The sequence below is a fragment of the Pseudorasbora parva genome, chromosome 16 (assembly GCF_024679245.1).
Source record: "Pseudorasbora parva isolate DD20220531a chromosome 16, ASM2467924v1, whole genome shotgun sequence".
NCBI classification, from domain to species: Eukaryota; Metazoa; Chordata; class Actinopteri; order Cypriniformes; family Gobionidae; genus Pseudorasbora; species Pseudorasbora parva.
Window position 1 is genome coordinate 17,883,488 of NC_090187.1, and position 72,089 is coordinate 17,955,576.

At 41.6% G+C, this 72,089-nt stretch overlaps 2 protein-coding genes and 2 long non-coding RNA genes across 4 annotated transcripts; 2 read left to right on the forward strand and 2 right to left on the reverse strand.

Annotated features, from left to right (window-relative positions):
* Window positions 1–10,263: 10,263 nt before the first annotated feature.
* On the reverse strand, window positions 10,264–11,502 carry LOC137043611 (uncharacterized). Its single transcript, XR_010898538.1, has 3 exons — window positions 11,303–11,502; window positions 10,499–10,820; window positions 10,264–10,343 (listed from the first exon to the last, which is right to left on the reverse strand). It is a non-coding gene; the product is annotated as an uncharacterized lncRNA (long non-coding RNA).
* Window positions 11,503–13,615: 2,113 nt separating this feature from the next.
* olfcw1 (olfactory receptor C family, w1) lies at window positions 13,616–17,285 on the forward strand. Its single transcript, XM_067419621.1, has 6 exons — window positions 13,616–13,937; window positions 14,148–14,436; window positions 14,566–15,402; window positions 15,615–15,845; window positions 16,140–16,263; window positions 16,393–17,285. Exons 1-6 carry the CDS (start codon window positions 13,717–13,719, stop codon window positions 17,283–17,285), a joined length of 2,595 nt encoding a protein of 864 aa, XP_067275722.1. The 5' UTR covers window positions 13,616–13,716.
* A 15,530-nt stretch (window positions 17,286–32,815) lies between these two features.
* On the forward strand, window positions 32,816–34,820 carry LOC137043714 (uncharacterized). Its single transcript, XR_010898561.1, has 3 exons — window positions 32,816–32,939; window positions 34,112–34,263; window positions 34,472–34,820. It is a non-coding gene; the product is annotated as an uncharacterized lncRNA (long non-coding RNA).
* A 21,015-nt stretch (window positions 34,821–55,835) lies between these two features.
* Window positions 55,836–60,555, reverse strand: LOC137043209 (extracellular calcium-sensing receptor-like). Its single transcript, XM_067419394.1, has 6 exons — window positions 60,362–60,555; window positions 59,745–60,036; window positions 57,935–58,753; window positions 57,615–57,845; window positions 56,915–57,038; window positions 55,836–56,731 (listed from the first exon to the last, which is right to left on the reverse strand). The coding sequence occupies exons 1-6, from the start codon at window positions 60,532–60,534 to the stop codon at window positions 55,836–55,838; spliced, it is 2,535 nt and encodes an 844-aa protein (XP_067275495.1). The 5' UTR covers window positions 60,535–60,555.
* Window positions 60,556–72,089: the final 11,534 nt, after the last annotated feature.

Here is a 72,089-nt window from a genome sequence, read left to right on the forward strand (position 1 = left end):
GATTGGGAGGCAGGGCGGTGCTCGCAGACGAGGCCTTCGAGGGGTAGGGCTGATCGGAGGACAGTCCTTATCGCCAAGAAGGCCTCGTCAAAGCGATCCTGATGCCAGATGCGTCAGGACGCTAAGGGTGATCCCCTCCGCAGGAAGACGGTGCTTCCCTCAGCACACGGTACCCGACTGCGCCCCTGCATTGCGGTGGGGTTGGCAGTGCGGCCCCCTGAGGGCACCGCAGGAAGACGGGTACCGTGTGCTGAGGTAAGCACCGTCTTCCTGCGGTGCCCTCAGGGGGCCGCACTGCCAACCCCACCGCAATGCAGGGGCGCAGTCGGTCCCCGCTGGCCACCCAAGGGTGGTCCGCTCCCTCTTCGGGGGGCTTCGGAGCAGTCGAGTCAGGTGTTCCCTGTCGGTTCGCCACTTCAGGGCACTGCACTTGCTGCTCAAAGCACGCCAGAGGCCAGCCTCAAGAGGCTGGTTCCCTTAGTAGATTTTCTAGACGAGTGGAAACGTCTATCGAATATATCTTGTTCGGTCCTGCAGATAGTAGAAAGGGGGTATGCGATTCAGTTCAGAAGGCGGCCACCTCCTTTCAGCGGTGTCTTACCCACAGAGGTGGGCCTGGAGCAGGCTGTGGTTAAGACACAAGAAGTAGAGACTCTTCTGCAAAAGGGGGCTATAGAAAGGGTTCCTCCTCCCAGCAGGGAGTCGGGGTTTTACAGCCGCTACTTCATTGTACCAAAGAAGGATGGAGGGTTGCGACCGATACTAGATCTGCGTCTCTTAAATCGCTCTGTAGCAAAGCTCAAGTTCAAGATGCTTACACTCAGACAGATTGTGTCACAGATCAGATCCGAGGATTGGTTTGTGTCCATAGATCTCAAAGATGGGTATTTCCATGTCTCCATCCTTCCACATCACAGGAAGTTTCTGAGGTTTCCCTTCGGGGGAGAAACATACCAATATCGAGTACTTCCCTTCGGTCTAGCACTATCACCCTGCACCTTCACGAAGTGTGTGGATGCAGCTCTGGCGCCGTTGCGTCTGCAGGGCATCCGCATACTCAATTACATCGACGATTGATCTTGGCTTAGTTAGAGCAGATGGCGGTTCAGCATCAAGATGCTGTTCTCGCGCACATGTCGAGGTTGGGGTTGAGATTAAACGCAAAGAAAAGTAATAATAATAATAATAATAATATATTTTATTTGTAAAGCCCTTTTCATAGTTAAAAACAATCCCAAAGTGCTACACATAAAACAAATAAAACAAAATTTCTGTAAAAAAAAAAAGATAAAAAAGAAATGAATTAGCAAAAAGTAAAAAATGCTTGTTTAAAAAGAAAGGTTTTTAGTTCTTTCTTAAAAGAGTCTATGGCTTGAGGAGCCCTTAGGTTTTCTGGAAGGGAATTCCAAAGACGCGGTGCGGCTGAGCAGAAGGCTCGATCCCCCATAGTGCGGAGCTTAGTTGTGGATGGTTGAAGAAGGGCTTTATTTCCAGAACGGAGGTTGCGTGAAGAGTTTTGTGTTGCGACGAGTAGTTCCTTTAAGTAGGGGGAGCGTTTCCGTGGATGCATTGATGGGTAAGTAAGATGATTTTATAATTAATCCTGTATGAAACAGGGAGCCAGTGGAGCGAGTGAAGGATGGGTGTGATATGGTCATATTTTCTTATCCTCATTAGGATCCTGGCAGCACTGTTCTGAATGTATTGTAATTTTTGTAGACTTTTGCCAGGAATCCCAAAAAAGAGAGCGTTGCTGTAGTCCAGCCTGGATGATATAAAAGCATGGAGTTGAAGTTTTTCAGCATCTGACAGACCAAGTGTGGGACGGAGTTTAGCAATGTTCCTGAGATGATAGAAGGAGATCTTACACAGATGTTGTATGTGGGCTTCAAATGTGAGTTGAGCATCAAATCTTACTCCCAGGTTAGTGACTGTCGATGAAATTGAAATGTTTTGACAGAGAAGGTGATGTGCGTTATAGGTGATGACTGGACCTGGTGTGGTGTACCCACTAAAATAGCTTCTGTTTTGGAGCTATTTAGCTTTAGGAAGTTTGCCTTCATCCATGCCTCAATATCCTCAAGACAGGAGCTCAGAGATGACAGAGTGGCTGTAGATGAAGTGAGGTTGTTTTTTATATATATCTGAGTGTCATCGGCATAGCAATGAAATTATATTCCATGCCTGTTGATTATGTGGCCAAGGGGAAGAGTATAAATGGTGAACAAAATCGGGCCGAGGACCGACCCTTGCGGGACACCACAAGTGACTGCATGCGTCTGAGACTTTACACCTCCCAAGGAAACATACTCTGTTCTTCCAGACAGGTATGACTGGAACCAGCTCAAAGCAGTGTCAGAGAGTCCGATAGAATGATGGAGACGCTGAAGGAGGATATTGTGATCAACTGTGTCAAAAGCAGCAGATAAATCCAGTAAAATGAGCAGCGATGGTGTGCCGGTATCAGCTGCCATCAACAGGTCATTTGTGACCCTAATCAGGGCTGTTTCAGAACTATGAGCGGAATGGAAACCGGACTGAAATTTTTCAAAAAGGGAGTTTAAATTTAGATGATCCTGAAGATGGGCAGCAACAACTTTTTCTAGAACTTTGGACAAGAATGGAAGGTTGGAAATAGGCCTGTAGTTTGCAAGAACTTCGGGGTCTGAAGTGGGGTTTTTCAGAAGGGGTTTGATGACAGCAGTTTTAAGAGCAGATAGAACATGACCAGTATGTAGAGAATGGTTGATGATTTTAGTTATTAAGGGACTAAGAGAGCTGATGTGTGTTTTCACCAAAGCTGTGGGTAAAGGGTCCAGCATACAGGTGGAAGCTTTCATCCTGCTGATGATGTCCTCAACTTGTTGCTTAGAGATTTCAGGAAAACAACAGAGAGGCTGGAAGGTCCCAGGCTGTGGGTCGGCAGTAGGGACAGATAGAGCAGCAGTGCTGGAAAGGAGAGAGCGAATGGTCTCAACTTTTTTTCCTAAAGAAGGTGATGAAGCTGTTGCATTTCTCTTCTGATGTGTCATTGTGTGAAGTAGTTTGTGGCTTGATGAGATGATTTATTGTAAAAGTGTGCTTTCTCCGGCTCAGAGGACCACTTTTCTAGGCGTGAGATGGGATTCGGTAATTATGCGGGCGCAATTTCACATACACATAGCATCGATCCTAGTAGCAGTGAAAGAACTGAAGCTAGACCGGCCTGTCACTGTAAAGCAGTCCCAGAAACTGTTAGGCCTCATGGCAGCTGCGTCCAACGTGATACCTTTTGGCCTATTGAATATGAGGCCGTTGCAGTAGTGGCTCAGAAACAAGGGGTTCTCCCCAAGGGGGAATCCACTCCGCACGATCAAAGCTTCACGCTAATGACAGATGCTTCTCTCACAGGATGGGGGGCGACCATGAGTGGTCGCTCGTCCCAAGGTCTGTGGCAGGATCATCAGCGGCTATGGCACATAAATCGGCTAGAGATGCTGGCTGTGTTTCTTGCTTTGAAACATTTTCTGCCCGACCTCAGGGGCCACCATGTGTTGGTCAGATCAGACAACACATTGGTGGTCGCCTATATAAACCATCAGGGGGTCTGAGGTCTTGCCCCTTGTACAAGCTGGCACGTCAGATCCTCCTGTGGGCCCAAGGGAAACTGCGCTCAATCAGGGCAGTTTATATCCCAGGGGTTTTAAATCAGGAAGCAGACATCCTGTCGAGGCAGGGGCCAAGGCCCGGGGAATGGAGACTCCACCCGAGGTGGTGGAGCTCCTGTGGTTGAGATACGGGAAAGCAGAAGTAGATCTGTTTGCTTCGGCAGAGAATTCCCACTGTCCTCAGTGGTTTTCTCTGTCACATCAACGTCGTGAGGGGCTGGACGCCATGGTACAGGAGTGGCCGAGGCTACCTCTGTACAAGTTCCCCCCGATTGCTCTGCTTCCGGGAGTTCTGGAGAGGGTGCGCCGGGACGGAGTCCGTGTGCTATTAGTGGCTCTGTGCTGGCTGACCAGAGTTTGGTTTTCGGACCTGATATCTCTCCTGGAAGGCTCTCCCATGGAGATTCCGACCAGGAGGGATGTTATAGAAACTGTGGGCCTGGCCTCTGAGGGGGCTAGGCTCTTAGATGAGGGTCTCTCGACTGAGGTCGTGGAGACCATCCTTTACTCCAGAGCTCCATCCACGAGGAAGTTGTATGCACTAAAATGGAGATTGTTCTCAGTATGGTGCAGAGAACGCCAGTTGGACCCAGTTAACTGCCTGGTTAGTACAGTGGTGGAGTTCCTGCAGGCAAGGTTCTCAGCAGGGTTGACCCCCTCCACAATAAAGGTTTACGTGGCGGCCTTAGCTGCTTTCCACACTCCTTTGGGCGGAGTTTGAGGTTGAGGCCAGTGGTACACTCGAGGGTCCTGACCTGGGATTTGGCCATTGTTCTCCAGGGCCTATCTGTTGCCCCCTTTGAACCCATTGAAGAAGTGTCAGACAAGTTCCTGACACTCAAGACTCTCTTTTTGCTGGCTATTTAATCCCTAAAAAGATTTGGGACATTCAGTCCCTGTCGGTAGGTCCCTCATGTCTAGAGTTTGCACCTGGCATGGTGAAGGCTTTTCTTCACCCCAGACCAGGTTATATCCCTAAGGTTCCTACGAGCCCTAGGGGTCCTATCACTATGCAAGCCTTCTGTCCTCCTCCTTTCGTGACGTCTGACCATGAAAGATTAAATCTGCTCTGCACGGTTAGGGCACTTGATACTTATGTCCACAGAGCTGCGCTGTGGAGAAACACTGATCAGTTGTTTGTCTGTTTCGGAGCCCCAAAAAGGGGGGCTCCAGTATCTAAGCAGAGAATGAGCAAGTGGCTGGTCGAGGCCATCTCGCTTGCTTATGAGGCGGCCGGACAGCCGTCTCCCTTGGCGGTCCGGGCGCACTCTACTAGGGGTATGGCTGCTTCTAAAGCACTTTTGTCGGGGTCTTCCCTCCAAGACATATGTAATGCGGCAGGGTGGTCCTCGCCGCTGACCTTTGTGAGATTCTACGAACTGGACATAGCATTTACAGTTGGGGCACAGGTGTTGTCGTAGTCGTGTGCGCTACGGTTTCACACATATGAGCACTTGGTCCTATGGCGATGTGGGTATAAGCGTTCTCACAGCGTTTCGTCGCAGCTTGAGTTCCCAGATAGGGAATGTCTCGGTTACGTATGTAACCCTAGTTCCCTGAGGGGAAGGAGAAGCTGCGTCGCCCGGCCATACTCCCGGCATGCCCGTGATCACTTACTTCAGGCTGTTTCAGAAGCTAGTTTCTGTTTGTGTTCGCGGATGCTTTATAGTTTCCGGTGTTAGGGGTTAACAGCTTATGACCCAGGACCAGTAGTGAAGAAATGAAGACAGAGTCAGGATTCCAATTAATTAAAAGAAAAATTTACTTAAGAATAGTTTGCAGTTTCAAAAGCAGAAGCCAGCTTCAAGTCTCACAAGGAGTTCGTAGGCCGCGCTCCCTCTCTCACCGTCTCGTTGCCTCGCCCTATCGTACATACAATTGTCCCAACAGTTATACCATTTTCAAGGTCTTATCCACGTCATTACTGCAATGTGGATGGTTCTGATTGGCTCAGAGACAATGCACAGTCATGGTAAATTTCCACTCGAGTCAGTTAATCTGATGCACGTTTCCACTGACGTGTCACTTGTTGATGCTTTCACCCCAGAATCAGGCCCGTAGTGACCTTCCAGATCTGGAGCAGGCGCCAGCTTGCCCAGAACAACAATTCCACCCATCTCTTAGGGTGCCCATTGAACACCATTCTGATCTGTAACATAGAATATTGCGCACATACACAGATACACAGTCTCTCCAAGGTTGGAGCTGTTTAAGCTCCAGTTCTAACTAGTTCTTACCAAAACATACTGATAACATGTGCTTTCTTTTAGTGAGAGGGACACACAATAGTACAGGCAATATTCATCTTGAGTCTTTAGTGTTGCAGTAAAAGGAAATATAAAAGGAATAAAACATAATAAATTAAATGAAAGAAAAATCCATATTTCATCTCTGGAAGCCGGGCTAAGTGAGTAAACGCTGTTACTGCACTCCTGACATGTTAGGGGTGTGTGATACCTCAAATCTAAACACATGACCTTGTTGCCAGTGTTTAGTGACACATCACACATCTCTAGGCCAGACCCTCAGTCACTCCTCAGAGACCAAATACACACTTTAGAAAACAAGAAACTAAAACAAAATCATAACTGGATAGAATCATTATAATAATACAGGATAAATATTGATTAAAGTTTTGATTATGAAGTTAATTAGGATATAAATATATACAGGTATATTGAAGCGGCAGTGGATTTTCACCGGTCAATGACGTCACCCGCCTATGACGTTCTATCTCCTGATTGGACTGGTTCTACACACGCTTCACGACGCAATCACGCAGTGGCGTTCTCACAGCGTTTCGACGCAGCGTCTCATTCCCCTCAGGGAACTAGGGTTACATACGTAACCGAGACGTTCTTCACGCACCTAACTCAGAAAGTCTTAAAAAAATCCTGGCTGGCTGTGTTCTGTTTTGTGTTCGACGCAGCGTCTCATTCCCCTCAGGGAACTAGGGTTACATACGTAACCGAGACGTTCTTCACGCACCTAACTCAGAAAGTCTTAAAAAAATCCTGGCTGGCTGTGTTCTGTTTTGTGAACAGATGCTGTCCAGATACTTGATGATGGCTTCCCTCCAGTCAAGTCCTGAGGTGTTTTGGAGTTGTACAGGGTTGTGGTAGATGGCCCCGATCCAGAAGATTGATTTAAGGGTCTTGTCATTGTAGGGGCAGGTGACCGCAAAATGGCAGAATTGTAAAAAATAATTAAAAATCAATGCCGTTTTAGGCAATCATAGTGATTTTTGCTAAATAATCAATTTCTTTGTTGGGTCTACAGTTAGGTTTAGTAAGGTTTCAGACAGAGAGATGAAGAACAGGATAAAGTTAAAATGCAGGGTTTAATAATAATACAACAGGCAAAATCACAGACAGTATTAGCAACCCATTTACAAACGAGACAGGACCAACACTGAGGCTGCGTCTGATGGTCAGTTTGTGTGTAAATGTCTGTTTTTTACCAATATTTTCCACTTCTGATGTCATTTCTAGTGAGAACCCTTGTGAAAAAAAAGTGCACTTTAGTGTACTTTTATAAAGTGTACTTATTACACAGATAATATACTTATACTAAATACACTTAATTGTGCAATTAAATGCAATGTTTTCGGTGTACTTAACACACATTATATGTAATTGATTTCAAATTTATCACATATTAAGTTGAAATAAAATACAATAAGCTGCAATTAAGAGTGATTTTTTGGAACAACTTAAGTGGTACTTAAATACAACTTTATATGTACTTTCATAATCACTTCTAGTGTATTAAAATTGTAATTAAAGTGCACTGCTCAATGTACTGACAAGCAATTAATGTGAACTAAAACATACTTTAATGTCAGCTAAATATACACTTAAGTGTGAATTAAATGCAATGTTTCCGGTGTACTTAACACACATTATATGTAATTGATTTCAAATTTATCACATATTAAGTTGAAATAAAATACAATAAGTTGCAATTAAGAGTGATTTTTTGGAACAACTTAAGTGGTACTTAAATACAACTTTATATGTACTTTCATAATCACTTCTAGTGCATTAAAATTGTAATTAAAGTGCACTGCTCAATGTACTGACATCCATTCTACTGTCTTAAAAACAAGCAATTAATATGAACTAAAATATACCTTAACGTAATTTACATGTACACTCTAATATAATGAAATATACATTCATAATTACATTTTTCAAATAATACAGCTGCAATTTCGTATAATAAACACATCCAAATTTAAATCCTCTACATTTATTGACAAAACGATCTGTAAAACAAATATACAAAAAAACTTTTTTTTGATGCCCAAGAAAAACCCAAAAAACTATTTACACAAACACAAATTCATTTAGAAAGAGTCTGGAGGACAATGAGGATTATATGCAATTATATGTAATTATATGCATTATTATATATCTCCCTCATTCAAAGGTACCTAAATCTACCCATCACAGAAAATTACCTCACACAACAGATGAATAAATACAAACAAATGGAAAATGTACATGTTTCATGTACAACACTAAGATTCAAAACTTTGGGTAACGTTTAATTAGTTAACTACTTAATTTAACATGAACCTAGAATGAATAATAATATAAACATTTATTTATCTTAGTTAATGTTAATTTCAACATTTACTAATTAGGGGTGTAACGGCACATGTATTCATACCGAACCGGTTCAGTAAAGGACTTCCGGTACAGTGCACGTGTGTACCGAGCGGTACGAATGCAATCTTTAACAGTTAACAGACGGCTTGTTTAATGAGTGGAACACACTTCAATACAAGTTTTCATAAGAACATATGTATTCTGTCAATTTTATCATTAAATTCAAGTGATGCCATATTGATGCTCTTTAATGTGACATGACAGATCACTGTAAAGACACATCAGTTCAAGCAGCAACGCGGCACGAGTGAATGTGATCACCTTGTCATAGTCAAATAATAAATTAACATCAGAAGGTATGTTAAGGATACATTACAACTTACTAAAATGTATCACATTGTGTAATCGTTCAGTGTTTCAACAGCAGAAAGACGTCGATAAAACACGAGAGAGATGAACTCTTTCACTAAATGTATGCATTATATTAGCCTATATATTCATCATATTCTACTTAACCTGAAAACCTGAAAAAAATCGAACCTATAATTAGATTTATAAGTTAATGCAAAAACGGTCTTATGAGAAGTTTACACGTTTGCATACAATGCGAGTGCAAGTAAGGCCTCCCTATATAGTCTACACTTTACAGCATTCTTTGTCATTTGATTAAACGGAAACAACAAGGCAATTATATATTACATTCTGAATCAAATTATAATCTTTGTGTGCCCTTTGTTAGAGTTAAGCTTGGTGAAACATCCTTCAGATATGTCGCAGCCTCAGATTGGAATTTGCTCCAGACTGAGTTGAAGCTAAAAGATCTGGTGACATTTAGTCATTTTAAAATTTTACTACATCATTTTGAGAGTAAATTAATGGTGTGTAATTGTTTTTGACTGGTTGTATGTTTTATGTTTTTTATGTGACTTTTTATGTATAACTGTACATGCAAACACAGCTGGCTATCTTGGCCAGGACAGGACATTTTAATCTCAGTGAGTTTTTCTCCTGGTTAAATAAAGGTAATAATAATAATAATAATTAGTAGAGATATTTTTTATATTATATTTTTAATTCTTTAAGAAACCTTTAGATTAGGACAATTACAATTTGTTCAGTAAACCAATAAAAAAAAGAAGCATTTTTATATTTAGTGTTCCTCCCCGAACTGTCAGCTTTGTGTACTGTTACACCTCTATTATTAATGCAATCTTAAATGTTAATTATTTAATGCATTGTTAACTTGCATGAACAATGACTATAAATTTAATTAACTAGCTTTGAACTATAATTTATTAAGCAAGGTCAACAACTATTAATAAACACTGTAAAAAATTAAATAAAAATAATAAATAAAAAGAAATCACTGTTAGATCATGTTGGTCAATACATTAAATAACGTTAACAAATTAGATCTTATTGTAAAGTGTTACTGAACTTATAAGCTCTTAAACCTTTACTAGCACCAAAATTAGGACCAAAAGGTTTATTCTAAAATCTTATTCCAGCATTAGTGAATGAAAAAAAAAAAAAAAAAAAAAACTGAAGAACTCCAAAGGCACACAAAATTGTTTGTCACCAACTATTTTCAAGTTGTTTGGAAAGTGCTGTTAATGTCAATGTCCCAGAAGCTCTCCATCAGTAGGAAACTGGCGCACCATCTCTCCACAGTAGATGTGAATGGACATGTTCCAAAGAGGCAGGAAAGAAAAAATATATACCTTGAGGAAAGAAAAAGAAAACGCAAAGAAAAAACTTGTTTATAAAAAAGATCTATCCATTATTATAATTGGCTCAATTAAATTAAAACGATAGATGTACAGTTTATATTCACACAGCAGTATCTGTATGAAAAAAAGAAGAAAAAAAAGAAATAGCCATAAGAGGGATCATAAAAATGAGCATGTTGTCTCTTTTTAATCTAGCACTGCCCTGATGAAGCAGTTTATTCTGCATGGTGTGTGTAAGCTTTTGACCACAACTGCATCCCCTATGTGATGAATTACCTCAGTCGTCAGGGTAGAATGATTGGAGAGGTTCCTTCACGTATCCCACTGAGCACATCATCTTCACTGACACTGGACTTTAAAAATAGAGAACATTTTAATAATGGTTTTTATTCCTACTTTACAGGGAATTAAACATAACTTAAATATAGATAAATAACCCAAGACCAATGTAAATTGAGAAAAGTATTCTTGCATTTTTCCTCATCTTGCCTTGCAAGTTTCAGCTTACCTCGCCCATCTCCATGAAGGATGTTCCTGTATTTACCACGCCTGGCACAGCAATGCTGCGGCTCCTTTCCTTTGGGTGTGTGGCCTGTAAAATATATAATGATTAGGGGATCTGTAAATGCACAAGTGGGAATGTATTACTTACAAATGGACAAGATGCAAAGCATTTAAAAGCTAAAGACTTGATAGTTATGTTTTAGCTTGTGTGATCAGTGTCATGGCTGGGCATAAATTCATAATTAACATTAACTTGACCTCATCAAGATGGCTCCGTGATTCCACACAGCTTGCACTGGATCTCCAATAACAAATCTGTATTGATCCTACAAAATAAAAATAAAAATAAGCACAAAATATTAAAAACACAAATAGTACTTTAACATCTTACTCTCCAAATGCAAAAAGAAAAGAACATATTAAAATCATTATTTCATTACTGGTTGTTGTTATACGTTAAGTTAATATATGGAATAAATGTATATAACGTTAAATGTCTTCTGTCCATTTAAAAAGTAGGAGATCGATTAAAATATTGTATTTACAGCAGGCAAATTCATTGAACATGCCCACACCGGCGATCACATTCCGATTTAAGAAATTATTATAATGCAATCTTAGATACATGAATATGAATAATACAATCTTAGAAACATAGGAAACATGATTAATGTTAATTCACCTCCCGAGTCCATATTGCGTCTATCCTATCTGCGATTAAACTAAATAACTACTACACTGTAATAGAGAGCTACCATGTTACGGTGAAAATGTAAAATCAAGAGAGCTTATATCAAGATATACTTACTTGACTCGTTATTTGTAGCATATAATGTCTCATCTGTAATGATCCAAACGGTTCGCTCCTCTGTTGTCTGTTCTCTTCAGCTTCATTTTCCTCACGCATCGAGATGACGCAATCATGGCGGACCGCGCATTTTTCAAAATCATGACGTAGTATTTTTGGCGCATGCGCATTGAAATATTAAGTATAAATATAAAATAAGATATTTCGTGCATTAAATGTTGATTATAAATCACTTATTAATTATCCATTTCTGTTCAGGTTGTTCTAACACACTGTATAGTTGGACTGTATTTCAGAGAACTTGACTCATTCACCTAACTAAAAGTCAATCATGTTTAGAGTCTGATTAAAATGAAATGTAGCCTATTTTAACTGAATTTTAATGCAAATTAATTTGGTTTAGATTTGTTCAACTTTTTCTTGGAATTAATGCAATTAAATGTGTGTTTAATCGCCATACAACAACATAATATTGAAAGTTATTCTACACAGATGTAAAGTAGCCTACAGTACATTAGGCAACTCCTCTCATAAAGATTGACAATGTCAAATTATGTAGAAAACTGACACTTGTAGTTGAGTTCATATGAGCTAGTTATAACATTTCAACAGTATGTTGTACTGGAGTGTAAGCGAGTGAAATTTTGAAGAAAAATACATTAACCAATGTAAATTTGGACAACTAATTTTTTTTTAAAAATCATTTATTTTCCATGTGCTTTGTCATTAGTAAAATAAGTGCACTTTATGAAACAAACTCATAATTAAAATGGTTTAAGTAAATTTAGGTGTAGACATTACAAGGTGCATTTTTAAAAAGTGCACTTAAGTGTGTTTATAAATATTGTCATACAAGTGTACTTTCTTTAAGTGAAAATTAATTATATATTATTACAAAGCGCACTTATTAAAAGTGCACTAAAGTGTGTTTATAAATATTGTCATGAAAGTGTACTTTTTTAAAGTACAAATTAATTATATATTATTACAAAGCGCACTTATTATAAGTGTACTAAAGTGTGTTTATAAATATTGTCATGAAAGTGTACTTTGTTTAAGTACAAATTAATTAGATATTATTATAAAGTGCACTAATTAAAAGTGCACTAAAGTGTGTTTATAAATATCGTCATGAAAGTGTACTTTTTTAAAGTACAAATTAATTAGATATTATTATAAAGTGCACTTATTAAAAGTGCACTAAAGTGTGTTTATAAATATCGTCATGAAAGTGTACTTTTTTAAAGTACAAATTAATTATATATTATTACAAAGTACACTTATTAAAAGTGCACTAAAGTGTGTTTATAAATATTGTCATGAAAGTGTACTTTTTAAAAATACAATTTAATTAGATATTATTACAAAGTGAATTTTAAAAAAGTGTACTTAAGTGTGTTTAGAAATATTGTCATTAAAGTGTATTCTCTTTAAGTACACTTAAGTGGCACTTAATTTTAATTATATCATATTATCTACAAGTGCAGTTTTTAAAAAATATACTTTAAATATATTAAGTGCACAAAAAATACACTTTCAATACAATTAAGCACACTTCTTTTTCACAAGGGAAATGACTAATGTAGTAATTAAATATGTGTTTAGTTCTCACCAAAGCTTTCTCTATTTTGCTGAAGATCATTAGAGTGTTACACTGCGTTAGAAGTCTGTCTGAAATTAGTTTCGTGAGGTGTCTTCATGCACAAATGCTGCCTTACAAGTCATTGTCTGACAAGGCAGCGAGGCAACGAGTCAGCTGCCTAGGTTTTCGGACATAGCCTAAGTGAAGGTGAGGAACATGGCGATGAACTAAATGACAAACAGCTGTGCTGAAGATTAATGTCCATGGAAACCAAACAAAGGAACACATGTGAATAAAGAACACAAACTAAAAGTCCATAAAAAATACTAAAAAACACAATAATATGAATATGTGTAACAGTGTGTGTCAAAATATGATTTTTTTTTCTCATAATAGTATTGCAATATTGATATTAAGATGGACACACTCCATATAAGCATAGTCTAAACAAAATTCAGTGAAGTTTGGCAAAGATGGTTAAATGAGAATGACCCAGCCATGCACATGTATACATTTTGTTCTTCAAATTGTTATATGTTCTTGTTTCTGTATGAAACAAACCACTTCTTTCAGGGACTGTCATTTCTTGTCCTCTTAATGAATATTTAATTGGGTATATTTTTTAATGAATAGGTTGAATTGATGTCGACATTAGGATAACACATTGTATATCGTGTTTATGTATGGTTTTGTCCACATTTGTGTGTGTGTGTGTGTGTCCTCATGTTATGTCCCTGTAGAGAGCATCTTCAGTCCATTACCTCTATAAAGTGCTTCACCCAGATCCCCAGTTTCCAGTTGTGGCTCAGAAGAACACTGTGCCGAGACTGAGATGAAGATGCCAGTTCTCCAGGTTTTACATTTGGTATTTTCTTTTCTTTACCCCATTCAATGCAATGAGTTTACAGACTGTAAACTCTGGAAGGACCTAGACTCAACTGTGGTCTTTAAGGAGGGCCATGTAGTTCTAGCTGGGATGTTTCCCATCCACTCCAAAGGCGTCGACCAGGAGCTGAACTTTACAAGTCTGCCGGGCCAGAGGAAATGTAGGGGGTAACAAAAAATCTGATGTAGTTCCTATTTATAAAGAATTCAAAACTGATTATTGTTTATTTTAGACTGTATAGGGTCAAAGAATAAATATCTGCTGATATGCTCAATACATTTTGTTTAGGTACTTACTGCTCTGTTTTTGTATCAGTCTGTGCTTGTATAATCTATTTTTGAGATTTAAAATGAACTAAAGCTTGATCTTTCTTCCAGGTTTAACATGCGAGTGTTCCGCTGGTCTCAGTCAATGATCTTTTTCATTGAGGAGATCAACCAAAACCCTACCCTTCTGCCAAACATCACACTGGGCTATAGGCTGTATGACACATGTGGGCTGACTGCTCTGTCTCTGAGGACTGCATTGTCTGTAGTCTCTCAACCCAAGAAGATAAGCAGTTTGGGGGAATGCTCCTCCCCAAGCATCCCCATCATTATTGGGGACTCTGGATCCACCCTGTCAATGGCCATTTCCAGAATACTCAACCTGTTTCGTATCCCGCTGGTGAGGGCAGATCAGCAAGACAAAATTATTTGAAATGAAGGAATTCTGTATTTGTATATTATTTGCCACTTTCTGTGTTCACTCCTATTTCCATCTTTCTCTGAATCTCTGTCCACATCTCTGCTTCAGGTGAGTTATTTTGCCTCATGTGCTTGCCTGAGTGACAAGCATCAGTTCCCTTATTTCTTTCGCACAATTCCCAGTGATGTTAATCAGGCCAGTGCTCTTGCCCGTCTAGTGAAACACTTTGGATGGACTTGGGTGGGCACAATAGGGGCTGATGACGCTTATGGACGCACCGGCATAGATCTGTTCACCACTGCAGTGGCACAATTGGGTGTATGTGTGGCTTATCGAGTAATCATACCCAAACTTCCAACTCAGCAACAGCTGCAGGATATCGTCAAGACCATTCGAGATTCTACAGCACGTGTTTTGGTGGTTTTTGCCATCGAAGAGGACATCAAACCAGTAGTGGATGAAATAGTTAGACAGAATGTGACTGGGAAGCAGTGGGTGGCCAGTGAAGCCTGGGTGACTTCCACTCTCATCTCCACTAAAGAGAACTACCCCTCACTAAGTGGCACCATCGGTTTCGCCATCCGCCGAGCTGAGATACCTGGCTTTAAACAATTTCTTGAAAGCATACAGCCCCTGGCTGAGCCTTACAATGCATTTGCAAGGGAGTTCTGGGAAATGCAGTTCCAGTGCTCATTAAACACTAGTCTTCCTGCTCCTTCCACAACTGAACAAGTGCATTACAGCCATAGCTGTACTGGTATGGAGAGGGTCCAGGACATTCACAGTATCTATAATGATGTGTCAGAGCTCAGGGTGACATACAACATGCACAAGGCTGTTTACGCTGTGGCACATGCACTCCATAACCTGCTTCTGTGTCAAAGAGAGAATGGTTCTGCCTTGACACAACAGTGCCCTGATATTCATAACCTACAGCCCTGGCAGGTACAGCAATACATGCCTGTGTGTATTTCAATAAAAGCAGTTTAATATGATCTGTAATAGACACATTTATGTGGTATAATATTGTGAATAATTGTTATTTTATATTATTTATATTTTAAAAATATTCGTTGTATTTTTTAATATTTGTATTTTAACTATATTCTTTTACATTATGCCACGGGTAACATTTTCTGTGCATCAATCTTCTCCAGGTTGTTGAGGTCCTGAGGAAAGTGAACTACACAAACATGTTTGGAGATTTGATCCACTTTGATAAGAATGGAGACCCCGCCGGGTCATACGACATAGTGAACTGGCAGAGAGGGTCAAATGATGGTCCGGTACAGTATGTTACAGTGGGTCGCTTTGACTCTTCTCTTTCGACAGCAGAGCAGTTAGTGCTGAACCAGGAAAAAATCATCTGGCATGGAGGAAATAAGGAGGTAAAAAAGGGTTAAATTAAGGAGTCTCATACTTGGCTGCTAATAATGAGATTTTATTTTTCTGAACAGACAAGTTCACTAATTTTTTTAAGTAGTGTTTGATAATAATTATTTAATTATTACATGTATTGCATTTAGAAGAAATTTGATCAAAGGTGACATACTTTTTTTATCAGTTCTTTAATTACTTATAACATGGTAATTTATTTGTATAATTTTTTTTCATTATTAATGTTGCTATCTAGTCTCTATTATCAAACAGATTTTGATTATAAAGTCTTCTCTCTCTTATAGATACCAGTGTCTGTGTGCTCTGCTAGTTGTCCACAGGGATACAGAAAGGTTACACGAGAGGGTCAGCCTGTATGCTGTTATGACTGTGTGCTTTGTGCAGAGGGAAGCATCAGCAATATTACTGGTATTATCATACTGACAAACGCGTACATTCAATGACTGAAATGCATCAGTTAACCTTTTTTAAACCAATTATTACAAATCACCATTAAAACTTAAATCTCCCTTTCTGTGTGTTTATGCATCTGTTTAGATCAACCTGAATGCATGCTTTGCCCTGAAGACTTCTGGTCCAATCAACGTCGCAACCTTTGTGTTCCCAAGCAGATTGAGTTCCTATCCTACTCTGAGGCTTTTGGCATGGCTCTGGCATCTATAGCCATTCTGGGTGCAGTTTGTGCGATGACAGTTGCTGTGATCTTCTTTCGCCATCGCGACACACCCCTGGTTCGAGCTAATAATTCAGAATTGAGCTTTCTGTTGCTGATTTCTCTTACTCTCTGCTTCATATGTGCTCTAACCTTCCTGGGTCAGCCATCACACTGGGCATGCCCTCTTAGACGGACTGCTTTTGGCTTGACTTTTGCCCTCTGCCTCTCCTGTCTCCTCAGTAAGACTCTCGTGGTGCTAATGGCCTTTAAAGCCACACTGCCTGGAAACAACACTGCACGCTGGTTTCGCCCCCCTCAGCAGAGACTGGGTGTGTTTTTATGTTCGATCCTACAGGGTGGGGTTTGTGTGGCTTGGCTTATCACAGCACCACCATATCCAGTGAAGAACACCTGGCTGTACCGCGATCGGATCATTTTAGAATGTCACCTTGGTTCAGTTGCCCTTTTCTGTTGTGTGTTGGGTTACATCGGCTGCTTAGCTGCCTTCTGCTTCATTTTGGCTTTTTTAGCCCGAAAATTACCTGATAATTTTAATGAAGCAAAATTTATTACATTCAGTATGCTCATATTTTGTGCTGTTTGGATCACCTTTATTCCAGCCTATGTCAGTTCCCCTGGGAAATTTACTGTAGCTGTGGAGATATTTGCCATTTTAGCTTCTAGTTATGGAGTACTTTTGTGTATTTTTGCACCTAAATGTTACATCATTATTTTCATGCCTGAGAGGAATTCTAAAAAGTTTCTCATGTCCTAAAAATGATTTACCCTATGTCATGACATACTTTTTCATAAGTTTTGTGTTGTGATGCTTTTTAACATTAACTTTTTTTTTTTTTTTACTTTTTTAAATGCATATAATCATTTTAAAAAAAGTGTCACATGCCTGTCCTGTCTTGTGTGCACTTGTGGGTTTTGTTATGTTGAGCATGTGCTCGTGTCCCTTTCAGTTCCCTCCCCCTTGTTATCTGATTATTGGTTAATTTGCCCCACCTGTTCTCCCTCATTATCTGCCTTGTTTGTTCCCTTTATAATCTCCTTGTGTTTGTCAGTCTGTGTTGGATCCTTGTGTATGTTATGTCTGCGTCTTCCGGTTCCCCGTGATTTCTCTGTTGGTATGTTTTTGAGTTATGTTACAGTTCTGATTATGTGTTTTTCCCCCTCGTGGGTTTTTGTGTTGAGTTTATGTTTTATTTTATAACAAATTATAATTTTCTCACTGCACTTGAGTCCTCGCACCAATTTCCTGTTTCCTCGTGTCCGTGACGTAACAGAAGGATCCAACCACTTGAGGACTCAGCAGGACTTGTTTTTTTTTTGTTGTTTTCGTTTTTGTTTTTGTTTTTTCTCCCGGTATCCTCCTATGGAGTGGGAGAAGAACCTGCGGGTAATGCGTTACCTGAACTCCCGGTACATCCGTCAACAGGGGACGGATGTGCAACAGTTCGCAGGCAGGTTCCTCAGGGAGGTGGACCATTTTAGACTCAATGAGGCAGAGTGGAAGGAAGCTTTTAATCTCTGCCTCGACATGCCCCTCTCTCCGGAGGTAATGGATAGTATGGGGAGTCTGGGATTCTGGGAATTCATCAACCGCCTGGGCCCCAGTCCTTCCATGGTCCCAGTGCCGGCGGATCATATGCTGGTGGTCCCAGTACCGGCGGATCGTGTTCCGGTGGTCCCGATTCCGGCGGATCGTATTCCGGTGGTCCCAGTACCGGCGGATCGTGTTCCAGTGGTCCTGAAACGGAGGAGGAGAAGGAAGTCTCCCTCCATGCCTTTTCCGGTGGTCCAAGTTTCAGTGGTCCCTGTGCCGGTGGTCCCTGTGCCGGTGGTCCCAGTGCCGGCGGATCGTGTTCCGGTGGTCCCAATGCTGGCGGATATTATTCCGGTGGTCCCAGTGCCGGCGGATCATGTTCCAGTGGTCCCAGTGCCGGCGGATCGTATTCCGGTGGTCCCAGTGCCGGCGGATCGTGTTCCGGTGGTCCCTGTGCTGGTGGATCGTGCTCCGGTGGTCCCTGTGCCGGTGGATCATGTTCCGGTGGTCCCTGTGCCGGTGGATCGTGTTCCGGTGGTCCCTGTGCCGGTGGATCGTGTTCCGGTGGTCCCTGTGCCGGTGGATCGTGTTCCGGTGGTCCCTGTGCCGGTGGATCGTGTTCCGGTGGTCCCTGTGCCGGTGGACTCCGTTCCGGTGGTCCCGAGTCCGGAAACGGCCTGGAGGGCTGTGATGGGATGCTTTGTGGTGGCAGTCCTGCATGCGTGGAAGGAGCACAGGGCTTTATCCGAAGCCCCGGAGGCAGTTCCGGTGGTCCCAGTTCCGGTGGATCGTGTGCCGGTGGTCCCTGTGCCGGTGGATCGTGTTCCGGTGGTCCCAGTTCTGGCAGATCATGTTCCGGTGGTCCCAATGCCAGCAGATCGTATTCCGGTGGTCCCAGTGCCGGTGGATACTGCTGGACTGGAGAAGTTTCCCCAACGCCCTGCTCTCCCTGCGCCGCTGAGGCGCCCTGCTCTCCCTGCGCCGCTGAGGCGCCCTGCTCTCCCTGCGCCGCTGAGGCGCCCTGCTCTCCGTGCGCCGCTGAGGCGCCCTGCTCTCCGTGCGCCGCTGAGGCGCCCTGCTCTCCGTGCGCCGCTGAGGCGCCCTGCTCTCCGTGCGCCGCTGAGGCGCCCTGCTCTCCGTGCGCCGCTGAGGCGCCCTGCTCTCCGTGCGCCGCTGAGGCGCCCTGCTCTCCGTGCGCCGCTGAGGCGCCCTGCTCCCCGTGCGCCGCTGAGGCGCCCTGCTCCCCGTGCGCCGCTGAGGCGCCCTGCTCCCCGTGCGCCGCTGAGGCGTCCTGCTCTCCGTGCGCCGCTGAGGCGTCCTGCTCTCCGTGCGCCGCTGAGGCGTCCTGCTCTCCGTGCGCCGCTGAGGCGTCCTGCTCTCCGTGCGCCGCTGAGGCGTCCTGCTCTCCGTGCGCCGCTGAGGCGTCCTGCTCTCCGTGCGCCGCTGAGGCGTCCTGCTCTCCGTGCGCCGCTGAGGCGTCCTGCTCTCCGTGCGCCGCTGAGGCGTCCTGCTCTCACCGCGCCTCCCTGGCGCCCCCTGCACTCACCGCGCCTCTCTGGCGCCCTGCTCTCACCGCGCCTCCCTGGCGCCCTGCGCTACCCGCACTGCCCTGGCTGCCTGAACTCTATGGGCCGCCCCGGCCGCTTGAACTTGGTGGGCCTCCCGAACTCGGTGGGCCGCCCTGGCCATTCGAACTTTGTGGGCCACCATGGCCTCCTGAACTTTTTGTTTTCCTCGTTCCTCCCTTGTTTACCCCTCCCTTGTCTGTACCTTCTTTGTCTGTCCCTCCCGTGCCCCCCTGGTCTGTCCCTCCCGTGCCCCCCTGGTCTGTCCCTCCCGTCCCTCCTTGGTCTGTCCCTCCCGTCCCTCCCTGGTCTGTCCCTCCCGTCCCTCCCTGGTCTGTCCCTCCCGTCCCTCCCTGGTCTGTCCCTCCCGTCCCTCCCTGGTCTGTCCCTCCCGTCCCTCCCTGGTCTGTCCCTCCCGTCCCGCCTGGGTCTGTCCCTCCCGTCCCTAGTGGAGCGTCTGGTAGCCGCTCCTTAAGGAGGGGGTAATGTCACATGCCTGTCCTGTCTTGTGTGCACTTGTGGGTTTTGTTATGTTGAGCATGTGCTCGTGTCCCTTTCAGTTCCCTCCCCCTTGTTATCTGATTATTGGTTAATTTGCCCCACCTGTTCTCCCTCATTATCTGCCTTGTTTGTTCCCTTTATAATCTCCTTGTGTTTGTCAGTCTGTGTTGGATCCTTGTGTATGTTATGTCTGCGTCTTCCGGTTCCCCGTGATTTCTCTGTTGGTATGTTTTTGAGTTATGTTACAGTTCTGATTATGTGTTTTTCCCCCTCGTGGGTTTTTGTGTTGAGTTTATGTTTTATTTTATAACAAATTATAATTTTCTCACTGCACTTGAGTCCTCGCACCAATTTCCTGTTTCCTCGTGTCCGTGACGTAACAAAAAGGTTGGATCGCTTTATAAGGTGATAACCTGTCTTGGCCTGTGGCAATGAATGCAAGTCGAATCATTTATTAATCTCAGACACTCATGCAAGTATGTTGTTCTGTCACTAGAGTGCACTAATGTTCCAGTAAAATTCAGGAAGACATCTCAATGTGAGACTCATTGGAAGCCTATAAAAATGTAAATAACACTTTTGTCATGACCACTTTCTTTTAATGAAGTACAACAGATTTATCTCTCTCTAGTTAATTTGTGAGGGAGCTGAAACTTCTGCATGTAGATCTGAAATGTTTCATTAAATACTGTATGTTCAAAACACTAAGCATAATAAGAAAATGTGCATTGCGTGAATTGTGTAAAACAAATTTCTTTCCACTATATATATATATATATATATATATATATATATATATATATATATATATATATATATATATATATATATACTTGACTTGATTGAAATGTATCCATAAGACAGAAGTTTGAAACAGTTATAAATATATATTTGATGTTCAAATACATTCATGCCCTCTGTGTAAAGATGAAACCTCATTTATGTTGCCAGACCTCATTATAATATGTTTGTCATGGTTGACCTGATCTATGTGAACTAAGGGACCTGTACATTCATAATGCTGTCCTTATTGTCCCTTGCGCTGATCAATACAACATTACAGAGATGATCCCATTCCTGACATGTTCAAGCAAGCACAGGAGGCAGAGAACAACAACCATTTCCACACATCTCTAATGGGCTGGAAAATGACTGTAAATAGCCGTAGGGCTCTAAAGCTCAATACTGTGCCACTAATGGCTAGTGATAACTTGTTTCTTTTTTAGTCATACTTATTCTCACATACACTTTACATCATTTTGCACAACTTAATTTTTCAACATACCATCCATCGTCACAAAATGTTGTCAAACCTTTTAAAACTAACAGCTAATACTGCTGTTATTTGCCTCATCGTTTGTGGCTTTATTTCAACCTTCCACGCTTGCTTCCTGTGAGGTTAGCCCAGATTAGCTTTTTTATGGTTTTAACTCTCAATGCACTATGATTCTGGAATCTATAGCTTCTCTGAATTCCAAACGGCACAAACAGACTCCTGAACCGTGGCTGAATAACACCACTCAGGCATTGAGACAGGCATGCAAAAAGGCTGAAAGGAAGTGGAAAAAGGACAAACTTCAGATATCGTATGATATCTTAAAGCAGCACTTGGCAACTTTTGCTATCGGGGTCCCCCTACAGTTGGGAAAAAATAATGTCCTCAACTACTGTCGTAAGCTCTGTCATCCTACAACAGGGGATGCCATCGCGCGTGCATTTGTTGACATGACAACCCTGATAACCCGCGCACCCCGTATGTCTATTTAATGGACGCGGGTGCGGGGCTGGTTGTAAAAATATATACAGTGGTGCGGGGCGGGCCAAATAACTTCATAAAAGCGTCAGTGCGTTGGTGCAGCACTAACAGTTGAACACTGCAGGAGGAGTTCACATGCACGTGTTCTTCTGGCGGCGCGTGTGAAATGTCTTCATCCCAGGTACAGTCAGTGGCAGATGTTTCAGCATGTCATATGAATATAATTTCATGGGTTTTATTTTTTTCAAACGCCAAATAATCGCAATGCTCACGTTTACAAGCCAGCTTCATTATAGTAGTCTATTGGTTACCGTTTTACAGAATCTATATGATACTTCAATTCAATGTTTGAGTGGTAGGTAATCACCATAACAAGCATGACAGCATCGGTCGGGCACGCCTCCTTCAGCTCACGCCGACGAGCAAATGCTGGTCTAATGTTGATCCTCGTCCTGCCTTTAATCCGATCACTTTTTTGTTTCCTCTTATTGCTTTCCTCCAACAAAACCTTTTCTTTCTTATTTGTCTATGCTGCTTCGGACATGACTATATTATCTGACGAACAAAGTTGGGCTCGCACGTCCGAATTTAAGGAAGTGTGGGTGTTGGTGGAAGTGACGTATATGCCGTAAAGCAGTCAAATTTTTTAGTTCTTTTTTTTCTCTGGTTACTACCCGAAACCCGAAGTTTAAAAGTACGATTAAAAACGATACAGACCCCATCAAGCTATGGCAGACGTGTCATTCAACCTATTGTAAGTCGATGTATCATCACAAGAGTCTTGAAAATATATTATGAAGGTTGAAAATTTACCTAGTGCTGATTTAAAGGTTGCTCTTGATAAATACCAGAAAGCTGTGAGAACAGCTAGGTCAGCCTTTTTATAGACAGACACCATAAAAATCCTAGAGTACTTTTTAACACCATAAATGCTGTGCTAAATCCAACTGGTTGTGTCCATCCGAGTCGGTGGCTATGTGTGATCAATTTTCACAGTTCTTTATGAGAAAGATATCTGAAATCAGACAAGCCATTGAACCTGCTGCATGTAATTCTGCAGTCAACTTAATATATATGGGGTCTCTTCTCTTAACCAGTTCACACCTATCTCTCTCTTTCTTACATGATACTGTAAACCAGCTAAAACCTACTGGCTCACCACTAGATGCGATTTCCCCTCAATTATTAAAACAAGTGTTTAATGAAGTTTGTCCGACATTTTAAACCTTGTTAACAAATGCCTTGCATTAGGAACCGTTCCTGACTCTCTAAAGCATGCCTCTGTACAACCCAGACTTAAAAAGCCAAATTTAGATTGTTCGGATTTGTCTAATTTTAGACCTATTTCGAATTTACCTTTTTTAGCCAAAATCTTAGAGAAAACTGTGCTCCACCAACTTCAAAATTTTATGGTGAAATACAACATTTGTGATATATTTCAATCTGGTTTTAGGAAACTAGATTCGACTGAAACTGCTCTTCTAAAAGTATTAAACGATGTCCTATTAGCAACCGACTCTGGGGATTCTGTAGCACATGTTCTTTTAGACTTGAGCGCTGCTTTCGATACGATAGACCACAATGTTATTTTATCTTGCCTAGAACACGTGGTGGGTATAAAGGGAACTGACCTATGCTGGTTTTGTTCATATCTTTCAAACAGAAGTTTCTCTGTTAACATTGGGCAATGTCACTCTGGCTCCATCCCGCTGGCCTGTGGTGTCCCCCAGGGCTCTATTCTGGCTCCCGTTCTGTTTTCTATTTATATGCTTCCACTTGGATCTATCTTTCGAAAGTATGGTATTAGTTACCATTGTTATGCAGACGACACACAAATATATCTCCCTATAAAACATGCAAATAATTTAGACACTGTGACAGCTTGCCTTGATGACATTAAAGCATGGATGTCTTTAAACTTTTTAAGTCTTAATGAGAGCAAAACGGAGGTTGTGGTGTTTGCCTCCTCTGTTGACAAAAACATTTCAAATTTAAATCTGAGTGTGCTGGCGCCCTTTGTTAAACCATACGTGAAAAATGTGGGTGTTATACTTGACAGCGCCTTAAAGCTTGATAGGCAGGTAAATCAAGTTGTTAAGTCAAGTTTTTATCAATTGTGTGTTTTGGTTAAAACAAAGTTCTTTCTCTCTTTTAATAACTTTGAAAGAGTTATCCATGCTTTTATCACCACTAGACTAGACTATTGCAATTCCCTATATCTGGGGATTGGACAGCCTTCCTTGAACCGCCTTCAAATGGTTCAAAATGCAGCTTCTAGAGTTTTAACGGGAGCACGCAAATTTGGTTGCTTCACTGGTTGCCTGTGAGACATATAATTGATTTCAAAGTACTGTGAATATTTAGTTATAATAGTTATTGGTTTTTAAATCATTACATGGATTAGCACAATACCTTACAGACCTGCTGATTGAACACCACCCAGGGAGAGTACTTAAGTCTGCAAATCAGAGGCTCTTAGGAGTCCCTAAAACTAGATTAAAGTCTAGGGGCGACCGGGCCTTCTCAGTAGCCGCTCCTAGACTGTGGAACATACTGCCTATACAAACTAGAAACAACAAACTTGATAAGGCTTATAATTCATGATTTATCTGTCTTGAATGTTGTTGTTGTTTTTATTATTATTCTATGTTTAATGATTTTCGTGTACAGCACATTGGTCATTAATTGTAATTGTAATTGAAAATTGAAATTGAAACTTTATCACTCTTGCTTTTTTTCTTTGAAAAAATTAAACTGATGTATGTGCAAATCAGTAATCTATGGATTGTTAATATTTACAATGTTACGATTTGCTGTTTCCATGGTGTTGTTGGTAAATTTAGACTTGACTCTTATGATAAAAGCTTTGCTGTTCACTTCATGAACTCTTACAGGTTATTTCTAGAGTTAAAACAACAGAAGTTGATCAAAGTGTTGTACATCCAGAATCATACAAGCAGCCCACTACATTTACCCCAGCATCTGTCACGCCTCTTCTGATAAAGAGGAACTGGCGCACAGCAAAGGTGAGAAGGGATTACAGATAAGAATGTGGGAGATGTTCTCTCTCGGCCCTGATCTTAGTTCACCAGGTCATTTGTGGCAGATCTGAAACTAAGGAATGCTTGGCTACCAGAAGAAGGTCAACATTTTTAAAGATGATTGATGAAAACAATACAATCACCTGCTTGATATGTTCAGTTTGAAGTCTGTACAGTGGACAAACTTTCGGAACAACGTGTTTCTTGTCGATGAGGCCTTCCCAGGGAATAGTCCAGTTCAACCACTACAACCATAATGAAATGACCCAATGGGGGTTGGCAGACGATTGAAGATGGCGACGTTGTGTTTGGCTAGCCGCTTGTCACTCCTGATGTTATAGTCTATGCTTAGTTTTTCCGTGATCAAGACATGGCCATTAACTTATGTCTACGATCGACAATGATTGCTTGATATTAAGACCTCCGTTATTACAGGGTATTCTCACAAAAATGCGTATAAATAGTACGAGTGAAAATAGGATCTCAACCAGCGAGCGATCCACCACCACTCAGGATGGCTCTACTCAACGTACAGTCCCTGGTAAATAAGACTTTCATTTTACATGACTTTCTTACATCACAGGATCTGGATTTTCTATTCATGACAGAAACTTGGACTAAAATAGGGACTCAAGCCCTTTTTCCGAACTTGTCCCTCAGAACTGCTCCTTTTTGAACTCTCCGTGCTCCGAGAGACGTGGGGGAGGACTGGCAGTTGTGTTTAAAAACTGCTTTTACACTCGCCTTATTCCCACTAATGTCTATGAGAGTTTTGAGGTCCAAATGTTCCTAATGGACTTTATTAATCCAGTATTATGCTCAATTGTTTATCGACCCCCTCAGGCAAGCAATTCTTTTTTAATTGTATGATCATTTTTTATTGCTGGGTAATTTTAACATTCACACCTGCTGTCCCAGTAAGCCGTTGTCCAAGGATTTTTGTAATCTTATGGACTCCTTTAACTTGCGTCAATGGGTGCAAGGTCCTACTCATAGTCATGGTCAAACCTTGGACTTAGTTTTCACACATGGTTTTTCTATCACAGATATGGAAATAAGTGACAATGGTTTTTCCGATCATAAATCTGTGACATTCAAATCCGTTCTCCCGCGCCGACCTTACAATACACCTGCCCAGGCTCATTGGATGCGTCACTTCTCGTCTACAGCCCCGGAGGAGTTTGCGGATGCCTATCTAGCAGCAGATAAATCTTTGGCGAAACTTCGGACTTCTGAAAATATTAATGCAAATGAATTTCTCTGTAATTTTAGTAATATCTGCTTGAACAATGTAAACAACATTGCTCCTTTGAAGAGTAACCGTTTAAAAAAATAAAAATCTGCGCCCTGGTTTAACGACTCTATTCGTTCACTCAGACGAATATGTAGAAGGGCTGAACGCAAATTCAAAAGGACAGACTGCAGGTTTCATGTGATATGCTAAAGGAGTCTTTGCATGGTTTTCAGAAAGCTGTTAAATCTGCTAAATCTGCATTTCTTTCTGAGATTGTTGCAAAAAACCAAGAATTTTATTTTCAACTATAGATTCAGTTTTAAATCCTATCGTGAATGTTTTTCATGATGTGTCTGATTCCTTGTGTGAAAAATCTCATTTTATTGAGAAGTCAATAAGGTTTAGACCTCATTCACCGCTGACCTCACTTGTGTCTTTTGAAATACCCAGTTTTTCGGCCACTTGGAGATTATTCAATCTTATTTCCTTGCACACATGCAAAGACATTATTGAGCATCTAAAACCGACCTTTTGTCCATATGATTTTATTCCATCACGCCTTTTTAAAGCAAATTATTGACGCCATAGGCCCTGATTTGCTGTCATTCATTAATATGTCTCTGACTACTGGTGTGGTCCCTGACTGCAAATGAAGTGATAATATTCGGTCCCAGTGATTTTTACGACCATGGGAACTTGGATCTTGGTGAACTAAGTTCCCATGTTACTCCGTATGCAAAAAACCTTGGTGTTTTGTTTGACTCGGGACTTCGGTTTGATAAACAAATTAATTCTGTTGTTAAATCCTGTTTCTACCATTTAAGACATCTTGCCAAAGTTAAATCGTTTCTCTCTGTCAAAAATTTTGAAATAGTGATTCATGCATTCATCACATCACGTCTCGATTATTGTAACTCACTGTATTATGGAGTTAACCATTCTTCCATTGAGCGACTTCAAATGGTTCAGAATGCTGCGGCCAGGCTGATGACAGGTAGTCGAAAATTTGATCATATTACTCCAATTGTTTCTTCCTTGCATTGGCTACCAGTTAATTTGAGAATACATTTTAAGATTTTAGTCCTTGCTTTTAAATCTTTAAATGGCCTAGCTCCGGGATATCTCTCTGAAATGCTAAACATGCATACTCCATCAAGGTCACTAAGGTCCGGGGATCTTGGACTTCTCACGGTTCGCAGGTCTAAATTGAAACATAGAGGGGACAGAGCATTTGGAATAGCAGGCCCAAAACCTTGGAATAGCCTACCGATTTCGATCAGAACGGTGTCATCTCTCTCTATTTTTAAATCAGTACTTAAAGAACACTTATTTACTATAGCTATCTTTTCATTATTTATTTATTTTTAACATTTCTATTGTTTTTTTGTGTATTGCCTTGTACAGCACTTTGGTCAGCCTTGGTTGTTTTAAATGTGCTTTATAAATAAATAAACAAACAAACAAGTTGACACGGTCTCTGCTGACACTTCAGGGCTTCAGATCACTGTTGTGATCGTGTCTAGGTGCAGATCATTCATCTGGATATCCATGTCCAGATCAGTCAACCTGGAAACAGAAAGACTGATATTAGTGTAGATGACATTATTCTTATGATGTAATGAGTACATTATGGACAGTTTTCCCATTTCCGGCTGACCTATTTTATGCCGCCTAACAATCATTTTACATGATTTTAATTATAGAAATGTTTATGTCTATGCCAGGTTAAAGAGATGTGTTTTTAGTCTAGATTTAAACTGACAGAATGTTACACCTGCTGCCAGTGCCCATGTAGGCCAGCAGAGGGCACTCCTCGAACTGCTATTATGGACTCAGTTTCCCATAGTTATTTGCCTGTCAACAGTGCAATCATGTGCTGCTGTTTCCTCACCTTATTATCTTTGCCTATTTATACCAGTTCAATTGTTGTAAAGCCGGGTGCACAAGGTGTGTTTTTTTGTTTTTTTTTCACCCAGGAGAAATTGCATGGAAATCACTAATGCTCGCATGGCTGCAGCTCGCAAAGTGTGAGTGGAATTATGAGCCAAGCATGTTAGGAGCTAACCTGACAAGCCAGACCCACATCAAGATGTTGGGTCTGGGAACTCAACATTGACAGGACTTAATCCGAGAGGCATGATACAAAGTAGCTTGCAACTCTGCCGTTATTATGTTAAGCCTGCCCACCAACTCTATACACAGTGTTGGGCAAGCTACTTGGAAAATGTAGTGAGCTAAGCTACTCTAAATTAAGCTTCACTACACTGAAGCTACCCCCCACCCCCCCACCCGCTACCCCCCACCCCCGGGAAATGTAGCAAGCTTAAGCTACAGCAACTGGAAAAAAGTAGTTTACTACATCTAAGCTACTTTTTATTTATATAATTTTATATTGAACCCACTTCATTCCAATCAATGCTATTTCAGTGATCAATAAAAGTCAAGCATATAGACGCACTTTTATTTTTGTTATTCAAAAACTGTCTGAAATCAATTTGGCAACAAAAACATGTGATCCATAATATTACCAAACCAGGGGCCTATTGCACAAAACTAGGATAAGGGATTAAGTCGGAATATCTTGGTGATCTTGTCATTTTTATGCAAAATTTAGTACACAGCTGTCATGTAAACATACCCTGAAGGCAAACTCATACCAAGAACGATAACAATAATGAAAGATAACTGTATATTAGCAGATAAATTGAGCCAGGATCACCAAGATATCCCGGCTTAATCCCTTATCCTACACTGTAAAAATTATTTAGAAAAAAGTCACCTGTTTGCCTTAAAATTTTGAGTTCATTGAAATTAAAATTTTGAGTTAATACAATGAACATTTTTTGAGATTTGACAACCTTTATTAAAATATCATTAAAAGATTTTGTAAGCATATTGGGTAATTGTGTGTGTTTTATTTCTGATCAATCAATCAATCAATCAACTTTATTTATATAGTGCTTTTACAATCACGATTGTGTCAAAGCAGCTTCACAGTGTCAAACAGAATAATATTGCATCAAAATTAGATTTGGCTGTACAGTCGTTCTGGAGAAAACAGTGATGTTATCAGCTTATTTTAATTTATCATATAGCGACAATGTTGGCAGATCCGTTGTAATACGGTTTGTAGATGGGAAGGAAGGAGGCGGGAACCGGCGAACGTTCAACAAACTTTTATTAAAATAAATAAACAAAATGAAAGTAAAACCGCGGGCAGCCCCTCACGGACGACTGCCCGCAAACACACAAACAAAACATAACATAAAATTCCAGGCCTGGTTCTCTCTCGTCTTCGGCAGCTCTTGCTCCTCCTTATATGCTCCCGTCACATGGCCGCGAGACGAGACCGGTGTGCCACGCAGCTGGCACTCGTGAACATTAATCACCGGCCCGCTCTCGCGGTCCCTCGCCCCGCTGCCTGTCACACCACATACCCCCATCGCCCCTCGCAGGCCGGGGGGCACTCCCGAGACTGCGCTCTACTCAACCCCCCCCCCCCCCCCCTCTCCCGGGGGGGCCGATCACGGCGGCCGCGGCACCTGGGGGTAAGGACAGAGAGGCGAGAGAAATGTAGACGGGAGCACGAGGAGCCCGCGGAGCCCGCGGACAAGAGAGGGGAGAGAGGGAAAAAAGAAAGAAAGAGAAAAAAAAAATTCTGGTCCGGTTCCCAGACACACTGCCGTTCGGCCCTCCGCCCGCTCTTCCTCGCGGTGCTGTGCGATGGCACTGGACGCCTGGTGGGCAGCTCGATCCTCCTCCGCCACCTGGCGGCAGGCGGTGACTCCTCCTTCCGAGGGACCCGGCAGTGAGCCCCGCGCTCCCTGCTCCTCCCCTATCAGGCGGATGGCAGCAGGCTCCGGCCCCCGGCAAGCGCGGCGACTCCTCCGCTCCCTCTCGGATGGCAGCCACCCCACCTCGACCCAGGGGCACGGCAGCGAGGTCTCTGTCCCACCTTTCTCGCTCCAGCACCATCGCCTCGGGCAGCCCTCGCGGTCCTCATTCATCCGCGCTGCCCGAACTCCTCAGCACCGCGATCCCCCTCAGCAGCGAGGGCTTTCCGACAGCGCGTCCCTCCTTCCTCCCGGGCTTCGGCACCAATGTAATACCCTCTCCGCGCTCATTACTGGAACAAGAGACAGGTGTTATTAATCTGCTTCCAACCCACTCACTTACCGCTCGTCCCGCGGCTCTCTCTCCCGCTGCAGACCTCGCTGAACCACGCCCCCCTTGCCACATCCGTATTATAGTTTATAGAATTAATTAAAACCTAAATCATAAATTTTATCTGTATAACTAGTTGAATAACTTTGATCATAATTTTAGTGTCCCCAACTGAGCAAGCCAAGCCAAAGGCTACAGTGGCAAGGAACCAAAACTCCATCAGGGCATGATGGAGAAAAATAAACGTTGGGAGAAACCAGACTCAGTCGGGGTGCCCGTTGTCCTCTGGCCTTTAACACATCGTGTATTTATTCTGGCAACCTTACAGGTCAGAAATCATATTAGATTGGATTACTTAAAATTTCAGGGTATCACGGAAGAGACAGGTTTATTTAGGATGGTGCGTCGATTACACAATAGTATGAATACATGCGTATGCCATAGTAAAGAGATGTGTTTTTAGTCTAGATTTAAACTGACAGAGTGTGTCTGTTTCCCGAACAATGCTAGGAAGACTGTTCCAGAGTTTAGGTGCTAAATAGGAAAAGGATCGACCGCCTGCAGTTGATTTAGATATTCTAGGTATTATCAACTGGTCAGAGTTTTGAGACTGCAATAGACGTGATGGAGTATAATGTGTTAAGAGCTCGCTTAAGTACTGGGGAGCTAAACCATTTAGTGCTTTGTAAGTAATAAGCAAGATTTTAAAATGTATGCAATGTTTAATAGGGAGCCAGTGCAGTGTTGACAGAACTGGACTAATATGATCATACTTCCTGGTTCTAGTAAGAACTCGAGCTGCTGCATTTTGGACAAGCTGGAGTTTGTTTATTAAGCGAGCAGGGCAACCACCCAGTAAGGCATTACAATAATTCTGATGGCGCAGTGAAACATGCCAAATAGTGCTATTTTCATGATTTATAAAAATTTTATGTGGTTCAGATACAATAATATTTTGAGTTTCTATTTATTAAACAAATTTCCTTCATTGTATCAACTCAAATTTTTAATTTCAATAAACTCAAAATTTTAAGGCAACCAGGTTACTTACTTTTTTAAGTTAAACCAACAAAAACCAACATTTTTTTTTTTACAGTGTAGTATTGTGCAATAGGCCCCTGGTGTCGAGTGTGTGTGTGTGTGTGTGTGTGTGTGTGTGTGTGTGTGTGTGTGTGTGTTTGTTCATCTTTATGTGTATGATATGCATACACAACTGTGTTTGCATTTAGGCTCAATTTAGACTTGGGCACTTTTGCAGGACAAACTGTAAGTTAATATACAACTCAACTTGTACAAAAAAAAGTCCGGTCCAGAAAGAACAGTAGCAAAATAATTAAGACCTGCTCCAAGCAGTACCAACATGGCAAAAAAACAAAACGTGTGTGTGTGTGTGTGTGTGTGTGTGTGTGTGTGTGTGTGTGTGTCTGTGTTCTATCTCCCACACACATAAAACAAGTTTAATTCATTCATTCATATCAAGAGGTGGCGAGGCTGGACCCCGATACTTTTAACAAGAGGTGTTTATTCAAGAGACACAATAGATTTTAAAACTTTGCAGTTTCTCTTTTGTCACTGCGCGGATGATGCATGTGCAACAGCGAATTGTGCGCTAGGAAAAAAAACGTTAACTAGATCCCTATCCCGTCTTCACACGCTCACTGCCAAATGAGTACTTTGAAAGTCTCGCGCGCGCATCTGTGCGCGTCTGCGCGAGGCAGAAAGGAACGTAGAAAGTGAAGTATATCCGCGTTCTTATCAGTTGTGTTTCCAATTTGAGCTTGATCCTCAGAAATGCTTGGGAAAATGTAACGTTAGCTTGTGTGGACGCTACCGCACTACTTGATCAACAGAAGAGCTTCACTACTGAAAAGCTATTTCATTGAGAAAACAGCAACGCTACCACCACGCTACTGAAAATTGAAGGTAAGCTAGTAGCGTCACTACTTGTAATGACGCTACTGCCCAACACTGTCTATACACAATGTGATTGGCCTGACCTGAATTTGATCTTCCAGCTCAGAAGTCTATTGAGAGTTGCTAGACTACACTTGCGGCAAATTAGATTTGCTGCCGCTAGGGTGGATCTAGATTTCTAGGATTGTTATGAGCTACTTAAAAATAGCGATGTAACCACATAATTGATGAGAAATATAATTTCACGAGTTCACACTTACAAATAAGTCAGATAGAATAAATGGTGTGCGTATTTGGCGTGCTGTCCGAGGAGAGGGCTCCGAGCACGGTATTTGGCCCGAACCCAGAGTACTCCCCCCATATCTCTGGTTAAGAATGTTAACCAGGTGCGTGTGAGGTAGAAGGGGTGGTGGAGGGATGCTGCAAACTTTGTCAAGGAACATTGGTGAGTTGACTGGGTATTTATGTGATCCTCCACTTGAGCTGATTGGTAGACATGTTGATTACTGATTGTTGACAGCTGGTTGGAAAGACATCATGATTAGGTAGATCATTTGAACGTGCTTCTCCCGAACTTAGTTTTTTAAGAAACATCATGTAGTGATCCAGTGGTGGAGCTTTTTATTGCTGAAAGTCACGGGGCGGCGTTGATAACAAGTTTCCGTGCTCCTGAAACTGAAGCGCGATCTCAGCTCTCTGTATGTGAGTGACGTTGGCGCGTGTGTGTGCGCATGCACTTCATAATGAAAACAGCACATTTATATAGAACGGTGATTCATCTGACTTGGAACTACCTGTGCAATAAATTATTTTATTGTACACCTTGCAGCCAATCAGAATTGAATATTCAGACAGACCATGGCAAAAATTGCTTTAGTCATTGCTAAACTAAAATGTTATTTTATGATTTTTTTAAAATCAAAGTAAACTAAAATGTTATTTTATGATTTTTTTAAAATCAAAGTCAACACGACTTTTTTCCTCAGATAAAGCAAGGAAAACGACACATTTAGGTAAATAGGGAGACATAACCGTCCTTTCTTGGAGGTGGAGAAACAAAGTACTTTATGACCTGCAGTATTTCTTATAAAAGATTTAAAAATGAAAGAAATTAAAGACTAGATTATTTTTTCTATTCAAAGTTTTAATGTAAAATGTTTTTGATTTTAACATTGGTCTATGTTTAAATGTTTTGCCACTTGCGTGAGCAACATATAAATATAAAGTATATTTAATATAAGTATATTATACTTGAATCCACAAGATTCAGTGTTGCCACCCCTCATATCAATCAATCAATCAACTTTATTTATATAGCGCTTTTACAATCACGATTGTGTCAAAGCAGCTTCACAGTGTCAAACAGGATAATATTGCGACAAAATTAGATTTGGCTGTACAGTCGTACTGGAGAAAACAGTGATGTTATCAGCTTATTTTAATTTATCATATAGCGACAATGTTGGCAGATCAGTATTATAGTTTATAGAATTAAATAAGACCTAATTCATACATTTTTTGGTTCATACATCTCATAGTTCCTAATTCATACATCTCCTAGTTCTCATGCCACCCTCTTGCCACCCCATGAATATTTTTTTTAGATCTGCCCCTGCCTAGAACAAATGGCACAGTTCAAACACACTGGTATGTTTATCAAAGACTTCACAGCTAGTGAATTTTCTCCATAAATTTTAGATTTGTGTGAACTATTTAATTGAAACTAGTGTACAATGTTTTAGGTGGTACAGGTGGACAACAATGAACATTACAAATAAACCAATCTTCAACATATCATGCAAACAACTTGTAATCTGTGTTCTATGTATTGTTTATATAGTATTTTCTAATTTGTACTGTATTTAATTCACCAGGACAACTTGAGGTCTTCCACAATGCCCTTCTAATGTACTGTCCCAAAAGATTGCACTTTGAATATGCATCAATGCAAGCGCGAACAATGTTGGCAGTCATGGACCACAACGAGAACCACAGCACACAACGAGAACAAGCAAAACAGCGTCTGGTAAATACTAAAAATATATTATGAACATTATACCCCCCAAATACTTCAGAGTTTTCAGCCATACATGTCAGTGTTGATCTGTATGTAATTTATCGCCTAAATATATAAATTAACATATTTATCTTTTACAACATAACACATTTGCTGGTAAAAAATGGCATACTTTAATGAAGCCCTCAGAAGCCCACCCTGCTGGTTTTCATTCCAGGTCTCCAAAGACACAATGTGGTTTTCGAAAAACAATTTAAACAATGGATTGCCAGACCGGTCTACCAGGAAATAACTCGACATGAGTCATTCAGAGAAGGCAGGATCCATAGGTGAAATACCACGACCCCTAATCCCATTTCAAAGTTCCCAGTTTGGCTGCTAACATCGCCAGAGTTTCAAAACCAAGGAAGGAGGATGTCATTGCCGGACACACATCACGGTTCACAGGTCCAGACTCATAATGGTATATGATTATGAATAAATAAATGGCCCACTTAGCATTTAATATGCCTATATTTTATTCTGTCACCACTGCCATCCAAAGTGCCTTTTTTTATTGCTGTATATTGTTTTTATTATTGTTATACAGCTATTGTAAAATAAATAACAATATTTTTACAATTCAGTTTGTGATTTATCTTGTTCTCTTATTTCTCATGTGGCTATCAGCCTTGTATGGCCTACAAGTTGTAGAGTAAAAGGTATTCAATCTTATAATGGACCATATAACCCATATACCCTAACCCTGACTACACACCATATGTTGGCAGCAAAAAAAAAAACATAAGTGTAAATGTTTCAATAATTTATTTGAACTAGAAAATATTACAATAAATAAAAAGCAAACCAAGGTTTCTCATATTTTCAAGATAAAAAAGCTCTGCTGTCTTGTAAGAGGTCAAAGGATGGAACCTGTGTGGGCAGTGAAGACACTACGTTTTCAGTTTTCGCTTTTGATAGTTTACATCAACATTTATGCATTTGGCAGACGCTTTTATCCAAAGCAACTTACATAGCATTGAAGGTACACATTTGACCTTATTGGCAATTCTTGCTTTCGCTGGGAATCGAACCCATAACCTTGGTGTTGCTAGTGCCACACTCTACTGGTTGAGCTACAGGAAAGCTACAGGTGAACATGTAAAACTATCATAGGTCAAAATCACTATGCTAACACCCCAGGTACATACAGTCGAACAAGCTAATGCCCTGAATGAACACTTTGCACGATGGGAGAGTGACGGGCCAGCAAATCAAATCAGCCTCGATGGAGGAGCAAGTGAACCAATCAGGGTTAGCCGTGAGGAAGTAGGGCAGATCTTCTCCCATATAAGGACACGGAAAGCTGCCAGCCCTGACAGGCTGGAAGGCACCATCCTAAAGAGCTGCAAAGGACAACTGAGTCCAGTTTTTTGAGGACTGTTTCAGAAATCACTTGACACACAAAGTACCAAAGATCTGGAAAACAGCAGAAATACTACCACTTCCTAAGAAACCCAAACCAGTTATACTGAACGATTTTAGACCAGTGGCACTTACTTCTGTTGCTATAAAGTGTTTTGAGCAGTTTATTTTAAATCATCTAAAACCACAAACCTAAGCATTTATGGACGCATTACAGTTTGCTTAAAGGGGTGTGGAAGATACAGTTACAACCCTCCTAAATTGAATTTACAAACATCTTGAAACACCTGCATCTTATGTACGCATCCTGTTTGCTGACTTCTCTTCAGCTTTTAACACCATTCAGTCATATATGTTGATAGAGAAGCTGACAAACATGGGCATACATCTCACTCTTGTAAACCCACCGAGAGAGTCGAGAGATAGAGTTGGACTGGGACTTTGCGTGTGCTTGCTACAGAGACTGAGTGATACAGAGACTGAGTGATACAGAGACTGAGTATACACAACGAAACGATCCATATCGTGGAGTACCTGAGATACACACCAGCGTGTGTGATTTATTATTTTTGAAAGACTGAATAAAAGGAAGCGAGTCCCAGTCAAAGCCGACCCCTGTCTTCTTCCTTCCTTACACAACGAACATTATCACACCTCTATTTTTAAATTATTTAAAAACAAAAGAAATGCTGATCAATTTTAGGAAAAGTATACCCTCAATTTGACTCTGAGGATATTAAATGACCCATCTCAACCACTTTACACAGAGTCTCTTTCATAAGTTTCATAATTCATGCAAAACTAAACAATAACTAATGCAGGACAAATGACAAGCAGTACATTAACCTATGTCCTATTTACTGTTTAAATTTCACCCACTATATCAGAGTCTCTTTCACAAGTTTCATAATTCATGCAAAACTAAACAATAACTAATGCAGGACAAATGACAAGCAGTACATTAACCTATGTCCTATTTACTGTTTAAATTTCACCCACTATATATAATAATTTTTGTATCCATATGACAAGCAATGTGCACATATCATACGCAAACTAAAATGTGTATAATATGCAAACACGTGTATCATATGAAGACCAAATTCCATATACAGTAATTTTATTATTTAACATATACTAAAAAAAACATAAATAATAATGTGTGCATATATATATACATATATACATTTTTGTTTTTTTAATGTGTGTACCACTTGGTGGGTCAGTGTCTTGCTCAAGGGTCTCACCTCAGTCGTTGTTTTGAGGGTGGAACAGAGCGTTGTTAATTCACTCCCCCACCTACAACCCCTGCTGGTATGGAGACTCAAACCTGCAGCCTTTGGTTTAGAAGTCCAAATTTAACTATTAGTTCATAAGTGCCCTTATACTGTATATATATATATATATATATATATATATATATATATATATATATATATATATATATATATATATATATATATATAAAATCAGCACATACATTACACTCCTCCCCTTTAAGATTTAAAAAAAAAACCTTTTTTTTATCTATCTATGTGTGTGCATAGAAAAGTCCAGGTAACCAAATTGCACATTACATCCGTGAACTTCAAAGAACTCCTGCACTGAGAATCATTAGTCATAGGAACAGAAACTTCTAGTCTTTTTGGAGCAGTACGGACCCTCTGGGGATATCTACGAGCAACAGTCTCTGAGGGTGTGGTGCTCTCTGCACTCCTGGAAGTCCAGGTCTCTGCGTTTTCCAAAATCTCCAGCTCAATCACTGGCAAAGGGTTACTACTGACAGAAGGAATGTTCAGGGTTTCTATGTCGTCAACATTGATAACTGGATTCGGGACCTCTAACACACCCTGTGAAAAAGATCCTTCGGCAACACTTCCTGGCAGAATATGGTCCACATGCACGGTGCGCCTTCTTTGACCCTCCTGTACTTGATAACTCACAGGACCCATTCGCTCGATCACAGTTGCCCTCAACCAAATCTCCTGTCCTCCTCTGAAATTTCGGACTTGTACTGGCTCTTCCTCAACGAAATGACTTTCTTTCCTCTGTCATGTTGTTTCTTTTGCTCTTGCTGTTTTTCATGAATAACTTTGGACAGATCAGGCTTCAACAACGAAAAATGTGTTCGGATATGGCGCTTTAGAAACAGTTCCGCTGGTGTTTTTCCTGTAATGGTATGAGGCGAACTACGGTACATGATCAGGAAATTTGCCAACTTATGCTTGAGTGAAACCAACTGCTTTCCTCCCTTTTCAACAACACTTTTCAGGAGTGCCTGTTTCAGTATCTGAACAGATCGTTCTGCGGCACCATTTGAAGCCGGATGATAAGCAGGAACCCGAGTATGTTTAATTCCGTTTCCCTTTAGGAAATCAGTGAACTCGGCAGACACCAACTGCGGACCATTATCAGAGACCACCTCCTCTGGTAATCCATAAGCCGCAAACAAAGCTCGGAGTGCGTCAATGGTGAGTGAGGAGGTGATTGATGACATTGGCAACACCTCTAACCATTTTGAATGGTTGTCGATCACTACTAGAAAGAACTGTTTGTCTTTTTCTGCGAAATCAATGTAGATCCTCTGCCATGGCCGTCTCCATGAAAGGATGAAAGCGTGCCACAGCCGGTGACTTTTGAGCTGACAAGCAACAACTACAGCGCCGCACTCTTTCTTCAATGCAGCCATCTAGTCCCGGCTACCACAGAAAGCTTCGAGCCAGGGCCTTCATACGACAAATTCCCGGATGCTCATGGTGTAGCACGTCTAGTAATCTGGATCTGTATTTGGGTGGAATTATGACACGCATACCCCACAACACACACCCTTGGTCCTCTGACAACTCATGTCGGCGTGTGAAGTATGGTTTCAGACTCTCCTCTGACACATAGTTTGGCCACCCATTCACAGTGTAATTCCACACTTTGCATAATGTTGGGTCATACTGAGTTGCTTTTGCTTTGTCCTTAGCAGACACAGGGAGCTCATCCACCTGGAAAAACTAGAACACACTTCCCTCTTCCCCTATACAGTCTTTGTCCACAGTGGGTAGTCTGGACATTGTATTAGCATTCATGTAGTCAGCTGATTTCCTGTACTCAATGCCATCAGCACCACAGCCCAACGCTGAATTCTCAAAGCTGCCAATGTGGGTATTGCTGATTTCGGCCCAAGTATCGCCAGCAAAGGCTTGTGGTCAGTGATGAGTGTGAACTTCCGTCCATAAATATATTTGTGGAACTTCTTTACCCCGTAGATGATGGACAAAGCCTCCCGTTCAATCTGAGCATACTTTTTCTCGGTTTCAGTCAATGTTCGGGATGCAAAGGCTATAGGGCGCTCTTCACCATTGTCCATAATGTGCGAGATCACCGCACCCACCCCATAATGTGAAGCATCACATGCCAATTTCAGGGAACGGGTTCCATCATAATGCACAAGCACTGTACTACTGAGCAACAGCTGTTTAGCTTCCTCATAAGCTGTGTCACACTCTGAAGTCCAGCTCCAAGGTTGCTTCTGTTTTAGCAAATTGTGTAAAGGCTGCAGCCAGCTGGAAAGATTTTTTAAAAACCGACCATAGTAGTTCAACAAGCCTAAAAATGACCTCAGCTCAGTGACATTGTTGGGTTTTGGGGCATTAACAATCGCTGCAATCTTTTCTTCAGTTGGATGTAGACCCTCTTTGTCAATCCGGTGACCTAAATACTCCACACTGCTTTGCATGAACTGACACTTGGAGAGTTTTACTTTTAGCCCATACCTGTCTAGTCTGGAAAGCACTTCATCCAGCCTCCTCACATGCTCCTCTTTTGTACTGGCAGTGATAAGGATATCATCCAAGAAACAGGTGACATGATCCAGCCCTTGTAGGATTTGATCCATGACAGCCTGGAAAATAGAAGTAGCACTGGCCACTCCATAACTGGCCACGGTGAGTTTTTATGGTGAGGTATCTTTCTGAGTACTGGTCTAATTTTAATTGCTGGTATGCATGCGCCAAATCCAAATTGCTAAACAACGTTCCACCTGCCAGTTTAGCGAACAAATCCTCTGTGGTGGGCAGTGGATATGTTTCCTCCTCTAGATTCTGGTTTAAAGTGACTTTATAGTCACCACAGATGCGGATTGACTTATCACTTTTCGGCACGACCACTATTGGAGCTGCCCACTCACTTCTTTCAGTTTTTGATATTATGCCTGTTTTCTCTAGTCTTTCCAGTTCTTTTTCCACAACTTCTCTTAACGGATACGGAACAGGTCTCGCTTTCTGGAAGATCGGAGTTGCATCAGGACGGACTCGGATGGTAGCTTGGAAATCCTTAAAGGGGGAGTGAAATGCTGTTTCATGCATACTGATCTTTTTACACTGTTAAAGACTTGGATTCCCATACTAAACATGGACAACGTTTCAAAAGTTAAGGTGGACGTTTGATGGGAGTATTTCTTTGTCAAAAATACTACTTCCGGTTAGTCATAAGTTTCCGCAAGTTTTTTGCGATCATGCGTCCCCTTTGACGTTAATGGGGGCGGAATTTCCTTGTATGGGCCTTACGGACAATTCTACCGGAAGAGCGTGAGAGAGAGAGAGAGAGAGGGAGAGAGAGAGAGCGAAAGCAACAGCCTACGCCCATCAAAGCGTTGGCTCGTAGGCTGCTGCACAGGTGATGTGCACAATTAAAATGTCACCAAAAAAGTGCGTTTTTGGTTGCCAGACCAAGACAGTCCTGCACAGATTCCCCAAAAACCCCGCGTTAAGGCAACAGTGGATGTAATTTGCTTTTCCGGATCAGCAACTGAGTTGGGCGAATGTTTATATCTGTTTGCTGCATTTCGGTGCCGACTGTTTCATAAACAAGGCCCAGCTCGACACAGGATTTTCCGATCGCCTAATGCTGAAGGATGGAGCAGTCCCAACGATAAAGGTCCCAACGTTAGAACCGCAGGCTGTAAGTAAGACTGATTCAAATGTCTGTGTTTTTGCCTATGCTCATCAAGTAGCCCAAACATGATCACGTATAGTTAATTGATCAATGGAGCATGCGATGTGTAGTGCTTAGCTGGCCACTATATGTGTAACTTTATGTTTGTGTATTGTAAAAACACTCCAAACAACAATACACAAAGAGGGGGGAAATATGTTGAACTAAATAAGCGCGCTTCTTCATTCAAATGCGCTACTATTCCGTGTCTTTCTATGTAAACACTAACTTAGCCTGCCGTGCAAAACCAGTCCGCTTACTAACGTTACAATTGTCTAAACCACGCGTATACACACGTGCACAACTGCACTTCCCACATGTACACCTTCAAAGACAAAAATACGACGATATAATTCAAGTATAAATATGTAAATAACACAAGCCGCTAAGCATATTATATAGTTAGTGTATAACTTGTACCACATAGAGACGTCCTGCTCTAGTCGTTTTTGCTGCTGCTCCTGTTCAACTGCAGCCTCTGGGTCTGATTCCGGATCATAGATGTATGGCTGTATCTGATTAAAAGCCATATTTTTATTTTGAATAAAGTTTTTTTCGCGCTGTTAGGGATGACACAGCTTTACGATGCACTCAACACAATAGCAGCAGCGAGCACACGTCATTATTTAGCTCCGCTCACACGACACGCCCCCACCCGCTCGGCTTTTTTCGGAAAGACTCGGAACAGCGCATCTTTCTTATATAATTATAAAAAAAATAAAGACTTTTCGGAGATATGAAGGATGCAATGCTACTCTATAGGTACTCAAGATTGACATGACACTGACTGAAACTGAGTGTTTCACCCCCCCTTTAACTATGTTTTCTGCGTAGGATATTCCTGTACAAGGCCAGATCATCACTGATGCTCTGCCCCTTCCCGTTGGGGGACCACACTGGGAGAGACATGTATTGGTGTGTACTTGTAGCTACAACACGGTGTGATATTTTATAGTGGCTTCTAAAGATATTACGTGTGTAGTGCTTGCTGTGTTGCATGTTTCGACTGGTGTGGGGTTGCTGTCTCCTGTTTCTGTCTCTCCAGGGGTCTCCGGAGCACAGGTTTTGCATTGGCTGATATTTTTAAGATCAGTATTTTTAAGATCAATTCTTAACAACCTGTTACATCTGTTTTTACCCAAGTGTAATACATTTTGATACTTTTTCATATATGCCTCATGTTGACTGTCCCTGTGTGGGGAAAAACTGAGTTAGCCACACTTTATTCACTGAAAGATTTGTGGATTCCTCCTGTCCATCATCAGGGAGTGGCGTAGTCAGACTAAAAAGACGGTACTGCTTGGCAGGTACCACAGTAGGGATGAGAAAAGCTTGAAAAAAAAACAAGGCTAGGCTTAAGATATTACTTTATTGTGGTGGCACTGGCAACATAGCCATATTTCTCAATTATGTACCTGGCATGACATTATAGTGGCATGACATTATAGTGTCACTCTCAACCATGCATCTGTTGAGGCAATCTACTGTTGAGGCAATGTACTTGTACTCAACAACGTTTGTGTACTCAATGTACTCAACAACGTTTGTGTCACGTGTTTGTTGCGACGTACTGTTGAGGCGACGTACTTCTCAACAACGTTTGTTGAGGTGACGTACCACTTCTTTCACGTAAAAGTACACAAATGTCTACTTCGGTAGGTTATCCATGGCACGATCGACTTGCCATAAGTGACTACGGCTAAATGAAGCTTCATAGTGCTTCATCAGGTGGCGCCTGTCGAAACAGAGGGTATGCATCGACGTCACTTTCCCACCAGAACAATACACTCAAGTGACAGATCAATGCCATCGAATGGTCACACAGGTGACCACTAGATGGCATCATGGTGTCGGGTGTTGTTTCGAAGCTTTGGCACATTTGCTTCAACTGTTTCAGTGCTTCACAAAGCCTCGTTCTGCCCATCACTACCAAAAACACAATTCTTTGGTGACGTTGGTTTCGTGAAGTCCTGTGACTGCAGCGCGCAGCCGGTGAGAGTTTGCTCTTTCACTCTAGTCACATGTGCAAGGACATTCCGCCTTATCTGATGTCAGAGAGAGAGAGAAACTTTGCGAAACATGAGAAATTTGGAAGGAGTATTTTTGGCACAGAAAATACTCCATCAAACGTTCAACTTTAATAAAATACTTTGTCCATGTTTAGCATGGGAATCGAAGACTTTAACAGTGTAAAAAAGTCAATTTGCCAGAAACAGCATTTCACCCACCCTTTAAGGTTGCTCACTTAAAATAAGGGATATAAATGAATAAGGAGGGGGTTGGTTAATGAATATGCACTATAGAGTTCATCATCAATAAGTACCGTTTATGTTAAGATTTTGCACTGGCTTAACCCTTGTGTGGTATTAATATTTTTGTTAATGTTGTTAACAAATGTTACTCAGTGTTTGGGGCCTGGTGGACCCGCTGAATTTTTGTGTCTTTAATTCAACACAATCAAACATTTTATGTTGAAATACTCTACAGATGTTTACTTCATCCCAATTGCAAGCAATATAAACAGCATATATGATAAATATTTGCCCCTTACTTTTATTACATCAAATGATTTAGTTAAAGCGCTACTTTTTTGTTTGTTTTTTATAAAAAAGTTATGAGTGGAATAAAATCAACAAATTTACATGGAAGCAAAGTTTTTCAAAACTATACATGTTTATTTGTTTGAACTTTATTTGAAATTTAACTCATTTACACAACACTGAACACAGACAGTAACCATATCTAGACACATCAGCCCCATTGAAAACATTGCCTTTACATACCAGCCGATAGAACACATGAGAGGCAGAGTTTTACTGTGTATGTGTTGCATATGTATTTCTTGCACTTCATACATGTATATTGTATTTTTCTGTCCATCTTTGGTCCACACGCATTGCAGCACTAGTTGCTGCTGGAATGAAAAGATCCAGAATTTGACTATTTAGAATTTGAATTTGACACAAAACTCTCCCTCTCGCAAGGTACGAGTAACAGACATTCTTGGAACATCTGGATTTAAGATCTGAGCAGTGCCTTTCCCAGTTCCTGTCTCACAGAGTCCCTGAGTCATGTCCAAGACAACACTCATTCCTTTATATTCTCAGGGGGCTCTCCATCAGGTTTCCCTGTGTAGACTTGTACGTTCCATGCATATGAGTAAGTGGCATCACAGGCAGCCCAGATCTTTATACCATATTTTGCAGGTTTAGATTGTATATACTGCCTAAAGGGGTAGAGGCCCCTGAATCATCAGCTGCTCATCAATAGTGACATTATGCACAGGGTTGTAAAAAAGGGGGAGACAGTGCACCCACTTGCCCCACACTGTCCTGATGGCAGCTTCCTTGTCTCTGCCGTCAAGCTGGTCTGTCGTGGTTATCAAAGCGGATAATTCTGGACATTATGTGGAATTTTTCCAGAGACATTGTTGCACAAAAAAGTTCTCTGCCAGTTTCTGCATCCCACAGGGATTCTGCGGATTCCCATTTGGACCTGAAAACTCCAGCAAGGATAATAACCCCAAAGTAGGCCTATACATGGGTTTGGTCCATCTCTTTCCACCATGGGCGAGGCTAGCCCTATTTTAGGGGTGCTTCAGCACCCCTAAAAAGGAGCTCAGCACCCCTAAAACTTGGAGAAAGAAATTGGGTTAATTTTTTTGTAAGTCTTTTACACGGTTAAATAATGTCCAAAACACACTCCGTAGTTTGTGGTTTAAAATATATGTGTTAAGGAGGAAAATGAAAACATCCCCGCATAGCAAATGGTGTCATCCTCTTCTCTTCTTCTAATTCTCCTCTGTACCTGCACCGCTCAGCCCGAACGTCATCCAGCGCGAAACACACGCTGAGTGAGAACCCGTGATATAACGTTAGTGTTGTGATCGGTTGAAAGCTGTGTCTGACACTTCTTTCCTTTTACCTAGAGTTGTTCCGATTTCGAAACCATATCGGTGAGTACTGGAGTCAGTATCATGGTGGTACACCTATAATAAGTGTTTATTCTCTGACTACTTTAGTCCGGTGGGTCGCCGCCGCTGTGGAGTAGCACAGGACCTGGGTGACTCGTCCATAGTCATAAATGGAGAGAAGTAACGCCGGTTACAATTTTCTTCCGCAAGACGCATGCAGTTCTGTTTATTAACTGCTAGAGCGTGAAACAAAAACAGAAGCGCGACAAATAAACTGCGTACTTGTGTAGTGCTTACGTGTGTCTCTGTTAAAGTTTATCGTTTATTTCTTTTCTGGTCAGTCGTCATGGAAACATGAAGCCCTGGTTTGGAGTGAAAAAACTCAAGCCTCTCATGTAAAATGAATTTGTCATTTAAAAAGTTTCTAAGCCCAATAATAATAATAAAGACATTTAAAATGACACGCCTCTGTGTGCCTTTTGATCATATCCTTAGAATCTGTAAATGGTCTCGTGATCTCATTTTTGTGACATGACAAACTGACCTCAACTCTCCTGCCTACAACATATTTGTGCATGATTGTCAGTGCCAAGGGAAAGAGAGGGAGATGGCGAAGGAGAAAGGGAGAGCATGCAGGAAGAATCAGGTGAGGAAACAACAATAACTTGACATATAGTGAATAGTGGCAAGCAAAACAGTCCTGTTTATGTGTGTGTACTCCTATACAAACTTATTGGCATTAAGTAGCCTATATTACACTTTTTTTGTAACATTATTTTACACCACATTTTTTCATAATAAAGGAGGAGAAAAACAACAGGGAGAGTCCATAAGGGATGAGAGGGAATTGACTAGTGAAAGAAATGAAGAGACTGAGGGAGTGCAACATAGAGAGCACCAAGCCAAAGCAGCAGAGACAGAAGAGAGCTGTTCAGACTTAGGGGATAAGGACACTGGTCCTAAACAGTTAAAACTGTCTCAATACTCCCATACTCAGTTTGGCACACAAAAAAGAGCCTTTCAAGAACAGTGGTTCAAAAGTTTCAAATGGCTGGAATACTCAGCTGGACAAAATGCTGCTTTCTGCTTTCCTTGTAGGCATGGGTGAGGCTAGCCCCCTTTTAGGGGTGCTTCAGTAAAAAACTTGGAGTAAGAAATTGTGTTATTTAAAATTTTAATCTTTTACACGGTTAAATAATGTCCAAAACATACTCCGTTTTTGTGGTTTAAAATGTATGTGTTAAGGAGGAAAATGAAAACGTCCCCGCATAGCAAATGGTGACATCCTCTTTTCTTCTCTAGGGTACGTGTGTCTCTAGGTTGGTGGCAATGGAGCTCACCCCTAAAGCTCTGACCCTAGAATCGCCCCTGCTTTCCACCTCTCTCCAAAAACACATGCTCTTCTAAATTAGTACAATCCAGAATAATTTTTTTGGACGGAATCTGGGTTGAAAAGCTCAAAAGAAGACTTGATGTCCTGCACACGAGTAAATGCCATCCGTGTTGGCCCTGGTTGCATCCTTATCACATTGGCAGCCTTGCAGGGTGGCTAATATATTGGGCAAGAAGACTATTAAGACTACTAAGACTAAAGACAGCCATATTTTTATATTTTTTGACAGCCATATTTCTTCACGTGGTCCTGGAGCTGGCTGCTTACAGGCTGGAGCTGGCTGCTAGGCTGGACTTGGAGCTGGCTGCTGACAGGATGGAGCTGGCTGCTGGCAGGCTAGACTTGGAGTTGGCTGCTGACAGGCTGGTCCTATGACTCATCTTTGTTTAGGAACTAGCCGATGCTCAATCCAATCCTCTTCAAAGTCACTGTCAGACTCATTTTCAGAAATGTGATCCTCACATTCTGAAACATCCTCAAAAGCTTCACTTTCTGCGAAAATCTAATTGAAAATCTCATAACTGATTTTTGCAATAACTTGTCACTATTGGATCCTTTTAGATTGCTTCATCCTTCTTCATTAGATTCATTCACCTGGTTCAAAGTCCAAAAAATTTGAATAGACCTATGGTTGATTGACTGTCTATGTCCTTAAATCTACACTTGTGAGATCTCTTTGGCTTCTTCTTCGGACCATGCTGGAATTTCCTTGCTCCTTTCCAAGGCTAAGAAGTTGAACAGTATAAAATTGGGATATTAGAAGTTGAATTGTTCATATTTAAACCATAATTCGTATATTGTGGCAATACAAAATATAATAAAAATATAAAGATTTGACTGGTACATTCTCAGAAAAAAAGGTACAGTGGAGGTACAATTTTGTTCCTTGGGGAACAAAACATATAACTGTACCTTTAAAGGTACACAAGTAGTCCTTAGGGTACAATTATACCATTGTTTTCCGTAGATCGGTCCTAGTGAGCCGCTGCCCTGCAGAGTTTGGTTCCAACCCTGAAAGACGTCTATATATAAGCGCTTATTGAGAATTAACAGGTTTAGATTTTGATGTTTTATTGAAAAAGTTTGGTCACCATTATGGTGATCAGTGTGTCCTTTAGCTGGGCAGTTTTACTTGGATTTGTAAGTAAGTTTGTGGTTTTTGTTAAAGTGTGAACAAAACACATAATTGCTCAAAACAAAAGAAGCAAAACTAACTGTATCAAGAAGAATAATATTTGACTAAACTCATCACTAAATAATAATAAATAATATTCACCAGCAATACTTGCTTGTCACAGATCAGATGTTTTAAATATTGATTTAAAAACATTCTAAAGGGGGGACCTGTATAGATGCACATAGATATCAAGAATCAGCATATGAATCTCAACAATGGTGACATAATTAATGCTACAATGCATGCTGGGAGTCACAAGTTTTATACTGTGGTGGCTTAGAAGGGTTGGAGATAAACTCTGGAGGACATCAAATCTCTAGAACTGAACTTGCTACCCCTGACTTAGAGGTACAAAAATGTACCCTTAAGGGCCACTTGTACCTTAAAAGGTAAAATGTTGTACTCTTTTTTTGACAGTGTATATCTACATCCTTAAAATGAGAACTACTTAAAAGTGTAGAAGCTTTTCGATCAAGTATGGAACAGAACATGCAAAAAAGAAAACCCAAATTCATAACACATTAAGTGAAATAAATGACTTTCTCAGAAAACCCCTACTTAATGAAAATGTATTACAAATCGTCATACTTTACAAAAGAATCTAGATAAATTATATATCAAAAGAGCAAGAGGAGCCTTTATAAGGTTGAGAGCCAAATGGCTTGAGCATGATGAAAAGGTCTCGGTTACGTCTGTAACCTTTGTTCCCGGAATTGGGAACGAGGTGCTGCGTCACCGAACCGTCATGAAGCACGTATGTCATCAGTCCAATAGAGAGACGGAACGTCATAGGCGGGTGACGTCACTGCCCCGGAAACTATAAAGCCCACCGGCAAACACATGCTGTTAGCTTCTGTAAAAGGCTGAAACAAGGCGCTTGCGGGCATGCGGGGAGTATGGCCGGGTGACGCAGCGCCTCGTTCCCAATTCCGGGAACTAAGGTTACAGACATAACCGAGACGTTCCCGTTCATAGGGAACTCCAGCTGTGTCACCGCTCTGGGAATGAGAATACCCACGTCCCCATAGGAGCCGAATGCCCGCCTGTGCATGTTGAGAGGCGAGCCCCCGAGCCCCCGGAGTAGCATTAAAGGGGGGGTGAAATGCTGTTTCATGCATACTGAGCTTTTTACACTGTTAAAGACTTGGATTCCCATCCTAAACATAGTCAAAGTTTCAAAAACTAATGTTGGACGTTTGATAGAGTATTTCTGTGTCAAAAATACTCCTTCCGGTTTCTCACAAGTTTCGGAGAGTTTTTTTCGAGTATGGGTCTACTTGACGTTAATAGATCGGAAGGTCCTTGTATGGGCCGTATGGGCTCTTCTCCCGGTAGGGTGCACGCGCGTCACTAGCGCGAGAGAGGAAATGCACGCTGTAAACAGTAAACTGCACAGCACAGCATTCTGGGAATGCAGCGCTGCATTTGAACCGATTTGAACGCAGAAATGCTTCAGTCGCATCGCAAAGTGGATCTCCACACTCCAAGAAGTGTGTTTTTGACGGAGCCGTCCCAGCGATAAAGGTTCGGTCCTGCTTTGGAAGCAGCCGGTAAGTAAAACTGCTTCAAATGTCTGTGCTGTGCTTATCGTCACGTATGTAAACATCAGTAAACGACACAATTGCGTGCTTCGTCATTCAAATGCACTAACGGACTTCATTGCTGTTCTATGTAACTTATAACGTTACACTACTCTGACATGCAAAACCGTTTTGCTTGCTACTACGGTTTGGTCGCATACAATAGTCCATAAACCGAATCATGTCATGTTGACAGGCCTCTAAATTAGTGATGGGAAGTTCGGTTCTTTTCCGCGAACCGGTTCTTTCGGACAGTTCGTTTCAATGATCCGGTTAAAAAAACCGGATCACCGGTTCTTTTACGTCTTTACGTAATGACGTCATTTCTATCATCCCGGCGGATGAAAATACATTCAAACACATCCATATAAAGTATTTGTAATCAAAACTTAGTATAGTAATAATTATAATTGACATCATCATCATCTTGGAAACATTTTTTCATTTATGTTTTGCAACAGCACTAAATACAGTTCACCAAATCGAACTGAATCGATTGTTACAACATCTACTTCAAGATATTAGTTTTATTTCTAGTTTGAGAGACTGTCACTGTCGTGCAAACTCTGATGTTTTACACGGATTAAATAAACGTACATTGACAGAATAGGCCTACTTACACAAATCCTCAGTTCACCCGGGCTCATGTATTATCAGCATCAGCTGTCCCAGTCCGAGAGAAACAGTTCGGTTACGACGCTCTCACGCATGCTCAGTATCTCAGCTCACCGGTTCTCAGAATCGAACATGTCCGAAAGATCGAACGTGTCCGATAGAAACGGTTCTCGATTCTGTACCGGTGATCCGTTGCAACCGGTCGATCTGACTCGAGAACCGCTGTATCTGTGTGTGTGTGTGTGTGTGTGTGTGTGTGTGTGTGTGTGTGTGTGTGTGTGTGTGTGTGTGTGTGTGCTGAGCACAGGGTGCTGAGCTGCGAACTGCTGCAAGCTGAATAGTCTATATCAAACCTACTGTTTTGATTACATCTATTTTAAAATCTTTATCGACTTAGAAATTAAATAAGATAAAAGCTGTTCCTGAAAATATCATGCATTATTGATAAAACAAATAAATGTTTAATTTGACCGTTTTACAATCTATTGTTTCCAAAACTTTAAAATAATACAGTGACAACTTTGTTATAATGTTTCCAAACGTGATTAGTTTTATACACTTAACCTGCATTTCGTTCCTCTGAACAAATAACACGCATGCGCAGCTCATCGGCTCATCGGTTCTCAGTATCGAACGTGTCCGATAGAAACGGTTTTGATTCTGTACTGCTGATCCGAGGATCCGACAACCGGTACGTTCGGTTACACGCGCATGCTCAGTATCAGCTGCTCATGAGTTCATCAGATCTCTCAGCGAAACAAGTCTCACTTCAGCTAACGATTGGAGTTACAGCATCTACTTCAAGATATTCGTTTTATTTTTTAGTTTGAGAGACTGTCACTGATGGCAGAAAGTTAATATCTACAGTATTTGTGGGATCAGCCGATTTGAGACGCGAACCGTTTAGAACGATTCAGTTCGATTTGGTGAACTGGTTCGACCGGTTCACTATAAAGATCCGGTTAAAAAGAACGATTCGTTCGCGAACCGGACATCACTACTCTAAATACAGTACATACCACAGAGACGGACGTCCTGCTGTTGCTGTTTCTATTTCAGCCTCCGAATTAGATTCTGGATCATATCTATTAGCTGAGATGGCGATGGGTTTCTCCACGCTTGAGGACGTCACCGCTTTGCGCATATGTCATTCTTTAGCTCCGCCCACACGATACGACTCCAGGCGCTCGTTTTTTTCCGGAAAGACTCGGTACAGCCCATATTTCTTTTACAAATATAATAAAACGAAAGACTTTTCGGAGATATGAAGGATGCAATACTACTCTATAGGTACTCAAGATTGACATGAGATTGACTGAAACTGAGTGTTTCACCCCCCCTTTAATGTCTAGCTCATAGAACCGGACGAAAGTGTGCGGTGAGGACCAGCCTGCCTGATACACAATCTATTTGAGTGTAAGCATCCTGAAACTAAGCCTTGCCACTGCTCGGTTCAGAATGCAAAGATCTAAGATGGGGCGCAGCCCTCCATCCTTCTTTGGCACGATGAAGTACCGGCTGTAAAAGCCTCATTACCAGAGCCTGCTCCGGGCCCACCAACGTAGGGAGGACCCCGTTGAAACTGGGAGGACGACACCTGAACTCAATGGCGTACCCAATTCTTATGCACCGAAGAACCCATCAAGATATATGTGGCAGATTCTCCCACTCCGACACAAAATCTACAAAGGGTACCAGCCTCTCGAGACTGGTCTCTGATGTACTCTGCACCGTGAGCGCCCTTAAACGGCGAACCTGCAGGGAACAACTGGCCCAGCAGCACGATTTCCCTCCATGGAGGGTGCGGGCCATCCCCGAATGACCCGTGAGGGCCCTCCACGCCCCGGTGCTCGGGCGGGGTTGGCAGAACGACCTTGTGAGGGCACCGCGGATGCACGGGTACCATATGCTGCGGTAAACATCGTCCACCCGCGGAGGGGATTACCCTCACCGTCCTGGGCCCGGAGGCATCAGGACTTCTTAGACAGAGCCTTCCTCGAAATAATCACTGTCCTCAGATCAGTCTTACCCTTGGAAGGCTACACATACCTTTTTGCGAGGGTGTGCGGGTGGCGACGCTCTTTTTCTGCTGCGCTCTATGTGAGGAGCTCGTACTCTGCGCCTGCTACTCCCGCCCAGCAGCAGACGAGACCTGGGGCTTATGGGGGAATAACTGCTTGAGCGCCGCAGATTGCTTCTTTGCCTCCAGGAAGGCCTCCCAGAGACAACGGTGCATGAAGCAGAAAACTCTTATCCCGTTCTTTAATCTCAGTGAGATTGAGCCATAAGTGCCTCTCTGTGGCCACCAGGGCTGCCATAGAATGGCCAATGCATCTGGCCACCTCCTTGGTGGCCAGCATCAGAGCTCGTTAATCATATCAGCCCCGATCTCATGGCTCTCGCCCAGGTCTCTTAGCAGGTCATCCTGGTATGCCTGTACAATGGACATAGTGTGCAGACATGCGGCGGCCTGACCTGCTGCCGAGTACGCATTGCCCACTAACGAAGATGTGACTTTGAGAGGTTTAGTGGGCAAAGATGGAGCTTTTATGGCCGATACTCGCCATATCTCTCTCTCTCTCTTGTGTTTTATATATAGTGTGAGGGCAAACGAAAACAATAAAGTCTGAACTCAGACACAAACACAGAGTTTTGACAGACAAGATAACAGAGCGCTTGTTGAAGGCAAAAGGAAGCTAATGGCATGGGACTCTCTATTGGACTGATGACATACGTGCTGCACGACGCAATCACGCAGAGGCGTTCCCAGAGCAGCGACCCAGCAGGAGTTCTCTATGAACGGGAAATAATTTAATTATTATTTTTTTAATTTGGAGAAAAAACTTGGTCTCCAAAAAAAAATCTAAAATCTTTATATAAATATGCTTTCTTCTGACAGCTAAATGATACATTTATATGTCTACCTTTTATGAAAAGTTTTACTCTTTATCCTTCAGTGCTAAATGGTGTGAATTTGTTTTTAATAGAGTTTATCAATTCATCCCTAAAATATCTCAACATAGTTTAATTAGTTGTGAAAATCCCATAACTTTAGAAGAGTTTAATTGTACTTTATCCAAAAGTCCTTTAAACAAAAGTCCCAGTCCTGATGGCTGGCTATTTTCATTTTATAGAACTTTTTGGAATGATCTAAGTGACTGTTTAAGTTCTAGTGAGTCTATGAAACTAGGTCTAATCACTCTTTTACTTACGCCAAATAAAGATATTCATTACATTGACAATTAAAGACCTATTACTTTGCTAAATTCTTATTATAAATTAGTAACCTCTCTTTTTGCAAAAAGATTAGAACCCTGTCTGGAAGATATTTTAATAACCCAATCAGGTTTTATAAAGGGTAGACATATTTCTAATATTCTGAGATAACTGTGGAGGAGGTGCAGATCGTTATTGAGAATACTTAGCCATATAAAGCTGTTGGTGTGGATGAATAATCGAATTAGGTCTTTTTGTTAAAGATTTTGCATTGTTTATTTAAATATTTTTCTCAAAGTGGTTTTATACCATCAGTGTGGTATACATCTATTATCCAGCCTATCCCCAAGTCTTCTCAAGCTGACCCAAGAGTCCCTTTGTATTTCAGAGGCATCAGTTTTTATAAGTACAGTTTATAAAGTGTTATCTGGCATCCTCAACAATCGGCTTTGTGAATCTCTAGAAATGAATAAAATCTTGTTGTATGAGCAGAATGGATTCAGGAAAAATAGAGCGTCCATTAACCACATCTATGCTTTGTCCTCAGTGATGAGAGCAAGACTGCTGGAAGATAAATGTACTTTTGTGTGTTTTGTTGATTTCAAAAAAGCTTTTGATTGGATAAACAATTTTGGAATATAAGTTAAAGGGGTACTTTAGCCGTGGGAAGATGAATCTGTATTTAAACTGGGTCATTAATGAAGTGAAATTAGTTTTGAATTTGGTGCTTTCTAGACTGAGAAAATTCTATTCCCAACAACAATTCCCGGAATGCTTTGCTGCCCTGTGAGGCCATTCCCAAAGCCACCTACTGGTTTACGGTGACTGAGTTTGAAACGAGACACTACAATTAAATAATGAACGTGTCTGTTCAATATAATGAGTGAGTCACTGCGTGAGTGTCACAGCACTGAGCACTAAATGTAGAAGTGAGATTACATTTAACATCATGAACTGATGAGCTTGTGATGAGAGCTGAAGTAATCGCGACCACATTCGCATATATTCACAACACGTGTTTAGTCAGGCGCATTTTCTGTTCATGCCTTTGGAAGCTTAACTTTCATAGAAATTAATTTGAGAAGTTAAAACACTTACTTTGCTCTCTGTCTCAGCATAGTTTAGTTTCCATTAATGCCTGAGGCTGCAGCTGCTGAGTGCTGTGAGTTAGAGGATGGACACCCGACCCGAGCCCGACGGGTTCCGACGATACCCGACGGGTCGGGCCGGGTTTGGACAGATATTTAGAAATGACGTTCGAGTTCGGGTCGGGCTCGGTCAAGTCAGCGTGATAAGGCATTGAACCTTTTAAATTTAAAACTGCTTATTATGCAAGTAACCAATGGGCCTGTTTAACTTGATGCAATGCTTTGTTTTTGTGATTAAAATAAATGTAAAATATTACCCTAACATCCGTCTTCCTGCATGCGGAAATTAGTTTATGTCGCCGTGACAACAACGCGCAACACGTGTGTGCATATTGCCTGCGGCATCCTTGTCATTCCAGTGAGCGCAACTTCAGCTCTGCTGGCAGCAGGACAGCCTTGAAGCCATCCACAGTTGATGCAATCCTTTTTCTGCATAAAACCTTGATTAGCCTAAACTTTGACAGATAGATTATGTAAATAAAAGTACTTTTATTTAGTCGGGCCGGGTCGGGCTCCATGTTGCAGTTTAGGAACCATACAGTTTGAGAAAATTGGTAAGATGACTTTCATTTCAATAAGCATTTCAATTGTGTTACGTTAATGTTTTGTTCTGTTAGCTTGGGCCAGTTTTAGCAGATCTTTGTTCATTTAATTTCAATTAGCTATTTGATTGGGCTCTGTGTAACGTTTGATGCCCCATGCGCGTGCTGATGTGCTCGTCTGTAAACATTTCAGAATGCCTTCCTACAGTTGCTTAATAAAAGCGGGCTTTCCACACAAACAAACGTACGTGTCATTAGTATATGAGGAAAAAAAATGTATTTTAACTGTCGGGCTCGGACATAAATATTTTAATGCCTGTCGGGCTCGGGTCGGGTTCGGTTACTGCTCTGTCGGATGCGGGCCGGGCTCGGACAGAAAAATGCGGCCCGATCCGCACTCTACTGTGAGTGCGATCTCCCATCCCCCATGTGCCGGTTGAAAACATGAGGAAATAGCTCCCTCTGCTGGCTGTAGTCTTTAGCCTTTGGCCAAACAATCCTCCTATGACGCAAATATCGTCAATTTGCATCATTGGAGGAATTTTTCCAGAAATAAAATGCATAAATCTCTTGTCTCAGGGGGATATGAGGGGGGAGGAAGCACAATCATTTTAATATACTCCAGGGTTTCTACTGATACAAAGCCATATGCTAATCGCTGAAGTAACCCTTTAACTCTTTCCTCACCAAACCGTTATTTGTGAGAAAATGCTTCCCGAAAAAAAAAATCAATCTGGGTTTCCGTGTTTTCACTGTCAGATGCTAGGGGGCACTATTACGCATCTTCTGAATGAGTACTAATTCTCCTGATCAAAAAACACATGAGGAAGACACAGTAAAACAAGCGATCACATGTTAACAGATGCGTATGCAAAATAACGTGATCATCAACATTAAATATCAAATAAATCAAAACTATTTAAGGTTAATGAATGGAATGTGGACCCAAGACAAGCTACAGGACTGTGCAAGTATTAGGGGTGTTGATGGACTCGATCTACTCCATCTGTGTTTGATCATCGTTCTGAATCTGATCTGGATACAGTTGTTCCCAAAAAGGTGATTTTCTCAGCTTTTTGTTCAAAATGTTGCTTTTTTTAATGAAACTTACCCATATTCAGTTGTTATTTTAAAAAAAATGCATGAAGTGCATGAATGCATAGAATAAAACAGAGAGTCAGCTCTTTCTTATTATGTATTGCATGCTCAGATATTCATAAAACCAAATATTCTATGGGTTATTACATTTTTGTTAAACTGGTCAAAAACCCAGGCGGTGGATGGTAAACTTTTTTTTTTTAAACACTGGCAGGAAAAGAGTTAATACTCACATATATTTTAAAGCACTGAATCGCTACTGAATCATGATTAATTTGATTCTTAGCATTTTATATCTATAATTGAGTTAAAACTACGATCCAATGTTCAAAAATCCATGTTTCAAGATTGATGCATATGATCAGGATTTGTAGTCAATGCACAGAGAAATTGAGTGAATACACCCCGATTACACATGAATACAGCAGTTCTAAGAGTGTTTCTACATATCAAAAAATATTGCCCTTTTGAAAATGTAGTCTTGCCACAAAAGTTTTTAATTTTTTTTTATCTTATCTGGCCATCATGTTCTTTTTTGTATTTTTCTCAGGTTTAAGCAGAATAATGTAACATTTGGGGGTGAATATACACAGCAACATGCCGTAACTGGAAGCCAAAATGGCGAAAATCTCCACAGCCACCGTGTACTTCCCCGGTGAGCTGACGTATGCTGGCACAAATGCAATCCACACAGCACAGAAGATCAGCATGCTGAAAGTAATGAATTTAGCCTCATTGAAATTGTCTGGGAGCTTTCGAGCAAAGAAGGCGAGCAGGAAGCAGACTACTGCTAACAGACCGATGTAGCCCAGTACCAACACAAACCCCACAACAGATCCCACTGTGCACTGCAGGATCACTCGAGCACCAAGCTCACCTGCACTCTCTGTGGGCAGAGGGGGAGCCAGCAGCAGCCACAGTAAACAAATGACAACCTGAATAAGTGTGCAGAGGAAGATGCCTGCCCTCTGCTGGATAGGCCCGAAGTACTGCATCAGGTTAGATCCAGGCAGGGTAGCTCGAAAAGCCACCAGCACCACCACAGTTTTACTAAGGACACAGGCGATGCAGATCACAAAGCTCACTCCAAACAGGGTGTGACGTAGCATGCAGTTCCACGGTGCAGGCCGGCCAATGAAAACTAGGGCGCACAGGAAGCAGAGGGTAAGCGACACCAATAGCAGGAAGCTCAGCTCTGAGTTGTTGGCCCGCACAAGGGGTGTGTCACGATGATGGAAAAAAGCAGCCAGAACAGTTGTGGTCAGTGTCGCCCCAGTGACAGAAAAGACTGTCAGGACAATTCCCATGGTATCTTGCAAGGACAGAAACTCCACAACCTTTGGGATGCACATTGTTCTTTCAATGTTTGACCAGAACCTCTCAGGGCATCTTGTACACTCTAAGGAATCTAAGGAACATTATGGCTCAAGGTTAAGTTTAGTTTTCTATTGAACAGATTTTTACAATAGATGTTACCTACACATGATTCCAATGTCTATCACAATGTCCAAGGTTAAAAAGTTTTTTTCCATTCAATTACAAATGTATTTTAATCATGTTATTAGTTACTAAATATATGTATATGTAATACCTGTCATATTACTGACTTCTCCTGCTGCACAGGGAAGACAGTCAAAGCAGCAGACAGGTTTTCCTTTTTGTACGGCCTTTCTAGTGCCTGGAAGACAGCTCACACTGCACACAGATACAGGAACCTGAATGATACAGGAAGAAACTCAATTAGACTCGCACCATCCTTCTAACAACACAGCATCTGTCAGCACAAGAACATAAAGAAGAACAGGCAACAACAAAAATTTCCTCACACAAATGCATTCCTTTTTTTTCTATAAAAGACAGACACTTTCATACACACAATCACATTTAATTAGGCAAAAACATAACTTGAGTTAGCACTAAGCCTAACAATTTTATTTACAATATGATTGCAAAAGGTTTGTTATTCGTTCTCTATATTAAGATTGATACTGCAACAGATTATGAACCATCAACAGGACCTCTCGCATCAAAATCAAGAATTATACTACTGGACTAACATATATGGTACTTTGTATATTTATCCATATATACAGTTTGCATTTAATTTTGATTGTTACTATTTTTTTCTGTTAGTTTTCTCATAAATATATGTAGGGTTAGAAAATAGTTTCACCATAGGTTGAAATAAATGTGTCTTTATAGGCAAATGTTATCTTGCATCTCTTAAGTCAAATATTTAAACCAAAAACATTTGAAATTGTATAATGAATGAAAAGCCACTGGATTCTCACTCTGTCAGCCAAGCTCCCACCCCAAACCACTTTCTTAAGGTTTATGTTCAACTCCTGGCCTGGTCCTTTGGCTGCATCAAACTGTCCAACCTGGACGAAATTCACTGTTCCACTTTCATCAACATGCCAGTTCATAATGTCATAAGAAGCAGATGGCTCGCCATTATCTTCAAAATAAACCAGCTCACCCACTGGTGTTGTGAAGTTTACTGCATTTAAGTAATGCAAGAGCTGTAAAAGGAAAATAACATTATCATATGCAGTAATTTATTTAAGTGTTGATTACATAAAAGAAAAAATTATATTTGTATAGACTGTACCTGTCTGGGCTTTATTTGAGTCACATCAGGACATTCTCCAACTTCAAATGGCCCTCTACCAGGTTGACAGGCCATCATGTTGTGAATAGCATTGGCAATAGCATACACAGCCTTATACACATTGTAAGTAACTCTCAACTGTGAAACATTAATGTAGATGTAGCCATGCTTCTCCACATTTTCTGAGCCTGTGCACTTTGGTATTTTAAATGAAGGCTGCCAGTCCTGTGCGAGCGAGCAACCAAATATTTTTTCCCATACATCTTTTACAAATGGTTCATTTGGTTGCTTCACAGGGCTGAGCTGGGCAAGATAAGTACCAAGACCCCGAATATCAGCTCGGCGCAACGCAAAGCCGATGGTACCAGCTAGGAGAGGAATGCTTGCTTTGTCAAAGAACTGAATAGAGGTGCTCCAGGCCTCTGTGGCTATCCACTGCCTGTTGGTTACATTCTGCACCACTACTTCCTTGAACAGGACTGCTATGTCTGGGACAATGGCAAATGTCACCACCACATGAGCTGTGGAACTCTTGATCCTCTCCACAGTTCGCCTGATCCTGCTTTGTGAGTGTGATTTAGGAATGAATTCCAAGTAGGCTACACAGACCCCTAAGTGTTCCAGTTCTTCCAAGAGCAGCTGCACACCACTTTTACCATATTCATCATCCCCTGCAACCACCCCTACCCAGGTCCAGTCCAGCAGTCGAAGCAGACGGGCCATGGCCTTGGCTTGGAAGGCATCACTGGGAACAGTGCGCAGGAAAGAGTGAAATCTGCGACTGTCACTCAGACAAGCACATGATGCAAAATAACTCACCTGGGCAGACAAAGCACAGAGACAAGACGAGAGGCAAATGTTATGCTTAGAGACACTGTAGCTAATTTGCTACACTTAAATAAACCATAAAAATAATTAATATTGTTTCAATAGACCTACATAGAACTACAAATAACAGTTGCTTACTATACATCGTCATTGCCTACTTGACACCATAACTGGTCGGGTAGGGTTGGGGTTTGAATACATTGACATGTACTTGAAAAGTTACTTATAGTCAGTAAGAATGTCAATAAAGATGACCATCACAATAAAGAGTTAGAAGAAATTTTGCAGACAGTCTACTATTACTCTATTGAGTATCTACTGAATTAGTTGGCATGTAGTTGCAAAATTACTTATAGTCAATTAAATATAAAATATTTGAATAGAATATTCAAAAGGGTCCATTAAAATAAAGTGTTACCCTTTTTACCAATTCTCACAATTTTACTGATAGAAAATGGCAAAATAAAATAAAATAAAATTTTAAAAATTTAACCAGTTTGTCTCAAAAGTTGTAAACAATGGTAAAATATGTGATGTTATTCACAGAATAATAGATAATACAAATAATAGACTTGAAAATGTTTTTTCAATGTAGCCTACTGAAACTTGAGTATACAAGGAGAGCTTTGAGTAGTGTTCTCAACATATCTTTACACCTTCTAGCTAACTGGAGAGATTTTTTAAATAAAATGTAACTCCACTGTCTCAAATATGCATTGTATGTTTAATATAAAGTAAATGCTCCAGTTTTTGAAATTTTAGAAAAATTACTTGAAAATGCTATGTTATTACAGTGTGAAGACTTTCATGAAGGTCAACATAACTTTAAAGTATATTTTCTTGCAACACTTTTCTAAAAGTCACCCCAAAACAAAATAAAACATTAGCATAATTTTCAAAAAATAACAAAACAAACCAGAGAAAACATTTTTAAATAAAAAGATAATAAATGACTGGTTCTCTGAGTGTTAATTCATTATACCATGGGGATATCAAAAACTCCCAGCGTGTCAGCCACCACTATTGAGGCAGAGGAACGAGCGTCACCGACAATGACAGGCACCATGGGAGACCTGTTGCACTCTGTGCCCGACACCGTCTCCTCCTGCCCTGTTACCAGAGCTAAAGCAGCACTCAGTGTTGTGCCCTCAGCTAGGCAGGTATCGGCTACCAGGTACCCCAAAGTAATGTTTGGTAGCAGAACAGGGTCCCGATTAATCTCCTCCACAGTGAAGATCATAGCTTTGAGCCAGCGGTATGAACGAAGGTTAACACTGAAAGAGAATGTAATGTTTTATAATTTGAGAAATAAATAAATTGTGTCAGTTGAGTAATAATGGATGGAAAACACACATCATCATAATGTGATATGAAATCCTAGTAGGCCTATGTTGGAATATTCACAGTTACAATATTGTTTCAGGCTACCTAAATTAGTTAAATAAATAAATAATCAAATAAAGGTATTTTATGCTGCGTAGAACATTAGGGGTGAGATTATGTGGTAACAGTTAACAAAAAACATCCATGATCCATTGTGACATTTTGAAACAGTTGCTTTCAAATTGTTTTATAGTTAAATGCTCTCATTATACTTACCCCTGACAGCGAGCATTATGTTGTTTTTCAGTAAAAGCATGATCAGGTGCTGGTGCTTCATTATGAACTGGAAACAGGCCACCAATTATAACATCTCCCTCTTTATACAAGCTCTCTGAAACAAATCTGTCCTGCAGACCACAGGACAGGCCTGCACCACAAACCCTGACCATCTCAACTATGAATCCCACCAGCCACAAACAAGTAATCAGTCCCATCACTTTACACACACTAAGAAAGAGAGAGAGAGATAGAGAGATAGAGAGAGAGAGCGAGAGAGAGAGAGACTGGAGAAGTGCAGGCTCAATGCTTTTCCAGCAAAGAAATAAGGGTTAGATGATAACTCCTCTTATTAGACTTAAATTTGCCTGGGGCAAAATAACATGCAACAGGAAAACAATTGAGTGGTGGTCCTTTGAGAGCACAAAAACAAAGAAAAAAACTATGTCAAGATTAAAAATGTACAGAATATCCCAGCTTTTAGAATTTCCACCAATGGTCTCTATTAGTTAAGAAAATCTCAAAAGTATTATAAGTAATTTGTGTGGTGTCTCCATTTGAACATTGTACACAGTAACCCATGAATAAATACTGTAATATATATCTCTGATTAACAACACTTTTATTTTATATTTTATTTTAAAAATAAAAAAAACAAAATAAAACAATCACAATGAAATAAAGTAAAAGAAAAACAGTTAATAGTCCCAATTAATTTACATTTGTTAACCGTTTAAACATAAGATAAACCTTTAAGGTGCAAAATACTACAATAAACTGACTGAATAAATTCATGAATATAAATTATTATATATTTATATTTTCTTTTTAACTTTCAGAATGAACTTCCTGAGGAGTCATTCATTAGGAACTATCCACCAATTAGGAAATACAATCAAACTGAATCCTCACAAAATAACATATATATGGAGGGACTTTTTATTTTATATCAAGGACAATAAAGACAAAAAAATTTATAATGCCAGAATCTGGACCATATCAGAAACCTAGTACATGGCTGCCTATCATTTCTGCAGTAATACAATCCAATGAGGAGAGAATACAGTGTACAAGTCAGGTCATGTCAAGTCACCTTTATTTATCTTTATTATTTACCTGTGTTTGGCTTTGCCTCTGTGGCTGGTTGTTCATCCCGATTAATTTTGTTTGTTTTCTGCGCTATATTGCTACTAAGTTTGTCAGCAAAAGTTGTGTCTACTGCATGGGTGTATGATCGCCAAACATTGCTGTTAATCCGATCTTCCATGGTAGAATACGATGACGGATATATCTGGAGTGGTATTGACACGATTGCAGCCCCGTTCACACATCCGATTGGAACTGCTATCTGTATGCGGCATGAAGAGGGCCTAATACGACCTGCAAATAGACGGCGAAGAAAGCGTGGAAAAAGGGCAGGGAGACAGATTCAGCTGAAAAATCTCTTTAAACTGGGGATCTTGGACTACGACTACAGACCTGTATGTCTTTATTCTGTCTTCCCTGATGTCCCCATGGCCCACGTTCCGGTGTACCAGAGAAACTCTACCTCTGGTCGTGGTGTGTGTTTGGTGCATCTGAGGCAGCTGCCATGAGCTGATTTATCTGTTTCGGGTGTTCCTGCAACGCTCAGGATGGGTCTGATAAATGCCCGTTCAATTGCAAACAAGTCTCTTCTGCTCAGCGCTTTATTTACCTCCAAAAGCATGGACTTCATGTTGCTTACGGAGACTTGGCAACGGAATATGGAATACTATCACTTAAATGAACTCTGTCCTATGGACTGTAATTTTATCAGCACGCCAAGACTTACAGGTCGGGGTGGAGGTCTTGCTGTGGTTTTTAAAAATTGTTTTATCTGTCAGTCAGTAAGCGCTGACACGTACTCTTCTTTTGAACTACAGGTGAAACTATACTTTTGAACTATGACTAAGGTGGGTCGCTCAAATTCATTTTATTGTATTCTAGTTTACCGGCCACCTGGGCCAGCGGCTTCTTTTCTTGTTGATTTTTCGGACTTCCTATCATCTATTATTAAGCTGGAAAGAGTGATTATTGTTGGCAATTTTAATATCCATGTGGATGATGATACTTGTAAAGATGCTTCTGAATTTGTAAATATTACTGAATCTTTTAACTTCACTCAACATGTCTTTGGCCCTACGCACAACAAGGGACATACGCTTGATCTTGTCTTTTCTTATGGTGTAAATATTAATAATGTCTGTATTGAAGATATACTTATTAGTGATCACAACTGCATCTTTTTTTGATCTTATGTGTGATGAGGATCCTCTCAGTGCTAAACGAGAGTCCTGTTCACGTTTGATTAACCAGCGTACTGTTGAGAAATTTTCAGCCGCATTCGACTCAAGCCTGGTTCTTATTTCGAATGATGTAGACGCTTGTGCACTGGCTTTTAATGATCACTGTACTGTGTTGTTGGACAAAGTGGCACCTTTTAAAATTAGAGAAACTTCATCTGTCAATACATCACTGTGGATGAATGATGCCATTCGCAGCTTAAGACGTGTCTGTCGGAGAACTGAGCGCTTATGGATAGCGACTCAGCTACACGTTTACCTCTTGTATCTTAAAGAGCTCTTTATGGACTTACACAAATTGATTAAAGAGGCTAGATCCTCTTATTTTATTAATCTTTTGTATTTTATTAATATTTTATTAATTACTTTTGACTATGATTGTGGATTACCCTCTTAATAAATACTGCATTTTGGATCTCCTACCTTCTGTCTCTGAGCCGTTTATTACAATTAGAGACTTTTCTCTTGTGAAGTTGTTGTTTGTTATCTTTAGCAAGTTGCTGTGATTCCTCCTCCCTTCTACTTTAAAGGAGGGGAGAAATGCTATTTCATGCATACTGAGCTTTTTACACTGTTAAAGACTTGGATTCCCATCCTAAACATAGACAAAGTTTCTAAAACTAATGTTGGATGTTTGATGGAGTATTTCTGTGTTAAAAATACTCCTTCCGGTTTCTCACAAGTTTCGGAGAGTTTTTTTCGAGTATGGGTCGGTTTGACGTTAATAGATCGGAAGGTCCTTGTATGGGCCGTACGGGTTCTTCTCCCGGTAGGATGCGCTAACGGACTCCATTGTTGTTCTCTGTACGTTACACTAGTCTGACGTGCAAAACCGTTTTGCTTGCTACTGCTAAGGTTTAACGTTAGTCGCATACAATAGTCCATAAACCGAATCATGTCATCATAAACTGCAAGTAAACACACACAAATGTTGAAAGGCCACTAAATACAGTACATACCACAGTGATGGACGTCCTGTGTTGCTGTTTCACCTGTTCAATTTATTTTAGCCTGGATCATATATCTATTAGCTGAGATCGATAGCCATGGGTCTCTCCACGCTAGAGAACGTCACCGCTTTGCGCTCGTCATTCTTTAGCTCCGCCCACACGATACACCTCCAGGCGCTCGTTTTTTTCCGGAAAGACTCAGTACAGCCCATATTTCTTTTATAAATACAGTCTTGTTCAAAATAATAGCAGTACAATGTGACTAACCAGAATAATCAAGGTTTTTCGTATATTTTTTATTGCTACGTGGCAAACAAGTTACCAGTAGGTTCAGTTGATTCTCAGAAAACAAATGAGACCCAGCATTCATGATATGCACGCTCTTAAGGCTGTGCAATTGGGCAATTAGTTGAAAGGGGTGTGTTCAAAAAAATAGCAGTGTCTACCTTTGACTGTACAAACTCAAAACTATTTTGTACAAACAATTTTTTTTCTGGGATTTAGCAATCCTGTGAATCACTAATCTAATATTTAGTTGTATGACCACAGTTAGCCATGGGTAAGCAGCCACATCTAAGCTGTTTATCTGGCCAGATCTGGGCCAAAGGAAATTTGCTGAATGGGTGGTGACTGGATTACTACTTACATCAGCTTACATTCCGGAAGGGAAAACACAGCTGCCTACTATCGAAAGGATAAGAAAATGCCTCTTTTAGTTCAAGAATCTACTTGCTGCACAAACTGCCACAGACTTTCACATTGGATTGCAGTTCTTGAAACAAAGTTATTTGTGGAACTACCAAACCGGACGAAGCGGAGCGTCATCACGAATGTCCTCTGCACACAGCTGGTGAGTACCATAAATTTAGTGCTACTCAACAGATTGAGAAACAAGTAACTGATCAACACATTAATCGATGGCACAAACAGGGGGCAAGACCCAAACGCACTCGAGATTTCAGATTGTCACGAGCTTCATATATTGCTGCAGTAGCATGCTCTACCCCAGACACAAGGATTGCAAACACTAGTTTCCGACCACCATCTATACATCTTGAAAACAGATTTGAAGTATTGATGAATGAGGGTGATGAATCCCAAAACATGATGAATGTGATCGAACACAGATTAAAGGGGGGGGTGAAACACTCAGTTTCAGTCAATCTCATGTCTATCTTGAGTACCTATAGAGTAGTATTGCATCCTTCATATCTCCGAAAAGTCTTTAGTTTTATCATATTTATAAAAGAAATATAGGCTGTACCGAGTCTTTCCGGAAAAAACCGAGCGCCTGGAGGCGTATCGTGTGGGCGGAGCTAAAAAATGACAAGCGCGCAAAGCGGTGACGTCCTCAAGCGTGGAGAAACCCATGACTATCTCAGCTAATACAGATAATGATCCAGAATCAAATCTGAGGGAGAAATAAATTGAACAGGAGAAACGGCAACATCAGGACGTCCGTCTCCGTGGTATGTAAGTTACTGTATTTAATGGCCTCTCCACATTTCTGTGTGTTTACTCGCAGTGTATGAGGACATGATTCGGTTTATGGACTATTGTATGCGACTAGACCTTAGAAGTAGCAAGCAAAACGGTTTTGCACGTCAGAATACTGTAACGTTATACAGAGAACAACAATGGAGTAAGCGTTAGCACATTTGAATGACGAAGCACGCGATCGTGTCGTTTACTGATGTTTACTCATGCGTCCCCGTAGCCAAAAGCAGAGACATTTGAAGCAGTTTAAGTTAACTCACCGGCTGCTTCCAAAGCAGGACCGAAGCTTTATCGCTGGGACTGCTCCGTCAAAAACACACTTCTTTGGTATGATTTGGTAAAGTCCTGACAGCAGTGGCATGTAAATCCATTTTGAGACGCAACTGAAACGATGTTGTGAAGCTTCCCGTCATTTCTGCGTTCGAATCGGTTCAAATGCAGCGCTGCCTTCCCGGAATGCTGTGCTGAAGCGTTGAAGTCGCTCGACGTCACCCATAGGAATAAAGAGAAGCGCGGCGCCACATAAGTGTTCACGGACGACTGGATCTGCATCTGAGAGACTGTTTACGGCGTGCTCTAGTCACGCGCGCGCGCACCCTACCGGGTGAAGAGCCCGTACAGCCCATACAAGGACCTTCCGCTCTTATTAACATCAAGTAGACCCATACTCGAAAAAAACTAGCCGAAACTTGTGAGAAACCGGAAGGAGTATTTTTGACACAGAAATACTCCATCAAACGTCCAACATTAGTTTTTGAAACTTTGTCTATGTTTAGGATGGGAATCCAAGTCTTTAACAGTGTAAAAAGCTCAGTATGCATGAAACAGCATTTCACCCCCCCTTTAAATCAGCCCACAGCTAACACTAATGGCTCAAGGTCGAGCAGACAGCGGCACTCAGCTCAGAGCGCAGCCAAGCCAAGGACTCTGATAGTGGGTGACTCTACAGTCAGAAACATTAGCAGCAGAGATACTACATGCTGCCTTCCACAAGCAACCATTTCTGATGTAAACAGGGAAATTCAGAACATCCTGATCAAACATAAGACTGCAAATCAACTAATCATTCATGTGGGGAAGAACGATATTCAGAGAGAGTAGTCAGAACTCATTAAAAGGGATTTCAATGAACTTTTTGAAACACTTAGCAAACTGAAAGTTCAGCCGCTCATCAGTGGACCACTGCCAGCAAGAGGAACAAATAGATTCTCACGGTTGCTTGGGCTTAATACATGGCTGCCATAAACCTGCATGATGAAGGTAGTGAATTTCATCGACAACTTTAATCTCTTCTGGAGTCAGAGACAATTGTTTACATCAAATGGCCACCACCCAAACAAACTTGGTGCAAGAGTGTTAAAGGACAATATTTATTTTTCCCTTCATCATCCTTCAGCTGTGTGTTTTAACCCACTTAACCTGATACAGAGTATGGACGACCACAGGACTTCATTTCTGAAAAACAGAAATCTGGATAACTCCATACTTTGCAACTACAGACCAATCTCAAATCTCCCCTTCATTGGCAAAATCATTGAAAAGGTTGTTTTCAATCAGCTGAACAAATTTTTACGCTTGAATAGATACTTTAACAATTTTCAATCTGGTTTCCATCCACATCACAGCACAGAGACAGCACTAATAAAAATTATAAATGATATTCGCTTAAATACTGATACAGGCAAAACATCAATTCTGGTACAACTGGACCTCAGTGCTGCATTCGACACTGTTGACCACAACATACTTCTAGACAGGCTGGAAAACTGGGTTGGACTCTTTGGGATGGTCCTCAAATGGTTCAGGTCATACTTAGAAGGGAGAGGTTATTATGTGAGTATAGGAGACCATAAGTCTGAGTGGACATCCATGACATGCGGAGTCCCGCAAGGGTCAATTCTTGTACCACTCCTGTTTAACCTGTATATGCTGCCACTGAGCCAAATAATGCAAAAGAACAATATTGCTTACCACAGCTATGCTGACGATACCCAGATCTACCTAGCACTATCACCTAATGACTACAGCCACATTGACTCCCTGTGCAAATGCATTGATGAAGTAAATAACTGGATGTGCCAAAACTTCTTCAGTTAAACAAAGACAAAAACGAAACCACTACATTTGGAAACAAAAGGCAAGACTTAGAGAAACTTGTTCATGCTTTCATCACCAGTAGGGTGGACTATTGTAATGGCCTTCTCACCGGCCTTCCCAAAAAGACCATTAGACAGCTACAGCTCATACAGAACGCTGCTGCCAGGATTCTGAGCAGAACCAAAAAATATGGCCATATCACACCAGTCGTCAGGTCTTTACACTGGCTTCCAGTTACATCTAGGATCGATTTTAAAGTACTATTACTTGTTTATAAATCACTCAATGAGCTAGGACCTCAATGCATTGCAGATATGCTGATTAAATACAAACCCAAAAGATCACTCAGATCAGCAGGATCTAAGTCAGTTAGAAATACCAAGAGTTCACTCAAAGCAAGGAGAGTCTGCTTTTAGCTTTTATGCCAGTCACAGTTGGAACTAGCTTCCTGAACAGATCAGATGTGCTCCAACAGTAGCCACATTTAAATCCAGACTTTAAACACATCTGTTTAGCTGTGCATTTACTGAATGAGCACTGTGCCACTGTGCGTCTGACTGATCACACCTCATCTATGCATCATCTTTTTATTCTTTTATAACTGTTTTAGTTTACCTGTTCTTTTCTTTGATTATCATCATTTTATTATTTTTAATTCTCTTTACATTGTATTCTTTTTCTTATGCATTTATCCCTATTTTAATTCATTTCTATGTAAAGCACTTTGAATTGCCATTGTGTATGAAATGTGCTATATAAATAAACTTGCCTTGCCTTGCCTTACCGCCCACGGCCCCCGTTTTGGGATATTTTTTGGCCCATTTTGGCCATGATTCCGCTACTTTTCATTAGCAATTTGAGGGGTTTTGTTGTTCAGACCTGGCATCCCTGTCTCTTGGTTTGCCCTTCTTTCCACCTCATGCACTTTGAAGGTGTGGCCTGCCGAGTGTGCCGTTACAGCTCTAGTAGCTGCTAATCTTTGGTATGTCTTCAACATCTGGGGGTGATAAGGAAATACTGAGGCTTGCAAGAAAACGGGATAGGTATACCTCCTTGGAGAAGGAAAGAAGCAGAGACATTAAGATGGCGAAGTCGGTGTTGGAGTATAAGATTGTTTACAAATTAAAAGACCAAATAGGTGAAGGGTTTAGGGGTATGAATCCACTTAAGATAGCTGAGTCTTTAAAGAGTATAAGTGAAAGTTTAAGAGCGCAGGTGGTCCCAAATGGTGTGCTGCTGGTGTTTTGCACTGGTAGTGAGCAGCCTGCAAAAGCTAAAAAAATAAACAAAATCTGTGGTAAAAAAGTTGAAGTTTGAAGAGGTTGTGAAGGGAGTAATTTATGGAGTCTGTGCTGAAATGTCTGAGAGGGAGATAAAGGATAGTGTCGTTGGAGGAGAAGTGGTGGAAGTTAGGCGTTTTAAAGCTTGCGAAGGTGGTAATGCTAACGCACCAGTCCTGCTCACATTTAAGGGTAATAATCTTCCATTAAGAGTGTTTATTGGATGTTTGTCTTTTCAGGTTAGGACCTATGTGAGACCTCCATTAAGGTGCTATAAATGTCAGCGATTTGGACATATGGCTGCAGCATGTAGAGGCAATAGGAGATGTGCCAAGTGTGGGGGAGAGCATAACCTCTTTGAGTGTTATGTTTCTGCTTTCAAGTGTTGTAACTGTGGGGGAAATCATATGGCGTCTTCCAGGGAGTGCAACCTCTTCTTGAAAGCCAAGAAAGTTCAGGCAGTTAAAGAGCAACACAAAATTACTTATGCTGAAGCCTTGAAGAGAGTGGAGGGAGGCACTGGCCCAGTTGTGGCAGGAGCTACCTCAGAGAGATCACCTGTGCAGTCTCAGTTGTCCTCTTCTGCTGCAGAAGGTCAAGGTGCTTTGGTGATCCAAAGGGAGTCATTATTGGCTTTTATTGTGGATGTTATCTATGGGGCTCGTGAAAAGAAGTCCAGATCAGATGTTATCCAGTTTGTGGTTGGGGCGGCAAACAGATTTCTGGGGCCTGAAAAGTCTTCCCTGCAGAACTTGTATCAGTTTATGAGAACAGCTCAAGTGAGCAAACATGATCAGTCAGTAAATCTAATAGAGATGAATGACTATGAGGATGGTGGTGGTGGTGGTGATGATGATGATGATGATGATGATGATGATGATGGGTTTACAAAGGGTTTTGAAAGTACTTAACTTATTTTTTATGGTTTACAAGTGAGAAGGTGATAAATATTATGAGGAGTCTTTCAGGAAGTGACTGGGGAGCAGAGAGGTATACTCTTCATCTTATTTATAGAGCTATGGTTAGACCTCTTCTGGATTATGGAAGTGTGGTCTTTGGGGCTGCATCTAAATTTGTGTTAAAAAGGCTGGATGGGGTACAATCAAAAGCCCTAAGAATCTGTTGTGGTGCTCTTAGAACAACCTCTATACCTGCGTTACAGGTTGAAATGGGTGAGTCTCCTCTAAAACTTAGACGGGATAAATTAGGGGTCCATTATTGGGCTAGGGTGTCAGGATTCAAAGGGCACTTGGCATCAAAATGTCTGCTGGATGAGTGCTGGGAGTTGTAATGAGGACTCAGGTGGATTGGGATCCATGTGCAGTTTATTGGAAACACACAAACTCACAGTAGTAACAGGCAAAGGTCGGTAGCCAAGAATTAACAGTAGTATCACAGGCAAGGCGTAAATCTTAATCATACCAGGCAAGGGTCAGGGCAGGCAGCAAACAGTCGAATAACCAGAGTCCAGGCAAACACAGGTCAAAATGGCAGGCAGCAAGAATCAGAGTCGATAAACAGGCAGGTTCGTAAACAGGCAGATCAGAAACAACAATGGGTAAACGCTCAGAAATGTCGCCGGGGCAGAACAAGACTTCGCAGTGTGTGTGTGTGTGCTCAGAGAATATATAGGCCAGCTGATGGGGAACAGGTGGATGGTAATCAGTCCCGGCATGTGGGATTATGGGAAATGAAGTCCATGAGTGAGTTAGTACTCTGGTGAGCGCGACCTCTGATGGCCGACGGTGGGATCTTCACCAGCGGTTGTGACAGAGCCCCCCCCCTGCGAGCGGCTCCTGACGCGGGCGCACATCCGACGCCGGGGTCTTCCTCGGGGTCGTGGGGCCGGTTTCTCCGGGTGGGTCCTACGAAAGTCATTGATTAGGTTGGGGTCCAGAATGTCCTCTGAGTTGACCCAAGACCTCTCCTCCGGGCCGTACCCCTCCCAATCGACCAGATACTGGATCTGCCGCCCCCGGCGTCTGGAATCTAGCAACTCCCGCACGGAAAAAGCCTCCTCGCCATCCACGATCATCGGTGGGGGGCCTGCTTCACTGGACTCTTGCTCCACCCTCGGACCATCAGCCGGTTTCAACAGAGACACATGAAAGGTGGGAGAGATGCGGTAAGTGGCAGGTAATTCTAGACGATATGACACTGAGTTAATCTGTTTGACTATTTTGAATGGACCCACATACCTGGGACTGAGCTTCCTACATGGTAGCCGTAATCGTAGATCCCGAGTGGATAACCACACCCACTGTCCTGGTGTATAGTCAGGATGAGGACGGCGATGACGGTCCGCTTGTTCCTTGACCCTGTTTATTGCTCGTTGGAGATGTACATGAGTTTGGTTCCAGATGGTCTCGCTGCGTTGAATCCAGTCGTTTACTGCAGGAACCTCGGATGGCTCCCCGGACCATGGGAATAGTGGTGGTTGGTATCCTAGAATGCATTGGAATGGTGTTAACTTGGTAGCAGGTTTGAGGATAGAGTTTTGTGCATACTCCGCCCAGGGAAGGAAGCGACTCCAGTCTGTTTGGTTCTGCTGGCAGTACATTCTGAGGAATTTGGATATCTCCTGATTCAGGCGTTCAGTTTGTCCATTAGACTGTGGGTGGTAACCAGAGGTGAGGCTTATATTAACATTTAACAATCTGAAGAAAGCTGACCATACCCTTGACGTAAATTGAGGTCCTCGGTCCGAGACAATATCCTCTGGAAGACCATAGTATCTGAATACGTATTGGAGCAGGTGTTCAGCAGTTTCGAAGGCTGTGGGTAACTTAGGCAGAGGGATTAGTCGACATCCTTTGGAAAACCGATCAATCACAGTTAGTATGGTGGTGTTACCTTGAGATGGCGGCAGATCAGTAACGAAGTCGATAGCTATGTGAGACCATGGACGCTGAGGGATGGGTAGTGGTTGTAATAGACCTGCTGGGAGTTGTTTTGGGGTCTTTGCTGCGGCGCATGTGTGGCAAGCATTGACGAAGTCTGCAACATCTGCTTGTAACGAGTCCCACCAGAATCGGTTCCTTATTAGCCTGGTTGTCGTGGTGATTCCCGGGTGACCGGAGCTTTTCGAGGAGTGTACCCATCGAATTACCTTCTCCCTGAGCCCTGGCGGCACAAAGGTACGATCGTTGGGTCATGCAGCGGGAGGCGGGTTCTGCTCGTGTGTCTGTGCAATCTCTGACATGATGTCCCATTGAACTGGAGCGACGATGAGGGTGGGTGGGATAATTGGGTCTTGCAAGGTATTCTGTGGAGCGCTGTCAAACTGACGTGACAATGCATCTGCCTTGATGTTCTTAGAACCTGGAATGTAGGTGATAGAGAAGTCAAACCGGGTAAAGAAGAGTGCCCATCTAGCTTGCCTGGGGTTTAGTCTCTTGGCTGAGCGCAAGTACTCGAGGTTGCGATGATCCGTCAGCACCAGGAATGGATGTCTTGCTCCCTCAAGCCAATGACGCCACTCCTCAAACGCTGCCTTCATGGCTAGAAGTTCGCGATTGCCCACGTCATAGTTTTGCTCCGTTGTAGACAGTTTCCTGGAATAAAAGGCACAGGGGAATAA

Bases quoted from the DNA above. Each gene is read 5' to 3' on its own strand.
- olfcw1 (XM_067419621.1), top strand. From the start codon at position 13,717: ATGAAGATGCCAGTTCTCCAGGTTTTACATTTGGTATTTTCTTTTCTT. The intron at 14,437-14,565 runs GTGAGGGCAGAT...TCTCTGCTTCAG, and splicing joins ACCTGTTTCGTATCCCGCTG to GTGAGTTATTTTGCCTCATG. The intron at 16,264-16,392 runs GTATTATCATAC...GCATCTGTTTAG, and splicing joins AAGCATCAGCAATATTACTG to ATCAACCTGAATGCATGCTT.
- LOC137043209 (XM_067419394.1), bottom strand. From the start codon at position 60,534: ATGGTCAGGGTTTGTGGTGCAGGCCTGTCCTGTGGTCTGCAGGACAGA. The intron at 60,037-60,361 runs GTAAGTATAATG...ATTCTCTTTCAG, and splicing joins CATAATGCTCGCTGTCAGGG to TGTTAACCTTCGTTCATACC. The intron at 58,754-59,744 runs GTATAATGAATT...TTGTCTGCCCAG, and splicing joins GAGTTTTTGATATCCCCATG to GTGAGTTATTTTGCATCATG.